Consider the following 69,982-nt stretch of genomic DNA (forward strand, 5'->3'; position numbering starts at 1 on the left):
CTCAAGGCTGGGGACCTGCCTGGGTGACAAGGACAGTTCTGGGGCTGCTTCCAGATGCCCAAGGACCTACTGAGGACAATGGACACTTACTTACAATAAAAGCCAGCTCCAACAGCCACTGCAACCAGCCCTAATGGTGCAGAAACATCTTCCCCGTGTGGTTGGATCCAGGCATACAAACACCACCCCCAGAGAAGGCAGCCATGTGGGGAAGACTTTTTCACTGTCCCTAACCAAGCCACAGCCCCACCGTTGCTCCCTTCCAGTGTCAAGTCAGCACATGAGCGATGAAAATCCCTGGGCTCACCTCCTTCCCAGAAATGCCTGTCAAAGCCCAAGCAGCTGTTCACCCAAAGTACCAATTTTATAGTGCCGTGTGTGTCTATAATCTATTTACCAGCATTCCTACTTCAGTATGTGCCTGTTAATAAGATTAGTAATTAAAAAGCTTGATAGGAATTGGCAAGCATGCCTCTGCCTTGCCCTCCCCTCACAGCCAGGCTGGTGAGGAGGCGGCACGGGGCTGGCAGAGCACCTGTGGGCCGGCAGTGGCAGCAGGACAGCTGCCCACCTGCAGGACATGGAGAAGGCCCGGCCGCTGTGGGACAACCCCTTGCAGTTTGTTTTCGCCTGCATCTCTTATGCCGTGGGGCTGGGGAATGTCTGGAGGTTCCCATATTTGTGTCAGATGTACGGAGGAGGTAAGTGTGGTTTATGTTTCTTGCTTTCTGCCTCTAGGAGAAGTGAGATGATGAGCTCCAGAAGTGTTTCGTCCTTGTTGACCCTACCAGGGTCCAGAGCAGAGCAGGAGGTCAGGTTTTTCTTTTGTGTGTTTCTGGAGGAAAGTTCCTTGTACTGTGCAAGAAGGGGACATAACAGAGCTGGCTTGGGCTACCAGGCTGCTTTGTTTTACATATTCTTTAGCCTGAGATGTTCACCTGACCGCTGCCCCTACCCAGCGGCACTAATTTATGAGAAATACAATGGAACAGTGGGAAGCCCCATGTTTTGTGAAAAGAATGGAGCAGAGTGAGAGCTGTAGGTCCGCATGATATTTATGTATTGCTTTCCTGCCCCCTCAAGCCGCTCTGAACGCAGCAGAGATGAGTTCAGATCCTCACAAGTTCACTGAGGGGTACCTCAGTGGGGAGATGCTCGCACTGACTTGACTGAAGGATCTGCTGTAGCATATCAAGGAGTTGTCATTAATGTGTTGTCCTTTTTACAAACCTTACTTTGGGAGGTGGTAACTTGGCTGCAAAGCTGCCTTGAATTTGGAAAAAAATCCTCAGTCAGCAGGAGCTCCTGTGCTAGCGCCTCACAGGAAGCTTTGAAAACAGGGAGTAAATGGGCTCAAAAAAGTCCAACCACTGCCTTTGAAAGTCCATCCCATTCTTCCCAAACTGGAGAAAAATGATGTCCAAATCATACAGCAGCCGTGGATGTTGTTCCATTGTTGTTTCTGCTGTTGAAAGTCAATTAATTAGTTAATTGAAAAACAAGATTACCAATCTCTTCTAGTATGTAACTACCTCTGGTTAACTGCCATTTACTGAAGAACTGCCTGTGCAGAAACTGCCTGTTTTCATAAGCCATCCCAGTTATATACTACTTCTCATGCTGCATCCATTGTTGGAGCATTGGATCCATCTTATTCATGCATTAAGTGACATGAGCAGTATCTGCCTCACTTACTGCTGATCTTTTTCTGACTTTTGTGCCTTCCAGGAAAGAAACACACAGAGATGTTTCAGTTCTTTTTGTTCATTTTGTGCAGTGATCATTGACTCATGGCTTGCATGGTGGGATTTGGTTCATGCTGGTTGTTGAGAAGCCAACTCAGTGCCGGGACTGCATCAGAGCTGCCCTGAGGGACTGGGTCAGATAATGCCACAGACAAAATTACAGCAGAAGCAAAATGCTGCTGTGTCTGAAGCTGTCTTAGACATTTCTGAGGGCAGAAGTGGTGGAAGGGCTGGATTCTGGGAATATTTTTTGAGGCAGACGTTTTGGGGAGTAAAGGCTTCATGTCTGACACTGAACTCTGGCACAACACTCAGGTGCCTGTATGCAATTAAACCGCATGTGATGAGTGCTCCAGCAGCTCGTCTTGGCAGGCACCCTGACAGATAGCAGAACTCAAACACTGGCAAGGAGGTTATATGGTGTCAACAGTTTGATGGTCAAAATTCCCTGACATGTAGCCCAAACTGGAACATTTGATTAACCGTAGAAAAAGAGTAAATAAAATCAAGCATTTTCTGAAAAGCATGTTTTTCTAAGAGCAATTTCTCCACTAGTTCTGCCCTCCTGGTTAAATTTCCCAGGGGAGCAGCAGCTCTCTCTATTGTTTGTCTAAAACTCCTGACAGCGGGCTTTGCTTCTCCTAATTACTTTCACTGCCCTCTTAGAAAGCATTGAGCGCCCTTCCAGGGGGCTGCAAGACCCACACAAGACAAAACAGTGCTGCAGGAACACAAGCTGGGTATGCCAGGCACCAGGGGATGCTGGCAGCTGCCCCTTGGCCTCCTCCTTGCAGGGAGCAAGGCCAGCCCCGTCCGGCCCAGCAGATCAGTTGCCTCCCTTGCGGCATAGGAAGTTACCTAACCAGCTAACAAAGGCCTTGTTAATAAAGATAGGGCCGGGCGGTAGGACATTAATTCTGAGAATAAACCGGATTATTGCTCGGTGTTTATTTCCAGTCCTTTGCCTCAGCCGCTGCCGGAGCCCATTCCTCAGTGCCACTGCACCAAGCCCATCACGAAGAATGTTAATGCCACAGATTAAATCCTAAATAAGAGATATTTACGTAAATTTTTTGGCTCGCTGTAAAAAGAGAACCGGGAAAGGCTTCAGGAAGAAATCCAGGGTTTGACTCAATCAGCAGCTCTTTCTTGAAGTGGAGGGGAAGGATTTAGTCTTCTCACCAGAAATTCAAGCTGATGCACATCCTGCCCCTCACCCTCCTCCCTCCCCTCCTGCCAGGCTTCAATACATTACTTAAAACTCTCCGTTCTAAATGGGTATTGCTGTTGCTTTGCTCCCCACCACAGAATGCCATGTGTGAAGCCCACTTCTCCTTGCCTTCATTGTCTCAGTACCTCTCAGAGGTCAGGCCGGCATGTTGTTACCTGTTAACAGCTCAGCACATTGCTCCAGACGTTGGTAATCCACAGTTGAACAACAGAAATCTCAGCTCTGCCAAATGCCCATGGAAAATTCCAGGTCCTGGCCAGGACACCTGCTGAAACCCCAAGAGATATCCCTCAGGCTGTGCCGTGCTCCTGAACAAATGAGGTGCTGGGACAAGAGCCAGCCAGCCACCACCACTGGATTGACTTGGCTGCTGAGAGGGCAATGCAATATTGACAGGCTGACGGTTTGCTGGACACCGTCTGCTTTCCCTTGCAGGTGGCTTTTTGATCCCGTATGTCATCATGCTGATCGTGGAGGGGATGCCGCTGCTCTACCTGGAGCTGGCAGTGGGGCAGCGCATGCGCAAGGGGAGCATTGGAGCCTGGAAAATAATAAGCCCCTATCTCTGTGGGGTTGGTATGTCCTCTGTTTCCATCTTTTATTTTGTGGCTTTTTTTTTTTTTTTTTTTTAAGTACCCAGAGAACACAGATAATTTCTCCTTCAGAGATGTAAGCAGGCAGGAGATGGGGTTCCAACAGGCTTAGCAAATGCTGGGCATTTTCCCCCTCCCTCTCCTGGCATTAGGGCTGGACCTTGCTTGGGCACAGAGGCCTGAGCCCCACTGCCCTGGGGCAGGCTGCCAGAATGGTGGTGGCCTGAAGATCAGAGCCAAACCCAGGTCAATGATGCCAACGCTGAGCATCGGCCCCACAGACCAGCAGGATGGGGCCTTGGCTTCCCCACTGCAGCCTCATGTTTGTCAGAGCTCAGTCCTTGCAGCTTTGTTAAGGCATTAAATCACCCCTATGGCCCAAAGTAGCTTGCTCACACAAGTTTTGTTGTAATACGTTGAATGTTCATTCTCCAGGGTGACTGAAGTGTTGGGCTTTGATCAGGCCAGCCCTGACAGGAAGAGGCCATCTTGCTATGACTGGCTTCTGGGCTTTGCCACTGACCGCACACTCTCTCCCACTCACAGGCGTTGCCAGTGTGGTTGTCTCCTTCTTCCTCTCCATGTACTATAATGTGATCAATGCCTGGGCCTTCTGGTACCTCTTCCACTCCTTCCAGGTATGTGGGCACTTTGCACTGGTGCTGGACGTTGCTTGGCACTGGGATGGTTCAAGTCATGTGCTTAGAGGCAGGAGTTCAGCCTTCTTGGAGAAGCTCAAAGCTAGGATATATGCTTGGCTCCAGCAGAGATGGTCAGAGAGGTTGGTCATAGGGGAGAGAGAGGGTTGGTCCCTGGGGAGAAGGTCATCGATAGGTTTGGCTCCAAGTAAGATGGTCAGAGAGGCGCAGTCCATGGGGAGAGAGAGTATCATCTCCAGAGGAGAGGGTGAGCCCTTGGAGAATGAGTTGTCCCCAGGCATCACTACCAAGGGATGGTGTCAGCACAGGGCCAGGGGGTACAAGACGGGGACAAGCCAGCCCAAAGGGAAAAGCTTCCCTAACCTCCATTTCCACTGCTGTCCTCTCTCCCTTCCAGGACCCACTGCCATGGGCCACCTGCCCCCTGAACAGCAACCGCACAGGGTACGAGGAGGAGTGCGAGAAGACATCTTCCACCCAGTATTTCTGGTACCGGCAGACCCTGAACATCTCCCCCTCACTGGACACCAGTGGGACTGTGCAGTGGGAGCAGGCACTGTGCCTGACACTGGCCTGGTTGGTGGTCTACCTCTGCATCCTCCGTGGCACTGCATCCACTGGCAAGGTGAGGGGCAGGCACCGACCCTGGTGATGCTGATTGTGGCAGGAGACAACTATTCTTCAGGCTTTGCAAGAGAAAAAGAGGTCTACTTGGCATTTTTGCTTTCTTTTTATCTGCAGCAGAAGTTATGAGGAGGGGGAGGAAAGAAATGTCCTGACTGAGCCTTCACTAAGAACAGAGCTGAGTGCTGTAATCCACAAATCGCATTAAACAAGCACAGAAACCCAAGAGACTGCAAACTAAGAGTAACCTCTCGAACTTGTTGCAGCTGAGTTTGTGGGCAAAAAAGACCCCAGTAAAATAGCCGAGATGTACTGACGTTGCATAGCAGTGGAAAGAGCTCCTCAGAGAGAGAAAGAGCAGCCCCAGCACATTTGCAGCAATAGAACAGAGGAAAGGAAAGGTTTATGAGGTGGGCACAGGGCTGTCCTGCTGAGGAACACGAAGCAGATGCATTTCAAGTCTTGTTGCAAGGAAAGACAGGTGCCTGAAGATACAAACCTGTTTCTTCTGGGAGGAGCTTCCACTCAGCCAAATGCAGTGTCGCTGGGTTTCTTCCCTACTGGCACTCCAACATCAGAGGAGGTTGGCATGGCTCCATTGCGCCCACCCTCATACTTGTCCTTGGTTTGAGAGCCAGTTTTTACACAAGTTTTTAGATGACTCATCAGGATGTATGCAGAGAGAGGTTGCTTGGCTTCTCTCTTTTTTGCACCTGGCTCTCCCTGTGGTGGCTTAGGTTCAGGATCAGGGGGTTTATCAAAAGCTCATGGAAGATAATTGAAAGGAAACCTGAGTTACATTAATCCAAAGTCTTTTTTTACATCCAAATTAGGATGTTGTCATTCCAGTTTGATTTTGACCCTTTATGAGGTCTGCGGTCCTTCCTCTTAGAGCAGATGTTGACCTCTGATGGGAAAACCAATGTTATTCCACTAAATGCAGCATGAGATGAGCTTGGAAAAGCTGCAAAAATTTTAAATTTGTTCTTAATGAGAAGACCCTGAGAATGGTAGCATAGATCTTTATTAACAATAAAAACCCAGATCTTAAGTTAGATTTATCTGAAAATATTTGTTTAAAGGGTAGTACAGATAACAAATACACTAATGGCAGTTCTTCGTGTGCACTACTGAGATGTTCCCTCTCCTTCCCATAGGTTGTCTACGTCACAGCCTCCTTGCCATACTGTGTTCTCATCATATATCTCATCAGAGGACTGACACTGCACGGAGCTGTCAATGGGTTGATTTACATGTTTACTCCAAAGGTATGGAAAAAACGCACTGAATGTTTAACTAAGTGTTATTAGGGACTGAATGTGTAGGTTTGTAAAAAGGTGGCAGTGCTGCCTTTCTTCATACTGGACTTTTTCCGTTGGTAGCCCTGGTGAGATGTCTGAAAATCCCCAGCAGTGAGCTGCTGGGGGCTTCCCTGCCACACTGCCCACACCTCCTCGCTTTCCTGCAGAGAAGGATGCCCTCTAACGCTACCTGCAGTGTACTGCTTCCAAACGGAGCAGTAATCCTGCCAGAACTATGGCCCTGAGCTAAAAGGGGTGTGCAAAGGGACCCAAGCCAATTCCCTTCACTCCTGGGTGTGGGTGTAACCTCATCACCATTGCTGTCCCTGTCCCCGTCCCTGCAGTCCCCAAGAGGCACTGGGCACTGAGTGTGCAGCCTCACAGCTGCATCCTCCTGTCTGGTTTTGCAGCTGGAGCAGCTGTCGAACCCCAAAACGTGGATCAGCGCCGCCACACAGATCTTCTTCTCACTGGGCCTGGGCTTTGGCAGCCTCATTGCCTTTGCCAGCTACAATGATCCAAGCAACAACTGTGAGCGGCACACCATCATCGTCTCCCTCATCAACAGTGCCACGTCCATATTTGCCAGCATCGTGACTTTCTCCATCTATGGCTTCAAGGCAACATTTAACTACGAAAGCTGCATAAACAAGTAAGAGCCAGGTATTTTGTTTGTGTGTTTGCCACCAGAAGCCATTCCTTGGATATTAAAGGGGAGGTAAACAAACAACAGCACACAGCACCAGATTTGGGACTGCTCTAGTAACAGTGATGGTGCCATTTGGACTGGGCTCTCCCCAGGCAGCGCTCACCCAACCTGAACCTCACTTAGCCCTGGCAGCTCTGTTCCACCTGCAATGGGCACTAAACCCCTGCCATCCACCACAGGGTGATCCTGCTGCTGATTAATACTTTTGACCTGGAGGAAGGCTCCGTGACAGCAGACAACCTCAGTGAGATGAAGGACTACCTCATGGCCACCCACCCACAAGAGTACAACCAGTTGTTGCCACAGCTGAAAAACTGCAGCTTAGAAGCTGAGTTAGACACGGTAAGAATCCTAGAATCGTTAAGGCTGGAAAAGACCTCTAAGATCATTAAGTCCAACCACCAACCTACCCCCACCATGCCCACTGACCATGTCCTTCAGTGCCACATCCACCTGCTTCTTGAACACCTCCAAGGACGGTGACTGCACCACCTCCCTGGGCAGCCTGTGCCAGTCCCTCACCGCTCTTTCTGAGAAGAAATTCTTCCTAATATCCAACCTGAGCCTCCCCTGGCGCAACTTGAGGCCATTCCCTCTTGTCCTATCTCTGTTACGTGGGAGAAGAGGCTGACATCCACCTTGCCACAACCTCCTTTCAGGCAGTTGTAGAGAGCGATCAGGTCTCTCCTGAGCCTCTTCTTGAGATTGAGCAATCCCAGTTCCCTCAGCCACTCCCCATAAGGCTTGTGCTCCATACCCTTCACAGCTTTGTTGGCCCTCTCTGGACCTTGATGTCTGTCTTGTAGTGAAGGGCCTAAAACTGAACACAGTTCAGAACACTTGAGGTGCAACCTCACCAGTTCCGAGTACAGAGGGACAGTTACCTGTGTGCTCCTGCTGTCTGTACTATTTCTGATACAAACCAGGATGCCATTGGCACTCTTGGCTACCTGAGCACACTGCTGGCTCATGTGCAGGCAGCTGGCCACTAACACCCCCAGATCCTCTTCCTCCGTGCAGCTTTCCAAAGAGGCAGCTTTGCAGTGTTGCCTGGGCTATAGTCTCCCTTTGCTTGGCACATTCTGCATCCCTGGAGTGTCAAACTGAAAGGCACTAAGATTGGGAGGAATTTGACTCCACTCACCACTGCAATGATTCCTTACCATAAGCTCATAGGTGGCTGAGCCCACGGCTCACTCATTGCTTTCTTCCTCCCGGCAGGCTGTCCAAGGAACTGGGCTGGCATTCATTGTCTACTCAGAAGCCATCAAAAACATGGAGGTGTCTCAGCTGTACTCTGTGCTCTACTTTGCCATGCTGCTAATGCTGGGCATTGGCAGCATGCTGGGCAACATCGCTGCCATCCTTACACCCCTGACCGACAGCAAGGCCATCACCTCACGCTTCTCCAAGGAGGTGATCTCGGGTAAGTGCCTGCTGTGTGGTCGCCTTGGTCACGCAGGGAGAGAGCAGGTGTGTATCGCATGGTGTCCCACAGCCCCTCAGCATCCCTCTGTCCCTCAAGAGAGAAAGGCATGGAAACAGAGAATCAATAAGGCTGGAAAAGACCTCTAAGATCATCTAGTCCAACTGTCAACCCATCACATCCATGCCCATTAACCACATCCCTCAGTGCCATGTCCACATGGCTCTTGAACACCTCCAGGGATGGTGACAACCACCTCTCTGGGCAGCCTGTGCCAGTGCCCCACCACTCTTTCTCAGAAGAGGTTTTTTCCTAATATCCAACTAGAATCCAAGTGCAGGACCAGGCACTCGGTCTTGTTGAAGCTCATACAATTGGCCTCAGCCCATTGATCCATCTTGTCCAGATCCCTCTATAAGGCCTTTCTACCCTCAGGCAGATGAATACTTCCTCCTAACTTGATGTCATCTGCAAACTTACTAAGGGTGCGCTCAATCCCCTCATCCAGATAATCAATAAAGATACCAAATCGGGCCAGCCCCAGAACTGACCCCTGGGGAACACCACTCATGATGTCACCAGCTGGATTTAACTCAATTCACCAGCATCCAGCCAGTTTTTAACCCAGTGAAGAGCGTACCTGTCTAAGTCACGGGCTGCCAGCTTCTGCAGGAGAATGGTGGCGGGGACAGTTAAAGGCTTTACTAAAGTCTAGGTACAGCCCTTTCCTCATCCACTGGTCATCTGGTCATAGAAGGAGATGAGGTTAGTCGGGCAGGACCTGCATCTCATGAACCCATGTTGGCTAGGCCCGGTGCCCTGGTCCCACACATGCTGCGTGATTGCATCACACAGTCAAAGGGCCAGGAGGAATGCCAGGACATCTGTAGCAAGTGGCTCTGCAGTTTTGTATGCATGTCACCAGTGTCCTAGATGCAAACCAGGGGTCAAAAGCAGTACACGCTCCAAATCAAGAGCTGAAGAGCTCAGCAGGAACAGCAGGCTTGCCAAGGCCATGAGTGGCACTCAGTTTTCCTGTCTCAGTGGTGAGGATTTGCTGTGATTGTGCAGTTTTCCTGAAGCAGAAGACCGGCAGCTGAAGGATACAGTGGTGCATTCATGAACATGCACACAGGGCCTCTTCTTTGCCAGGGGGCAAATACTTGTCTTTCTTTTGCAACCCTCACTCTTTGAGATCTGCATCAAGAGAAAAGTATCACTGAATAACAGAATGGCTTGGGTTGGAAGGGACACCAAGTATCATCAAGTTTCAACTCCCTTGCCACAGGCAGGGCCACCAACCTCCAGCTCTGGTACTAGACCAGGTTGCCCAGGGCCCCATCCATCCTGGTCTTGAACCCCTCCAGGGATGGTGTTCATGCCATGCATGCTGCCATGTCAGTAAGTACTGAAACAGCCCTGACATACGACATGATGTAGAAGCAAGCAATGGGGAAGTCATTCAGGCTTTCTCCAGCCCCCTGCAGCAGCAGGCACTCCCATGATAAATACTACATGCTCCTCACACGGTTTGATTTCCAGGTATAAGGGCAGGGTCTCTTTTATTCATGCAGGTTTCGTGTGTTTCATTAACTGCATCATTGGCCTCATATTCACCATGGAGGCCGGGAACTACTGGTTTGACATATTCAATGACTACGCAGCCACCCTCTCGCTGCTGCTCATCGTGCTGGTAGAAACCATTGCTGTGTGCTACATCTACGGCCTAAGAAGGTAACAGCTCAGCACCTCCTTTCCTAATAGCCTGAGCGCGGCGGGATGGCGGCTGCAGGCCAGCACTAGAAACGCCACCTGGGGCTGAGTTTTTCTGCTAGGCTCTGCTCCCAGCAAGGTGAAGGGGCCCCTTCATTTCAACCTCTCTCTCTCTAATCCCCATGAAGCAGTTTTTCAGGCAACACTTCTTTGCTCATTACCCTCCAGGCCAAAGATGCTCTCCTCTCCCTCTGCTCACACATTTTCTTCTCTAGGTGCTTCTGAAGTGACTCGGATCAGGGCGCTGACTGAACCTAGGCAGGAATACGCCGTGTCTTTGTTTCTGTTTTTAAACACAGATTTGAGAAAGATCTTCACACGATGATTGGACGGAAGCTAAACTGGTACTGGAAGGCAATGTGGGCTTTTGCTAGCCCTTTGCTCATTATAAGCCTGTTTATATTTTACCTCACCGACTATATCCTCACAGGAACCCTTCAGTACCAAGCGTGGGATGGCACACAGGTAACACAGCTGATTTGTTTGTTTTAAAAAACAAAACTCGTTAATTCCTTCAAGACCAAAGTATCAACTTAAAAAGTACACGTTAAATGGGAACAAAAAAATAGTGCTATTTTAACTGAACGGAGCTGCTGCTGGCTTTCGCAAACTAAAAGCTTTCAAGATTGCCATAGACATTTTTCCTCATGGTCAAAACACATCTGTAAGAATGCTTAACTGCCTATTTACCCCGAAGGAATGACTATTGGGCAAGCAATTACATGCTCATAACCTCCTGTGGAAATGTTCCTAGCTTGCAGAAACAAATTAAGCACTTTGTTTTCATGCCACCGCTTATTTCGGAGCCTGCAGAAGGCCTGCCCTGCTGACCGAGTGTCAGCATGAGCCCATGGGCCCAGGAGCAGAACGAAGCCACATGTCTGTGTTGAGGCACCTCATTAAGAGAAGTGAATCAAAGCCAAAATCCCGCAGAACAGCTACAGCAGCTCTGTTCTTGTTATCAGTTTTAAGCCCGGGAGGTGGGATAAAGAAGAGCGCTGAGGATGCTCATGAGCTGTTCCAGCTCAGGCAGCACCCATGCTTCTCTGCTGTCCCATTTAAATAAACATGTGTGGCTCTGCCGGAGGCCGGGCTGACTTTGGGATTGGGCAAACCACAGACCCAATGCTGCTTCTCTCCCTTGCAGGGGCAGCTGGTGACAAGAGACTACCCCAGCTACGCCCTGGCAGTGATAGGGCTGCTGGTGGCCTCATCCACTATGTGCATACCCCTGGGAGCACTCCTCACTTTTGTAAGGAAGAGACTGAAGAGGGAAAGAGTCTCCACCGTTGCATGAACACCGACAGCTGGACTGAGGAAGACCTTACCCGCACCACCAGTGACTGGGCACTTCTGGAAGCCAGCAGCAACCATTACTTGTAGCAGCTACTTAGAGATTGGAGGATCTTGGGTGCTATATTTACCAAAAAGTGCTTTTGGAGGTCCCGCAATGGTTCAGAAAACAAGCTCTCCTGTAACAAGATGAAGCTTTAATATAGCCTCTGTAAGAGGGGGAGAAGCAGAACAGCAGCTCACAAACGCTCTAGCTAGCATGAATTAACCAGCGTCTCGACCAGTGTCGCATGTTAGGCAATTCTTTTCCTCTCTGCTCTAGCACTGCCTATCTGGAAACACAAGCAACCAAGCAGGCACGTTCCTGCACTGAAGTACTGACAAATAGCCCAGAGACTCCAGAAAGCCAGCATTTAACCATGTGTGTTACATTCATGTCCAGCAATGCAGTTTATATCCAATCTGCACAAGTTCTCGTCTCCAGAAGTAAACTTCCAATTCCAGTGTGCAGTTCTGCCCTGCGCTGTGCTTTCTGCTAGGGATGCACTAAACACTACAAATCCCTGTGGTTAAGCTGCCTTATAAGCCAAGCAGCACCCAAACAAAATCATGCCATACAGCTAGCTTTGACAAAGTTCATATCCAAGGGTACTTTAATTTTAATCATGAGATGCAACAATCCAGCAGTTCCACAGAACTGCTCCATTTGCCCGTGTTAATGTTCTATAGAAGTACTATGCTTAAATTTTAAGCTTCGTGTAGTAGAAAACAGTAAAATTTTTATCTATGAACTTCTAAAGAGGTCACTGAAGAACATAAGAGACACTCTCATAGGACACAGGTTCTAAATGCAGTGCCTTGATTATTTAACCATTAGAAGATGGCAAGCGCCTTATAAAAGAGGGATTCATTTCAAACATTTTCAAGTGCATCAATACAAGTCTACAGGGCAAAGAGCAGGAGGTCATTTCACAGCCTTCAGGGGTGGATGAAATCTTGAAAGTCATGATCAACACCGACAGGACACGTTTAGTCTGCAGCAGCTTCTAGAAATACAGGGCTCCCTTCCCATACCTAACTAACGAAGGAAAGACAACTGTTTCACTTTTTGGTTTATTAAAAATGGATACCATAAACAAGACCTGTACAAAAAAAAATCCAAAGTCGCCCAGAATTTGGTAACAGTTGCATGGGGGAAGTTATCGTCTTGGGCCTCCTCTTCCTCTTCCGCGGCCCCGGCCTCTTCCACGGCCTCGGCCACGGCCTCTTCCAGCAACTGAGCAAACAAAACAGAAAGGATGAATCAAGTGAGACCTTGGAATACTTTAATTTAGATTAGAACATTCCGCTGCAAGCATGAACAACCTAATGTCTCATCACAGGGAAGGAGTAAGTCAGACATTAAACCTGTTAATTCCCAGAATGTTTAAGACACTATTGTCATCTTCTGTGTTAGGTTTTCCAGTGTCCAACTTCCATGGGCAACTGTCTCTGACTTTGCTGCAGATAACAAGGAGCTGAAACATCACTGCTTCCAAGTACTTTGGGAAGTCTGACTGTTCCTCTTCTCTGTTTGATAAAACCTTGTTCTTCAGGAATCAGAAAAAGAAATCGCAACATTTTGCTGCACAGAGTATTTTGGTTACTGGTATTTGGTTACCGTCTTCCTAGAAAGGTCTTTGTGTTTTTCCTTTTTTTGCCTCAGCTCGCACCATTTCATTAAGTACAGTGCTGAAGGAAAACGCGCCCTAAGACTTCCAAGCCCCCTCTCCCAGGTGCTGAACATTAATGGCAGCATTTCTGAAGTGTCCCAGCACCAGACAGCCCATGCTGTTTTCAGAGATGCTGTGCTGGTTTCAGACACAATTCTCAGCCCGCTGGCTCATCCCTGCCTCTCAATGCTGCCGTGTCGTGGCGCAGCGAAGGGAAGACAGAACCACAGAATGATTCAGGCTGAAGGAACTGCTGGAGGTTCTATGGCCCGGATGACGGTAACGTCATTTCAGCCTGTGATGCACACACCTAAGGGCTCCTTATTCCATTGTATTAACATAAACAGTGCAATGCGCTTTTAGAGTATCAAAGACTGCAAATCCAAATAATTAAACATTAATTACAGGAGAAATGGTGAGCAGTTACTTCAGAGCACAAGTACCTTTGACTTATTTCTTTAAAAACACACTGATTAACACTGTTGGGCAAAACTTTTACTGCCTGAAGTCACATACAAACTTCGTGTTTACTGGATATTAATTGTTAACGGTGTAGAATAAAACAGAAGCATTCCCTACACGGTTAGGCTTCTAAGGAAAAGGGCTTTATCCACAGGAACACAGCCACAGCTCCCTCTGTGTTCTGAAGCCCCTCCAACTTGGCTCTCCAGCAGATTATTTGTGCCCACTACCAAGTGGGATTTCAGTTCAGCACCACTCCTGAGGCTGTTTGTGCTTTCTTATTAGGCTAAATACGAAGTTCCCCATAGAAACCGGGGAGCCTTTGAAAAGAGGAACTGTACATCTCATTGGTGTTACCTCTGAGAATATGACAGGTTAAGATTTACTCACACTTGAAGACATTTACATTTTAAAACAGGTGCATGAGAAGCCACTTAAATAACTTCCCATGAAGGAAAACTACAGACACAAAGAAGGCAGGCAAGGCAGAGCGAGTGAGTTCAGCACAAACCCTCAGAGATGAAAGCAATGCAGAAGTTAAGATATTCCAATCATATGCTTTCACACTGAGAGGACTACAACACAGACAAGGCAAAACAAGCAGAGACTGGGAAATTGTGCACTGACCCGCTTCTCTCTTCTTGGACTTGACTTTTGGTTCAACATCCACTAGCAAGGTGTCCAGGGGCAAACTGTCTGGCAGAATGAAGTATCGGATGTTATTCCCCCGAATGCTCAGCGTCTCCAGCTGTACAGGCTCCCTGTTCTTCAGCGTCATTTTCACAGCCTTGAGATGAGTATTCATACTGACATCCACTCCTGAAACGACAGAAGTCTGATTTCAGGGGTGAAAACACATAGGATGTCTCCTCTTTGGCTACTATTAATTGCGTACACGCTTCAAGAGTTCGCTAACACTCACTTCTGGATCTATGCCATACATTAATTAAGCTTCTAACTGGAAGAAACTACATCTTTTTCTCTAGTAAGTTATGCTGATTTATCAGCTGCTGCCCTCAATGCTTCACTGATGTATTTCTGATGGAAGAGCCACTTGCTACCAGTTGTAGGGATCTGTTCCTAGGTCTTAGTCACAGCAATGCTGTGAACGCTTAAAACGATTCCTTTGGACAACAAATAAACTGCCACTTACTACAAAAGCCTCATATTTGTCTGGTTTACTCCTTTAAAAAGAAGGAAAACAAACTTTTGAGTAGAAAAAAAACCACCGTGCATTTCCTTGTTAAATACAGCCGTCAAAAAAGCATTTGTTTTCTGATAAAATACATCTAACGTTAGCATGAGAAGCGCCAACTGCCGGTGGCACCGCGACTGCGATCACGCTTTGTGCACCCAGCTACAGGGATGACCGTCATTTCAGAACCACAGATGACACTGCAGGGTTTTAGAGATTCTTAGCACAGCACAAGACTTTGCTCCACAATGATGGCTGTGAGAGCACCAGGCTAGGAGACACGCAGACTGCTGCCACCAGACACAGGTTCTAACAAAGCTGATGGAACTGGCTGCAAAATAACGCGTTTTTGACTCTACCATATCTCAGTAGATTGCTGCTGGCCAAAAAAAGCACCTAAGCAATCCCCTGCAATACAACTCCGTCATATTTGAGCTGCTTTTTAAAAAAAAAACTTTATTATTGGGTGTTTTTTTTTTTTAAAGTCAGAGACCAGCATGGAGACCAAGCACAGTCATCAGCTTAACTACAAGGCTTTGCTTTACCAAATGCTGCACATCTGGATGTCTTTTGAGTAGCTCTAAAATGAATATTCTTGGAACAGTATCAGCCTCTGATCTCACTACAGCAAACAAAAACGTCCACACACTTTTCCACGTGTGAGAAACAACTAATCAGCTCAAAAGGCTTTTCTCAAAGCCTTCAGCTCAGGGAGGAGTAGGAGCACCTTCACTGTGCTTAACCGATAGACTGAGCAGTTCCATACGCAGACACACGCACACACCTGTGTGCAGGACAGGCCTTAGGCTACAGCAGGAAAGCAGGATTCCTTTAACTACTCGTTCTGAAACCAGTTTCATGAAATTGATGCACGGACGTGCAAATATGCGTTTCCATACCTTAAGCAGAGCAAAAACATCCTCCTCAGAAACAACTAGCTTTCAAATTAAAAAGCTTAACCAACTCAAAGCTGTAGCCGCATTCAGCGTTTACCGCTTATCTGTGCTACCAGTAGAAAAAAATCCTTCTGCCAGTGACTCAACTGTGACGTTTTTATGCAACTACAGCACACTGCAGCTTTACCAATGAGATCACAGAATGGCTCAGGTTGGAAGGGACCTTCAAGTTCCAGTCCCAAGATGTACTGAAAGATCTTACAACTGCATAGGCTTTATGCCCACTGCCAATTTGATACGGCATTAACGCTGCCTCACCAGCTCCTGCATGCTGCTGCAATTTTAGGTTATCCTGCTTACACCAGCAGTGCCAGCACTTGTTTCCTCCTTTACCCCACGTGCATCTGTATGCACAGCTGCGGTCAGACTGGGAGGCTGCAGGCACGCCGTACCTGTGATGGTGCCGTGCACCTGCGTCCCGTTCTTCAGCTCGATGGTTACAGTCTCGTGACTCAGCTTCATCAGAAACCTAGGAATTGAGAACAGGATGTTCATTCTCACACGAAGTCTTATGTCTATCCAACAACATGCAGCTACAGAGAACCGATACGCACTGCGTGTTATATTCTAAAGCAAGCGTTCCCAGCTTCCATGAATGCTACTGAAGGGGCTCCACTGGGCAAAGCCAAAGCCCCAAACTGCGCCCAGTTGCCAGAGGCTGGGAATGGCGGCACTGAGCTCAAGGAGCGTTGGGACAACGCTCTCAGACACAGGGTTTGGGTTCTGGGCGCCCTGCGTGCCGCCGGGAGCTGGGCTCGGGATACTCTGTGATTCTACCAGCTCGGAGCAGCACTAAGGAGAAGCCATTTTGGAACTCGGCACCGCGTGAAGGCGCTTCTAACTGACTCCGCCCACCCCACGGAGGGGTTTCCCGGGCAGCCCCGCTCCGCAGGCCCAGCCGACCGCCGCAAGCCCCAGGCCGCGCCGAGGCCCCGCCAGGCCAGGCCCCAAGGACCGGGAGGCCGCCGGCTGATTGGGGAGGGGGGGGAGGGGGGGGCAGGCGGCGAGCGTGGGCTCCCTGCCGCCTCTCTCCGCGATCCGCCTCCATCCGCTCACCTGACGAGCTTCATGGCGCCGGCGGGACGGCGCGGCGGCCGCGGGGCCTTCGGCGGGAAGCGGCGGCCGCCCCTAGGGGCACTGAGAGCCCTCGGCGGGAGCGCCGCGAGCGCGGGCGGAGCAGAGCGGAGCCTCTTACGAGAGGGCCGCGCCCCAGCAGCTCTAACGGCCGCCGCCGGCTGCGATCAATGGGCGGAAGCGGCGCGGCGGAAGGGGCGGACCGCGCCTGCGCGGGGCTGAGGGCGGGCGGGCACCGCGGGGCTGCGCTGCCGCCATTACGGGGCTGTGAGGTGAAGCTGGAGGAAGGGGCCCAGCAGGAGCCCCTAGTCGAGACTACACGTCTTTCAGCACGTTAACAACAAAGCAGTTGTGTACAAATGATCTAGACCGCACCAGAGCGATGCTTCACTTAAATAGTTGATAAGTGTGAAAAGAAAAGAATGTTTGTCAAACGTTAATGAACAATGGTAGCATGGCTTCCGCAAACCTAACCCCCATTTCCTGGAAATATATGCAAACAAGGAACTCACGTGAATTGCTCAAGAGGTGGGTGGTTGTGTAATCAACCCATTCAATCTGCCTGCATAAATTCCATACCATATGTGGTAATTGTTAAAGAGGTCAAGGAAAGGATACAGAGGAAGACTACTTACTTCAACCCGGACGATCACCAGGAGGCAGAAAAAGACCCCCTAGCAACAACACGAGCATGCGCAAGACGTCTTACAGAAGGACACGGAGGCAGAAGAAGGACTGCATAAAAGGACTGCGAAACAGCCCGATAGTGCGGCAGTTGGTGGGATGAAGATTCCCCTGTCGCCCAGCGCTGTTTTGCCTCTTAGCTCTTTGCTCATTATAATCAATAAATTTACATATTCGGAATTTCGAGTTTCAGTCTCGTAAGTGAATTCATAACAATAAGGACTTCAAGCACAAAACGCAGCTGCCAGAATCTAGAAAAATCGAATGTTTTATTGTCATTGATGAGTACACTGTTGTGATTTCAGAAATACAGGCTCTTTGCAAAGCACTGAGCTCTGGCTGCCCTCTGGCTTTGAGAACCTATGTTAACCCATGTCTCTCCCTCTCTCCATACACATATTCCACAGCTGGTCTTAGCCACAACAAATCTGTTATTTTGTTGTTTTTTATTTTTTTTTTCCTTTAAACAAGAGCTGCAAAGATTCAGTTCCAGACTGAAAGACAACTGAGTTTCAAAGGGCAGCTGTCCCAGAGCCATAAGAACCGTTACATGTTGAAGTCTATGGTGTTCCTGTACTTTGTGTCCATGACAGAGGTGACACTGGAAAATGAAGTGAGAGAGGAGTTTCCAGTTAACCACGAACTGGTATTCCCAGCACAGCATCTAGAAGCAGACAGAGGCACAGCAAGTACTGGTGTTTATGCACAGGTTATGGTCACACAGAACCAGCGGCCTCCAGCAACATTCAAGGTTAAAATGAACAGATAACAACTGCAAAAGTCTGTACACAGTTTCAGTCATAACACAGTGAAACACTGGTGTACCAGTGCTTTGTGTTCTAACTTCAGTAACGACAACCGTGCTAGCTCTATTATTCTACACATTTCTCCCCCCATTTACATCTTATAACCGCAATCTGAATATACAGCTGTACTTACAGGAAATATTAAACAATGCACAGCGCCTTAAGCAAGTTTCATGGCTGGTTTTGAACAAACCATATAAAATAAGTGACAAAATAGTTTAAAATTGGTCCTCGAGTAGGATTACTTATTTTTATACAGCTTGGAAGCACTAAATTTAATGACACACATTTATTGTTAACCAGCACAAGTTATTTTGTAGCTTTTTAAACTTTTTTCCTTTGAAGTGTGTTACATCATCATGCATGAAAAGCAAGCAGCTGTTCCCAAGTGCAACATGGCCTTAGGGTGACACTTCCTCCTCAGATTCAAACTCCTTTTTTCGTAAATTATTCCAACAACAACAAAAGAAACAAACAGAGAGCTGACTAGCAAAACAAGTTCACATTTTGCATTGTGACCATTCTTAAAGTGGTGGAGTACTTTGGGCCTTTAGCATAAGGAGGGTTTGATAAACCCTGCAAGGAGTTTTACATTCTTTGATTTCATTTACATCCTTAGAAAGAAAAATCTGTGTTTTAATGAGCTAATGAATCATCATCTGGAGACTGCAGTACTGAAACAGTGCAAGACGTCTGCAACTTCAGGAGCATCCAATTACAACTCTCACCCAAACAATGATTAGTAGAATATTGCATCAGTCCTAGACACCATAGGACAAAAAGCTCATTTTGGAGGACCACTAGGATTCAAAATAATCCTGTATATTTGGTGAAACCCACCCCCCACACAAATATGCATGAAGGACTTTGACTTTACCACAGCAAACGTAATCCAGCTATGAGCCTTGGAACAAGACTTCCTGTTTTTATGATGCCTTATTTGTTCAGAGAACACGATTAGAAGCTCCATTATTACCACTTCAACATCCAGGTATTTTGACACATGAACAGCATCAGAGCTCTGCTGCCAAACCAAAGTTCAGCCAGAGCTGCTTGTGTGGACAATGAGCTTAAGCAGTCCACTTTACATTCTGCAGCATTCCAGAAACCAGAAAGCTGCCTTTAATCTTTTAATTCTCAGTGAAGTGGGTGGAGGCCCCTCACTAATGCAATATTCCAAAGACCATTGCAACTAAGACTGTTTCTCTCCCCTCCAGCGCTGCCAATGAAGAATGTTCATAAGACCACTATTTGGTGTGGAAAGCAGGTCAGTAGAGACTCCAAGTGTGGCTTGAGGAATCCTCAGTACCAAGCCGCTTTCCACACACACAAATTCAGTCCATCTTCTCTTTCTGGACCAGCTTGGGTGCATCTACAAAATCCTTGCCATTGTAAAGGATAATGGCAAAAGTTCCAAAGCTTGCTGTTCCCCAGAAAAGCACATAGGCCAGTGTCTCAGTCCATGTATCACCTGTTAAGTCAGACAAACACTGTAGTTTATTATCTCCAATGACCAGAGAGAGAATTTAAGTACAACAGAAAAACATTTCAAGCCCTCCCACAGATACCAAATGAAGTTAGGAGCGCTTCATAGGTACTGGGGCCCTTCTTATACCATTTTGTATTTCCTTACCTAGAAGGCGACAAGTCAAAGTTGCTTATTTGTAAACTAGCACTGTCTGCCACACAGTTCTTAGAGTACTTTAAGCAGATAGCTACAGAGGTCACAGACTCAAGAACTCTGTTGGCACAAATATTATGAAATTTTAAGGAAAAGAAGCAGAAAAGAGAATCTTCTATTCCCAGCACAGATGCAGATCAGGAGAGATATTAATCAGATCACACTTATGTCTATATCTCACTTTTCTGACCTGCCTTTGTGCCAAAAAACCTCTACTCAGGTAGAACTAAGTTTGGGGGCAGTTAACTGTGACTTACCAGCCATTAACAAACAAATGATGCACATGGAGAAAGCAACCACCATAATAATAGGCAACTGGGAAAAGAAAAAGAATAGTTACATGATATAATAGCACATATATTCCTTAAATTCCTTGAGTCTAGGACTGCAAAACTATTTATTTGCTCTGCCATCAAGTTGTTTCAACTGCTGATGTCAGGTACAACTGTACAATTTTGGATTGTTCCAAAATTTGCAAGTGTGCTCAACAGTGACATTCAGAATGAAAATACTTCTTCTATATATTAGAAAAGACGTGATGTAAAGATTTTTTTTTTAAAGAAAAGTCAAATACACCAGCTACCACTTACACCTCTAGTGCCCCCAAGCCCCATTTTGCTACACAGAAGGGAAAGGGGAGAAAAGGGGGGAAAAATTTTCTTCATTTTACAGTCTATGTTTCTGCATAAAGTATGAGGAGGGTTCTTCACAAGTTTCTTCTGCAGAAGGAAACAGTCATTGATGGTGACTGGTAGGATTTCTCCCTTTCCACTTGAAGCAGATATTAAAAAAGCAAGCAGCAGTTTTTTCAATACCTCAAGGACACTCCGCTTTCTGTCAAAGGAACAGCCTGTGTTTAGTCCTACAAGCAGGTATCACAGAAACACAGCCAGATTATAGGGACACTCAATTATTAAGTAGACAATTTCTACTTAGCCTTAATTGATGCAAGTGACTAAAAGGTTTCACGTGTTTGGAAAAACAAGAATAAAATCTTCATACTCACAGCTAAGAACTTCCAATCTTTCTTGACGTGTAGAGGACTAGCAGATTCTACTTCATCCACTGAATAATTTCCAAGAAAGAGATCAATAGCATCCTGAGAAAGAAACAGAGCAAGAGTTGAAATGCACAGCAGTATTTATCAAATCTATTTTCTGACAGTTAAAAGCTCAACTTACTTGTCTAAATCCATCAGAGAAGTTATTTTTGTAGTAACGTATTAATGAGTTCCAGCCATCCATTATTAAGCCCCACTGAGTCCTCTTCCCAGTTCTGCAAGAAGTTTTTAGAAATATTTACTATATATTTATGCATCCAGGACAAGACTTCAGATACAGCCTTTTCACTGTTCAAACGTACTATGTTTAATGAGTACCTACACATACAATTATCGAGTGCTGCCTCTGCATTAATACCGTACACACTTGTTACAAGTTATTTGAAAACAGAATTACGCTTCTCTCCATCCCATGATCCAAGTGTACCTTGAAGGTATGCATTTCTTGTTTTTATTTCTAGATTGCCTTTTCTCCTTTCATATCAACACAAGGAATAGTGTTCTTTTGGAGATTCTAGTCTCACATTTTACCAACTGAATCAAACCACTACAAAATCATTAATAGCCTAAGCCCCAGATTAATGATCTTTTTGGATGCGAAGACCTAAAGAAAGCCCCAGATGTGCACCACGAAAAAACCAAGAAGGCCTTTACAAGAAAGGCTGACTTGCCTCGTGTAATCTGTCTTTAAGGCACCAGTTCCAGCATACTGTTTGGCACAAGCATTAGCATTATCAGCCCATGCTGTGAACAGGAAAACATTGAGAAGATTAAGGAAATTACGTACTGTTTGGAAAAGTTTTTTTGTTTGTTTGTTTTAAGCTCTATGAGCAGCATACCATTTTTGTAGATTTTCTCAAAGTCTGCTTGCTCCTCAATTCTCTGTCCAACATGCAAAACACCTAGCCTCTGAAACAAAGCAGATGGAAGCACGCTAGTAATACGTTAGAAAGATTAGGATTTGCTTTCAGAAACACCTATGCGCAATAAACCAGAATCTGGGCAGTGCATTTCAAGTAAGTGTTACAGTAACTCAAGTCTATAAGCTCTTATTGAGGTGTTACATTATATTTAGGATTTCTATTTCAAACTGTTCTCCTCTTAGAGCTTGTTAAATGAGAATTAAGTATTTACCTGAAGCTGGGCTTGAAGAGATCGGCGTGCTAGCAAGCTCTGAATCACATTTGTCCTATCCAGGCAGTCCATACAATTACTGCGGAATATTCCTTCCTGCTGAGTCACAATTTTACCGTCCGAATCAACTAGAAAATAACTGGAACATAAAATGTATGAATACCTAGGTGGATTGTAACAAGTAAACATTTCAGCAGCCAAAACAGTTTTCAGAGCATATGAAGAGTTGTTGGTCATGTCTTTGACACGTGATGCCTCCCTGAATTCTTCCCCTCCAGGATAAAAACAGTATTAATACATGAACACGTGGTAATCTCCGAGCAGTTCTCACTGCTGTCATTCAGACAGACAGCAATACTGAGCTATAGGCCAACGGGAAGAGCAGCTTCTAGTGCAACAACAGTGACTTAAGTTCTATGCTCCATATCCACAATTACCATGATCATTAGCAGAGTATAAACATGAAAGTAACTGGATCTGTATACCTGATCATCAGCCTCAATCCCGTTACCATGACACAAAGAGTGAACTGTGAGGAACACTTCTTCCAGAAGGTTGTTGCCTTAAAGATTTGAACTACTGAAAATCTGCAACCATCAGCTCTCATCCTCCTCCTCTCCATTGTACAGGCATCTGTGGGAACATCTCATTCCCCTTTACAACTACATATGTGAATCATCCCAACCTTTTTAACCAACTAAATCATAGGTTTTTCCTTCCCCAGTTAACTGGTATTAAAAAGCTCCTTTGAAATACTGGATCGCATGCAAATATTCTGATAACTGAGCTGGTGAAACAAATACACAAATCAAACGATCAGTTGGATGCACGGATGGGACTTGTCCTACCACAGAATTAAGCTTCCAGTTGCCTAAAGATTCACAGGTCATACTCTGTGAGATTAAGTTACTCTATTATGTAATTATGAACTCTGAATTTGGACTAGCGTATGATCCACTGTTACTGTACAGCATTAAGACAAAAATTACACTAAAGATGCATGCAGTACAAAAAAAATCAAGAGCCTGACCTAAAAGCATAGAGTTTACACCTATGAAATCTTCACTTCCCCCTCTTCTCCCACGTTTGGCCTAGAACTGATATTAGGATAATCAGTGTAGATGAAGAGCAGACACTTGTGGTTAATGATAGATTAAGTGATATATCCCTTGTAACCGCTTAAAAAAAGTCATTTTTAAAAAAACAGAAGAACAAGCCTTCTGCCAGATCTGCCACAACCAGATTCAATCTGCAGAAGAGTTGTTTGCCTCTCCCAGAGGTGCAGAACTATTTTTAAGTGTATCACAACTCCTGTTTTTCTGTTACCATTTAAACAGAGGTCACCCACGGTGAACTCAAACACGGCATGATAGAAATAACCTAATCTTGAGGAAAAGTCTTATTTTCTGTATCTCGTTTTTATAGGCACATGGCTTCCTTTTCTTGTTTCAAGGAAACTTGGTTCTTTTATAAGCCTCCAATGGCAGCTGACAATAAACATGCAATACAATTCTCAGCATTCACTCTAATGAAGGATCCTTGCTGAATAAGAAACCTACACACTTTTTTCTCATTCTTTCAAGTGCTCTGAAGCTAATTTATCCTTTTGCTTTCCAGAAGGCTTTGGGGGCTTTTTTTTTTTTTTCCGGTGGTGGGGAGACTGTATTCACATGACTAATTCATACTATTCTGACAGTCTTCATTCCAGGCAAGAGATCAACTCCTGTTCTAATTTGTAGATTAATCTCACCATCCTTTTATGGCTCAACTATATCGCTGCCAGTTCTGTAACATCGCTGAAGCACAAAGTAAATCAGCTAACACAAGACCTTAACGACAGGAAGGAAGCAACCAGAAAAGCAGAACAAAGTAAACAGGGACCCTTATCAATCTGCACATCTATAAGCGGCAAAGACCCAGATGTGCTTAAAACAACATGCTCATGGGAGCAACACAGACTTAAATTGATGTGGACATTTAATCCACAAGGAACTAAATTCTCATTTTGTTTTTAGTCATGTAAAAGTAGACTACTTTTGTTAGCAAGCTATATCACTGCTAACGCAAAGGTTCGATACCACAAACAACGTGCAGAGATGTAAAACACCCGAAAAAGAACAGGGCTGGAGCCAGGGGAGCGTGACACCATGTAGCAGAACAGCTTGCTATCAACATACGGAATTACTCTTGGATAAAAAGATATCACGAAATGAGACATCTTTTTAGAACTTCACAGTTGCATGCACACTGATTTCTTCAAATTGTTTACCCAAAGGCAGTTCTCAAGGCACAACACGGGGCTGCTGTGATTTTCAGAACCACTTTACTGGGACATAAAGGGCTCTGTATTTTACATCCTAACAGATCTCTAATGGCATGAGAATGCATCTTATTTTTATACAAGCTTTACAAGTCTGTTTTAGTGTGCCTTGCAACAATAGAAGCTGTGAGAAAGGAGTCTTATTTTAATAATTAAGAGAACCGTCAAGTGTTACCTAAACTCATCTTGCTGTTCTGCTAGTTGATCCAGTAAAATCTGAAGTCGATCCCATCTCATCCGACTGCACTCTTTATGGAAGTCAAATGCTATGTATCTGTTCAGAGGAAGAAGCACCTTTTTAGAATACTGCAGTCTCAGAAATCCACGCATCCACAAAACAAAGCAGTGACAGAATTTACACCTGTGGATTTAGTCAGTGCTCTGTAATCTTCCCATGACTGCTTCCTTAGTGTGCATGGTGACAGTATTTACATTTCGTTACAAGACAAAAAAAGCACTAGTTACTCATTTTAAGTTCTGGCTAGTATATTTTCTCTAGAAAACACATAATAGAAGAAATGCATCTGACTTCATCTGTGTTGTGGCCCTTCACTTCCCTCCTTTGTTCTACGTGTCCCATCTTCAGTCTCACTTGTGAGAAGTCTGAGGTAGGGACAGTGGTTACATAAAGGTTAATTCATAAAAACAAAACATTGACAAATCAGCTATTTAATCAGTGCTTTCAAGGCCTTTATCACTCTGTCTCAGAGGCAATGCTCAGTTTTTAAACACAAGAAAGTATCGTTTCACTTCACACGTACCTGACCATTCCATTTGCCATGCTGTTCACCATTTTTGCAAATGTCTGCTCCAGAGGCAGCTCAGAACCCTTTTGGTTAACCTGGAAAGGAAGGGAAAAAAAGACAATGTTATTTGTAAACCTGCTTGAAAGAAGAGCAGCTTTCTCAAGAAGAACAAGGGAAAGCATACCAAGTTAACAATCATCTGCTTTCCATAGCTGATTATTTGCGAGTCAAAATGTCTTTGGAAGCCATCCATCTAGAAAAGAAAGAAATACAACGACAGATTTAAGATCCGATCTACAAGGAAACCCACACAATCACTTCTCAGTGATACTGCATACACAGTTTTATAGCAAAGTGTTTGTTGTTCTCTACTGTGTTAACACACTTTTACTTTCACTCCCCCACACACCTCCCCCATTCAGCTCTCCTTAAACAAGCCATAGATAAGTATTTTCCAACTACTAAAACTACTGCAAACAAGAACCAAAGAGAAAATACTATCTCCATTCGCCCTTGATTTTTTTTTTTCAGGTTCTGAACTTCTTCCACAGAACACAAGACTTCTCACTACTACTCAAAAAACCCTCCATCCAATATTGCTATTTTTATTCTTCTGAATAGGATAGGATCTTCTGATAGGATAGGGTCTGTCACCCTATCGCATCTACACAAGCCCAGAAATGCATTAAAACCCCAAGACAAACACTCACATACATGATTTACTGACTTGCTGATCTGTGGCTTTGGTTTATACTTGAGGTTTGGTCTCTGAGACCAGAAAAAAGGAATTGATCCACGGGTCTGAAAAAGAACATAGCAGTTTTAAACAACAAAACTTACTTTCAAATGGCAAGTGAGTTTGTAAATCAGAATAGTTTGGTTAACTTGTACACAAACATTTAAAAAACATATTATATATTGTAATACAGACAGACTTACCTACACACTCACACCCCTTAAACCAGTCAGCAGTTTATTCCACTGACCTTACCTGAACAAATGATGCTTTGCTCCCCTTGTAATGCACAATTTGTTCTGTTTCAACAAAGTTAGCTGCGTGTCCTTCTGAATCAATACCTAAGCAGGATAAAGACCTTGTTAAGAGCTCAGAGCGCAGAACAGCAGCAAGGCATCAAAAGGCTTCCTACCCTCAACTTCCAAGCAAGCATGAAAACACCAAAACTGCTTGAAGATGGCAAATTAAAAATGCCTCTGGCAGAACTTCAATATGATCTGTATCAAGTGTAATTACTGAAGAACCACATTTTGCTTATCACATTTTGTGAATTATAGTCCTGATTACAGTCCTAGAAACTGAGCAGCTGAATAGAAAATAACGCAGCTGCTTTGACACAAATAACTACAATTCAGTAGCAAAGGTACTGCAGAAACTGACTTATTTCTTCAAAAGCATGTATTATTGAGTCTCACGCAGAACAAGCAGTACTTAAATCCATTTCCTTTTCTAGTTTTTGACCTTTAATAATTGGAGAACACCACTATTCACAGTTCCACTGGCAGCACCAGTGATGCTCTTAGTTTACTGCTAGGCCAGAAGGGCTATGCTTGCATTTAACCCTAACTTTGCATTTAAATGGGAAAGCAGTAAGACTACCCTACAGAACTTCCGCAGTAATCTCTAGCAGGAATAAAGGAGAACTTCATCATACAGGTTACTGGCATATTTTTTTGGAGCAAGGTACTTCTGATAAAAGCTACAATTACAGGCAATTTGCGCTCGAGTCACTGAACAGCAGTTGCTCTTAGAAGAAAAATACTGATTGAATTTGCATTATTTTTGAAGTAAATCCATTTGCTGTTTTACCTCTTACATAGTAGCGTACACCAGCTCTGAAACAGCTTCTTCTGGAAACAAGCAGCCAGTCAAAACACTTGCCATTAATAGAACACGAGTGCATAGAGATAACTGATGAATAACAATAAGGAAAAAAAAGCCAAACTTTTCTTACATACCAGCAAACAGCCAAAGTCAAGGAACCAAACAATCACACTCAAGGAAACCCGTAAACATTTCCTGCTCAGTAACAGACACTGAACTTGAGAGAAGGCATCTTTTCACTATCAGCATATGCATCTCAAAAGATAAGACAGAGGGGATGTCATGATGAACGTTCATTAGAACTGCTACAGTTTTTAGGAAGTGGGGCACTACACAAGATTATCTAGCCTTATGGGCCTATGTATATCATTAAATGAACTGATTTCTGAAGTTCACAGCTGTTATTCTGTTAAGCCATGAGTTCATGGATGTAGCAGTGTTAATGCTTCTTGCCCGTACTGCTTTCAGTGAAAAGGACACTCCAAAACTAGCCTTTTAGAGAAGCATCTTCGGCTATGAAATCTTGCATCTGTAAGTACAACACACATCACTTTTAGAGATTTCAGAACTATAATGAATGTAGACTGGCTTTCTAATCCACACACGCACAAAATGAGGATGCACACCAAGTCTTCATTAGGAACTTCTTATGGAATCATGCTTTTCTGCTCAGGTTAGATACTCAAAGTGGCAAACACACCATAGCCTGTGACCAAGTTTAAGCAAGGAATGAACAGGACATTAACAAATACTTCCAATTTTGGATTATTCTTCTGTGCTGCTTATAATGCCCTTTGTTTGGATTAGAGTAGTTTATGCAGTCCAAAATAGACCAGCATTCCTCACAAATAATTTCTCCAGGTAGATTCAAAGACTTTCATCCTCTGTCATTAACAACCAAAACACATAACTTTAAAATAATCACAAGATCAAAATTGGCTATTTTTACAAGCTGCAGCACAGGCATCCCGTATTGGAAGCAATCAATAGAAACTCATGCTAATATAAGTCTTTGGAAGAAAGGGAAACCCAAACAACTTTAACTTCCTCCAAAGCACTTTACTCCTGAATTGTAATGCAATAACTGGCTCATTTTCTGCGTCTGTAATTTGTCCCAACTGAAGCATCAGCTTGTTGTTGGCTACTTACCACACACACTTAAGGGGAAAAGACAGAACTGACTATTCTTGGTGGGCGTTATATTTTCTTTTTGGTGGAGGGCAGGCTGAAGAGAAGGAGGGGGCAGCAGCAAGTCTACAACATTAAAGCCAGTTTAGCCTTCAGTTGATTAAAGTCTCCATTACCCAATTAAGTCCACTATTTCTTATCACTGCAAGACTAGAACCCCACTCGAGATGCTGAACAAAATATGTAGGATTATACGGAAGAAGAAACGAGCTTAATGAATTAGCTTGTAGTGAGACTACCACAGTTCTGCTTAGGATATTTTCTACCATTTTAATCACACACACAAAAAAAACCAGTCTCTTCAAATTCTTGGTCTCTTTAACACGTTTGGTTAATGTCAGAATTACAGCACCACATATTACTAATTATTTCTATAATGAAAATAGGACAGAGGAAGGTGTTAGCTGCAGCCTGCCAATTGCTAATTGCAATCCATCCAGATTCTTCCACCCAGCACCTGGCAAAGGCAGGATATGGGCTGCATTGTTTTGACAGTTCCCTTTTGCTATCTTTCCTTGACTCTCCACCTACTCCCACAACATCTTCCATTAAATGAAGTCACAGGAAAGAAGGGCTGGAGCTTTGCCAGCTGCTAGCAGTCCTACCAGAGCAACTGATACTGTCTGGAAGCCATTCCCTGCACACATCAGAGCAACCTTGGCAACAGAAGGAGAATGCTACATAACTTATTTAGTCAAGTCTTAGCCACTCCTTTTTGTGCTGCCAAGTCAGAACCTGGGACTTGCTGTTGATCACACACTGCATGAAGAATATTGTTGCCAGAGAGTATTAAGCCTATTCACAAGATTAAGTTCTCTCTCTCTCAAGAAAACAAAACACCACACTCAAAACCTTCAAGACTGATTTGCTAAAAAGGCTGCTATCCCACCATGCTGCTGCAGGAAAAGCAACCAGCTAGGAGATGAGTTCTGGGCACCTTCAGCAGAACACCTCATCTTTTTATTCACCCACAGGAAGATTCACTAGCATTCCTCCAAGTCAAAGCTACTCTCCATTATTTTAAAGTCAAAGGAAATGCTAACTTAATTATAAGAATACCTTCAGTAAGAAGTGCTAAGGTTAATGTAAGTAAATTTGCTACATTCATCCTAACCTTAACTTCCTTGAAAAGCAGTTAGACAAATCATGCCTGTAAAGTCAATTACATCAAGCCTTCATAGTAGAACATTCATACGAGTTAACACGTGAATGGGCTATCAAACATGTAGTGTTCATATATGAACAAACTACAACTTAATTCTGACTTTATATTCTATGTTACATTACCAACATAGCCAAGGTAGCAACCCATGCAGCTGTCATTTTGCCACAGACTACCCAATTCAATATTGATCTTTACAACATGAAAGGATACATCCATGCATCACTGGTGTAGCAAATCTATGGATCTGAAACAAAGAAGAAAGCCACACAAGGCATTTAGCAGTATTAAACAATAGCAGCCAAAAAATTGTAACTAATAATGGTTGTCTAAAAGTTTTAAAATATAATTCTATACACTTGATGTTTTCTACTTTCTGATTAGGATGCAGTAATTCCTTCAGAGAGAAAAAAAATTAAAGAAAACAGCAGCACACCTAATCTTTACCAGTAGTAGGGAAAAAGTGAAAGCCTAATCCTAATTAAATGACCTTGACAGAACCAAGCTGCTTTGTTCTATTCAAGGCATTTACTCTGCTGCAAGCCTGCTTGATACAGACCAGTAGGCACGGAAAACCTCTTGATACGGTATTTTCTATAACTTCCATCCTACTGCTGAGATAAGAGAGTCAGCAACACAAGACTTCAGTAAGGGAGAATTCTTTGTGACTAATGCTTGAAATGCTTATTCCAGGATTTTTCTTATCCTGTCACTCCAAGGTAACTTGGATTTTCAATCAAATTTAATTTTAAAGTCTTCCAGTGCTAGAAGTCAGAAATTTCACATCTCGTTACCTGTAATTGTTACTGTAGCAAGCCACCTGTAGTCAGCATTAGGTCATGCTTCCCCTCACATTGGTTACCTCCCCCTTCAACTTCTGTTTTGCCTTCTCCTGTTTTCAGCAACCAGCCACTTGGCTTTCTTTGCTCTCCTCAACACAGGTTCCCTGATTTCCCCAGCTTTGTTTGTACAGCACCATCTAAAGCACCTACTCTGTCATATATGTCTCTGGAATACGCACAACAGCCCTTTGCTACTACCAGTCTTCACATTCCAAAAGCAGTGCATAATCCAGCCTTTTCAACCAGTGCTATCATAAAAGCACAACTGCACAGGTTACTGAGACAGAAATAGAAACAGCGAGTCGTTCACTTGGATAAATGGTAAGTACTGATAAAGAGAAAAGCTTGCTGTAGTGGAGGCAGTCTAGTAGAAATCATAGAATTAGCTAGGTTGGAAAAGACCTACAAGATCACCTAGTCCAACCATCCACCTACCACCAATAACCCCACTAGACCATGTCTATAGAAATCATAGAATTAGCTAGGTTATTAGGTTAGTAGGTTTCATGTATTTTGCAGGTTTCTAAGTCTGGCCACTGACATACTTACTACAAGCACAACTCATAGTCATGCACTGGTATTTACTGCACTAAATGAATTCCAATATTACATTGTGCCAGTAGTGTCAGTCTTACTCAAGTGTCAGCTTTATGACCTACTCACTAGGCAAGCAGAGTTTAAACTGCACCCACTGAGAAAGATGCTAGCCAGTCTTAGGGTATTGTGCTGACCTAAAGATAAACAAGTAGTTACATTTTTAAAAGTCCAAGAAGTACATGCTCTGCAGTGCAAGTCTGCCTTCAGGCTACACAAGCATGACCTCAGCACGTTATCTTCAAATGCAGACACTTCCAAAGACACTTCCAATACTAAATATTGAGGATATTGACATTAAATTGGAAGTTTGAAAGTAGATTGTCACTGTACTAAACTAAAAGTGAAATAGCCAAGGTATGCTAGATCCCAGCTGTCTGAAATAAGACAACACTGTATAATTTTAGTAAGAGCATATTCATTCTATATCAATATAATGATTCTAAAGCGTTTACCTCTGGTTGAGCAGCAAATTCTCTAAGAAGATGTCCATTCCACACAAACCGTGGATCTGCCTGCAGCAAAGACAGAAAAACCATGCTTTCAGAAACTCTTAGTTCTGTTTAATCCAACATACGGGCAACATAGAATCCACGCATTATGCAAACTTAGGTGGATAAGTGTATACGGATGTGGAACACCCTTTGTTCACTAGTACCATTAATAGATCTTCAACTAGAATTCTAGATAAAGTTGTTAAAAGAACAGTTCTCTTATCTTCAAGGAGGTTGCCAGACACTTCAGGAATGCTAAACCATTAGCAATTCAGCTGAAATATGAGAATAATGTTCGAAAGTTTCTATTATATAAACAGGGCTCAAAGAGATTATCCAAAACGTTGATAACAATAGCAAGGTAAGATTGCTCAAGTGGCCAGAAGTTAAGAGTGTAAGGAGTCCTGTATGCAAGAATCAACAAATTGAAGAACCAAAGTTAAACAAAACTCGCAGTTATAGAAAGAATTTATTTCCAACTACATCAATGATCCTCAACTTCATGTTTCTCCTGTTCTCAGCTCACCTCAGAAGCATCTTGGGCAGGTTGCTGAGCACTTTCTAAAAAGCTACCAAATTAGTCATCAAAGTGACATTTGCTGCAGAACAGCGCAGGCTCTAGGGAGATGGCACAAATTTCAGCTCTAAGATGAGGCATACAAGACAAAGAATCAGAAAAGAGGATAATTCAACCCCAGTGTAAGAAAAGGGATAAAAACACCCCTTATTTCTGCCAGAAGATACAGCAAGTAGGACTTGAACTACCACAAAAAAAAAAAAACTGACATGATGCATTAGTGACCTTATTCTGGTGTTGTTTCCTTCTAGAACTGTTAAACAACAACAAATCCACATCAACTACAGGCTCGGCTTCTCTGGAAAAAAAACTGGATATGCTCAAAATTGTAATTACTCCTTGATGAAACCATTATACTACAATAATGAATAAGAAATTACATGTAAATGGTTTTAGTTAACTAACATTTGTATTTACTTCAAACTCTCCATTTACTGTGCTTTGCCTTTCAAACAACCTTCTAGGATGCCACAGTTTTAGCACAAACCAATCTTTTCATGTCAGCAACTAGGAAAGTATCTAAAAAAACCCAAATATTTGATAATGCAAAAACTAGTCCCCAGCTATTAATTGGAAAATGTGAGGTTTTCATGGTTTTGTTTAAGTCTTGGAAAGAAAAAGTGAACTACTTCCCTAGAGCAGGTAGTTTCAGTAACCAAGGAACTTCAGGGACTCTACTGCCACTGCTTCTGCAGAAGAAAGTGCTATTTGCTTCCAAGGTCTCAGTATTTCATTGCTTAAGCAGTTTAAACTGCTGGAGTTTGTTCAAGAAACGTTTAGATATAGCGTTGGGAGACATGATTTAGTGGGGTTGTTGGTGGTAGGTGGATGGTTGGACTAGGTGATCTTGTAGGGCTTTTCCAACCTAGCTAATTCTATGATTCTATGATTCTAAACCTTCTTTATGCTGCACTATACAGTTATTTGCCAGATTAAGGATTCTGAAACTCTAGAAGCACAAGACACTTTCTTTTAAAGGTTTGTGTTTGGCTGTATGTCTCTGTTGTCTTTAACACAACATACTAAACACATGCTTCAAACTTAAGGAATAAGTGCAGTGTAGACAAAATATCTAATTCCAGGGCCAATAGTCATAAATGTGCAGTTTTGTTCCACATTATCCTGAAATAGAACACAAAGTCAGATGCATTCTCCCTCTTCTCACTCTCCTCCCCATTTGGTGTCGGGTTTTTTTTTCCCTGCTCCTGAGTTTGGGTTAAAGGAATCACTTGCCTTCTCTCAACTTTTCTGCTTAGTTCCTTCTTGCCACAATTAGAACTGTTGAGTATCACTTGTCAAGCCACCCTGCATCATATCTAAAAAGTCATGGTTGTCAGGCAAAGTCCCCAGTGACTCCCATTTTTAAGAAAGGGAGAAAGGAAAACCATGGTAACTACAGGCTGGTAAGCCTCACCTCTGTGCCTGGGACGATCATGGAGAAGATACTTCTGGAAGCTATGTTAAGGGCAGATCATGCCTGACCAGTCTGGTGTCCTCCAACGCAGTGACAACATTGTTGGACAAAGGAAGGGCAGCTGATGTCATCTACCTGGACTTGTGCAAGGCCTTTGACATGCTTCCACACCACATTCCTCTCTTTCTGATTTAGAGATTGATTTGTAGGCTGGATGACTCAGTAGATAAAGAATTAGTTGGATGGTCGCAGCCAGAGAGTTATGGTCAATAGATCTACACCCAGGTGGAGGCCAGGCATGAGTGGCGCCCCCAGGTGTCTGTTGCTCTCCAACACCTTTATCAATGACTAACAGTGGGATCGAGTGCACCCTTAGCAAGTTTGCAGATGACACCAAGCTGGTCGGTGCAGTAGATACAACAGAAGGAAGGGAAGCCATCCAGAGGGACCTGGACAGGCTTGAGAAGAGGGCCCACAGGAACCTAATGAGGTTCAAGAAAGCCAAGTCCAAGGTGCTGCACTTGAGTCAGGGCAATTCCTGGGAGAAGAACTCATTGAGAGCAGCCCTGCTGAGAAGGGCTTCGCTCACTTGGACCCCCAAAAGCTAGATACGACCCAGCAGTGGACGCTTGCAGCCTAGAAGGACAACTGTATTCTTGACTGCATCAAAGAGGGGTGGTCAGCAGGGTGAGGGAGATGAGCATCCCTCTCTACTCTGCCTTTGTAAAGCCTCATCTGGAATACTGCATCCAGGCCTGGTGTCCCCAGCACCAGAAGGATGTGGAACTGTTGGAATGGGTCCAGAGGAGGATCACAGAGATGGCTAAAGGGCTGGAACATCTCTCCTATGAAGAAAGGAGGATGAAGTTGGGCTTGTTTAGCTTGGAGAAGACTTCAGGGAAGACTTCAGTGCAGCCTTCCAGTACTTGAAGGGAGCTTACAAGCTCCCAAGAGACTGACTGACTGACACCTGGTCTGACAGGACAAGGGAGAATGGTTTGAAAATAAAAGAGTGGAGATTTAGATTAGATGTTGTGAGGAAATTCAGGGGGTGGTGATGCACTGGAACAGAGAAGCTGTGGATGCTCCATCCTTGGATGCATTTAAGGCCAGGTTGGATGGGGCCCCAGGCAGCCTGATCTGGTGGGTGGTAGCCCTGCTGATGGCAAAGAGATTAGAACTAAACAATCTTTAACATCTCTTCCAGTGTAAACCATTTTACAGTTTTATGAAGTCAAAGGCAAACCATCTTAAATTCCTCTTAAATTCATTTGAAACAGACGTTTCAAAGTACTTCTAACCTGCCTAATCTAGAAGTATGACATCACACTGCTAACAAGCTATGAGACCAAAGGAAGAGCATGCTACTATGCTAGCTGCAACCTCCAACAGTTTTGATAGGACACCACAGCACTCGACTTCTGAACTGAAGCATAGTACACCAGTTATTTCCACTCTTATTCTATGCACACCAAGAAGCAAACTAAGTTGACTGAATGTACTTTGCACACCTGATTGGTTGCTTCTTTTTCCTCCTACTGTCTGCTTCTTATTTAAGAGAACTACCCTAGTACAACTGGATTGACAAGCTACAGAGTTCAGCAACATAGAAATAGGAAGAGAAGTAAAAGCACTGTTATAAAGACTTACATCTAAGCAACACACAAATCCATTCCGCTCGTTTAGTTTAATGACTGAGACAGTAAAGACATTTTCAGTTTTAGAGGATCATAAACTCTAACACCAGCTGCTACGATTTAACATTATTTCATTATAAAACATAGTAGAAGGTTTAAACCTGAGAGTAGTAGGCGCACTGATTTCAGCAACATCACCCTAAGCTTTTTATTAACTTAGAAGTTGGAGATAGTATTTAAATGATGTCAGAAAAACCTGAGTAAAGTATACTTATGTCATGCAGAACTAACTGACTGGCATCAGAGACAAAGCAACAAGAAATCCTCACCCTCTCCAACAGGCTCATCTCCTGGAACTCTGGGCTGGTGTTGGCTAACCGTTGCAGGGTGTGTGTTAGGTCATAAGTTGTTGAGAAGTAGAATCCATCCACACTCAAAACATGACTAATCATTGATAGAAATACTTTATTGTCCTGTAACTGTTAAGAGGAAGGAGAAAAAAAGTTACTTTTAAAAGCTATCACTACTTTACCTGAAACTATTTTGCTTTAAAAAAAAAAAGCAGTGTGAAAGAAAGGATACAAGATTTAATGCTAAGATTACCCCAATTACTAACCTGTGTTCTGATTCAAACTTCAATTAACTTCACTCCTTTCCTGAAAGAGCATCAGATGCTCTTTGAGCTCCATTGCTTACACATGCTTATCTACTCTTTATCAATCCACAACACATACAATAAAGAAAAAGCCTTTGTCCTTTTCATCCCTTTCAAAACCAATTTGTCCCTGCTGAGTAATCACGTGATTGAATAATTGCTTAAATTAAGCAAAGTGGGAAACTAGATGTGAGCAAAGCAGCTTATTGTAGAATAGTAAAGCCATGAGAAATACATAACAGGAAGAGAGCTGTGACTTTATGGAGTGGCTCAGGAAGACTGTTTTCTAATAGTCTGCATAAAGTGTAGCACTAAAACATCTCTGCAGTACACCACGCTGAGAAAGCATTCATTAAGGCCCTCAAAAGGGAGATGATGATAGATATTCAGAACAAGAATATGCAGCAAGATAGGCAACTTCATGCTACCATATCGTACTATTCTAGAAGGGGGAAAAGCGCACAACATATGGATCAAACTCAGTGGGATTGATACTCCATGTTGTACAATATCAGTTTGTTATCTTGAATGACATAGCTTATATACATTTCAATCCAAATATTCCAACAATTACTGTAGTCTAAACCAATCAGAGGAAAAGGAAGTATAGTTCAGAGAGATTCATGAAAAAATAAAACCACACAAACTAAAAACCAACATACTCTGATCCACTAACTTTCATAGCCCCATCAAGTTAGTTAGGTTCTGCAGTAATGGAGATCAACAGAAGAATTTCCTCCCCACTCCCCGAGTCAATCCACTTCTACCTGAATATCAGTTAAGTGCAGCATGGTCTTTTTGTAGGAGATGATGTCAAAGTCTGTTGCTTTCCAGATTGCATGACTGAAAATCTCACCTACTTTTTTCTTTTTTGTTATTACAATAAGGTATGTCCCTGTAAATCAGAAAAAGCAAAGTTTTTTGAAAAAGCAGATACGCATATTAAAAAAATAGTCCATAATCATACCAGAAAACTGAAATCAATAGGAAAGAGTGAGATTTCTTCAAGTTCCAGATATGACTTTGTTCATTACAGCATCAAGCGGCTGGAACAGAAACAAACACACTTGCAAAGGTAACCACATCTCTATACTCACAGATCTTGAGCTACTCATTAAGTTTAAGGAATTTACAGAATAGACGAGTAAAAAGAAGGAGTCGTGTTCACACTTCAGAGTAAAAACGGTCCAATTTTTTAAGGTTTCAAATGTAGAATGTAGCCAATGGCTCTGTGCTTCCCAAATCACATTCAAACCAGAAGCATGCAAAAGAAAGCATGCTTTGGAATCCAAGAAGTCTATTCATCTCATGCTCAGAAATAAATTTGTCCTATTAGGTTCAAAATAGAGCAAAGAGGAGGGGTTTTGCTTCTTTGTTTTAATAATTTAAGAGGGTAAGCCTGCTGCTTTCCTGGTTGAATAAGTATCGAGCAAAAAAGAATATCATGACAGTATGTTCAAGCCAATTAATTCACATTTGTTGGAAAACACAATGTAACTTTATTTCAGGGCCATCTCGTTTTTGAAAAAAGATTACTTCAGGAAACTGTACACTGACAGAAAAAAATCACTCCCACACTGTAACACCATTAAATGTGTACTTGAAGTGCCACTTGAGCAAACCAATGAGCAGGCCACAGAGAGGCACAAAAACAAAATCTAATACTTTTTTTTTTTTTAAACTAAGGCATTAAGAAAGTCTGCTTACTGAAGTAGGAAGAGCTCGTGTTACACACAGCACTTTTACTCCTGTATCTAGATACGTGTGAGGTTTTATGGGCAAGTTAATTACTATTATAGGTATCTGGCCTATATACTAGTCAGAGAGCAAGTAGCACTCCCCCGCATCCTCCTTTCTTCCTAAACAAAAAGAAAAACTCTTCAGCTTTCATTTTATATCATTTATATTAGTGGAATAATCAAGGCTGTAGGATGCTTGCATCTCTAGGTATAAGTATCATTTTGGTTGGTACGGCACAAGCAGCCAGATATCTTACAAGAACCAGAGTATTATGTTCACCGCTGCACCACAAAGGCACTGTATGAATAAGTGTGTTTACACCAACATGAGTTACCAGTACTGTCTTTTCCTACGTATATGATATTCAGTTTCAGATTTCAAATAATAGTTCATCATTTCCCCCCCTTAATACTGTAATAGAGGAAAAACATCGATGCCAGTTAAAGACACGGCACTGATGGATACTGAATCAGATTTACAGTTAGCACGTAACAGCGACATGCCTAACAACCGTTCACCAAACACTAACCAATACAAGCTATATACTAATGGAGCCAGGCTTCAGGGGTAGGGCTGGGGAGAGGAATCAGGATATTGGCAGAAGTTACATACTCTGGTGCAATATTCAGTCAGATGAATGAAAGTCATTACCAAAACTCCCCTTTGGGGCAGTGAAGTTTGAAAGTTTAAGATCCTGTCAGAAGTCACTGTACTTAACAGTGATGCTACACTTCAGTTCAAGAATGCCATAGCATGATTGAACTTAAATCCTTCATTTGCGTGGAGGCTTTCATCCATCTCATTATAACATCATTGTGCAGATTACATTAGTCTGTAGAAGGCATGCTATCCAAAAGATAGCAATCGCTTGTTAGCTTAAGCCTTATGAGTCATATTCATTTGAGACAGTGACTACTGACATCCCATAGCAATGTTTGGATGTTTAAAAAAAAAAATCAGCTTATTCTTACCCTAGCCTATAAATCCCTGAAATGCAGGATTGTTCTAGTCCATTCTTTTTCTTTCAGGTTGAATTTCCTTTGTATTTCTAAATTGTTGGTATACAATCATTACCTAAAGAGCTGTACTCATTTATCTAACATCTCGTCACTCATTTATTTGTGTAGCAGCATTATTGATGTGAAGTCAAACTTCCCAACATATGACTACTGCATCAAATCCTCCAGCTAAGATTGAAACAGTTACAGAGAACTTCATCTACCAGAACAGTAGATGAAGTTGTTTGCAGGCATTTGAAATGCATTCTTAAAACCCAGCAAGCTGGCAATTAACCTTAGCTTTAGAGCAGCTGCAAATTTAAGACCATCATAAACATACAAGATAAACTGTATTTGGATACCTCCGTGCCCAGCAACCCAAAGGAAAGCCAATCATACTGATGAAAGTGTAGCATCAGGGATCTGCAAAGACTATTTTTGTCTTTAAAGTTATCTTAGCAATATATTTTTCATCATTTACATAAGCACAGTTCTGTTTTCCTTACCTGCCACCAACCGTATTGTTCCCAAAATACCGTATATAGGCCTTGTAACAGCTGAAGGGGGAACATCTTTTTTAACTGAAAAACAAATATACACATACATCAACTTCAGAATATTTCATGAGTGTATCAAAACTAAACTGTCAAAGCTTCTTGGACAAATCAAGTTCTGCTTCCATAGGAAGGAATGCATTAAAATGGTAAAACCTGAGAGGGGGAGAGGGAGGGGGTTGAGGAGAGGATGTAGAAGCACTCTAACCTGTTATTTTGTTTAATCAAAAGAATCATTCCATTGAATACATTTCCATTTCAGAAGCTTTAACACACTTCTCCATTTCTCTGGAGAAATGCTAACAGAAGCACAGATCTTGCAAGGGATATAGTATTCCAAAAGACACGCCAAGATCCAAAAGGTATCCAAACATCAATTTTAACTGCTAATATGTTAAGCCTTCCTCTACCCACTTCTCTAGAATAGGAGAATATGAGAAGTTCAAAAAAACTCCACACAATAAAACAAGAAACACCCACAGAGTTGAGCATTTCCCTAGACTCCCAAGCCTGGAGAAAAGAGACAGCACTCAATTCTTTCTGTGCTTTAAGTATCACACAGGTTTATTTGATCAAACACCAGTAACAGAAACTGATGTAGACTAGCAGAAGACTTTGGACAGTCATCCCTACTAGCCATCTAGTTTTGAAGGGGTAACTCTGAATGAGAAATGGAGGTACTATACTAGAACACTAAAAAAATATCAGTGGGATGGGCATGCTGCTCTTATGTGAGCATATTGAATAAAAAGTAAAGGAGTTCCTGCTTTTATATTAATACCAAGCAGACAAATGCTAGAATATTACTGAGATACCAACTCCTGAAGCATCAAAAAGGGAAGTCACACACCGCCGTAACTTCATGTCATCATTTAATGCAAGTTTTTTTTTTTTTTTAAAAGCACTGGGTTCACATTCTGAAAGTAATATTCAACCAATCAGAATTTTGAAGACCTGAGCATGAGCATGCTTAAGAGTACCTGCACTGACAATTGAATCCATATTCACAACAGAACTAAGTTTACAGTGAGGTCGTTGCTGTTTCTTAGAGGTTTTATGGAAATCCAGGCTTCAGTACTGAAAAAAAACAACTGCACAGCTAATTCAGCAAGAGCTGCAGGAGCCCAGGGCCCAATCCTTTCTTGATTGATCTTGGACTTGCTGCACCAACCCCAACTCATTTGGATAAGTTAGCTCTTACTGTTGTGATAGACAGTTTTGCTGAAAACAGACAAGCACCATCACTTTGGACACTCGCAGGGTAAATTCCACAGTGAAGAGGAATTGCAAAGTTTTTCTCAGGACAGAACACAAAGCATTATTTTAAAACACTAAAGATAAGAAAGCACCTCTCAGTATCATTGTAAAGCTCTGAAGATCTTCTGAGAACACCTAAAACAAAATGACAGAATGATGAACAGCAAGGCTTACGCTGAGATGCACTGGGAAGGAAAGTACCTGTAAGAGTGACTTCTGTGGAGACTCTGTCAATAGCCAGCACATCATCTGCTCCATCATCACAAGCTTCCACATAGAACTTCTCTGGTGTGGTATGCCTTTAATAGAATGGAGAGGAAAAAAAAATTTAGCAAGACTAACTTCATTTCTATTTTGCTCTGTTTTCAGGTGGCAAAGAGCCTGATCAATTTTGAACTTCATTTCAGCTGCAAGAAATGACCATGAAAATCCCACTGGATTGCCTCCTAACAGTCAGTGCACGAGCAGCAAATAAAACTTATCAGTTACTCAAAAATCCGTGGCCTGTTTAATAAATACCACCTTCCTCCATTTCACTGGAAGTTAAAGACACAAAGCTGAGTTTGTCTTCATACGGGTCCACTATAAAACTCATACAAGCTTGAGCTTCGCCACTTCAAAAGTCTCATAAGCCAAAATAGAATTTCAGAAGTCAAACGCTTCCTAATGCATCAGGAACTGAAGCACCACATCCCTCATGATGGCCCAGGAAACACAAAGCCATGCTCAAAGCAGAAAGCACACATCCCACACTAGAGACAAAATCCACTAGAAATGACCCAGGAAACAACTGGAAAACTTAAGTCACGCATCATTGAAGCAGGTGCCTCTGGGTCACCCTTCTCCAGATTTGTTAGCCAGGGCGATGTGACAGTGTGGAAACTTGTATCCACGCCAGCTAGCACATTATCCCAGTACCACCAGCAGCCTACTCAGCCTTCACAGGTACGCAGAACAGCACCAGATGTTTAGGGGCCCAGAATGTTTCTGGAAGCTGTTTAACAAGTGTCAGATCCGAAGTACAAGCTGACCGGTGTTGTCATGTGCAGCAGTTATGCAGAACTCTTTAAGATGCACGGAGGGAACGCTAAACAAAAACAAACACTTTTGAACTAATGCTCTTAACTCGTAGAATTATTTTTCTTAGTTTGATGTCAGATCTTTTTAGGCCGTTTCTCCCTACACAAACCTGGCCTTCCTTCACATTTTTTTTTGGCTGTTTTTCAAGACCTTCAGAGAGCTGACGGAGAACAACAACTCAGATCAGAAGAAGCCCTAGCCCCTATTTTGTCTTCTGGTTCTACTATTCCTCCTCCTACAGTTTTTAGTCACTATCTCTTACACGCTGCCTGCACATTTCTATCTTTGCCTAAGCTACCATCTCCACAGGCACTTCTGAAACGAGCTTCCACGCAGCAGCCCATATTCTGCTTTTGTACAACCTTCATGCTTGGCACCAGAGCCTGCCTTGTCCTTGGCTACGCTGTCACTGCTGTCGATAACCTGCCAAAACAGCAACATCTCTTCCCGTAAATACCTTGTTTCCATCACAGCTCAAGAGCACATAAATCTTCCCAAGATCCGAGTTCCCCTCATCTAGTTTGCATTACAGAAGGACCACAGCCATCAGAGGCTATTGCTCAGTGTTGCTAACAAACAACGTGATAAAGGAAAATATTTGGTGCTGATAGCATAGCTCATGATACTCAAGAACAGCAAAGATATCAATGCACCGCAGCCATCAAATTCATGGTTCAGGCATTACTAAGGGTGGCTTGTGCCGCATTTAGAAAGTCTTCTCCAATTTAGGAATGTGAGTAAACTGCCACCAAGAGACACAGCAATTCATCCTGTAGGTTTCATCCTTACAATCCAAAGCTGAGAAAGAAGTACCTATGAGAGATTTCAAGAAGACTTAGAAGGAAAACAAGTCTTTAGTTGGAGATTTTTAATTTTATTTTTTTTTTTAATAAAAGGTCCTTTTTCATTATTTCACCTCGTGCTGCTGAAGAATCACTCAGATGAGAACTTCTAGGAGAACAGTAAAAGACAACTGAATGGCTCAAACCAAATTAGTCCCTGTCCTCCCCAGAGCTGGGCTAAGCATTGCGCTGTGTTGCAGCATAGGCTTTCAGATGCTAGAGGCATTTTTAATGCCCAGATGAGAGACAGTTCAACATGAGCTGGAGAAAGGGGAAAAGGACAAGCTTGCCTACAAACAGCTAGGATGTGACTGAGTGTTAACTATGTGCCCTTGTTGCTGAAGCAATTTCAGTAGAATCCGAGCCATGCTTTGAATAAAGTTCTCCACATTTGCACGGGAACAAGTTTGGTGTTACAGCAGGAGTGGTTTACCTGCAGATCTTTCTGGAAGTTTCTATAAAAACAAAGATACCTTGAAATTACCTCAGAGGACTAAGTTTCAACACTTGCTGCTTTTCTTAGCAGCTAACTGTATTACAAGAAGTTCTCTATTCTTCTTCACTGAATTCAGGTTTACTGTATTCCTGCACTTCAAGAGAACCGAGCAGAGGAAGCCATCCTCCTTCCAAAGCCATGAGCTGCAACTTCAGCTTTCCTAAGAAAAAACCTTTTCTGTTGTATTTACCAGCTGCTTTGTGAATCACTTGAAGATATTGCTTGCCCTTTCTAAAAATCGATATCAAAACAACAGTTGTCCCATTTACCATTCCAAGTCACAAGACTGCACTACAAAGAGCGTTGATTCTTAACATAATAGAAACATAGAAGGAAAATAAACACTTGTTTACACCACTTACAGGGTTGGCTTCATTTCCAGTTGAGATGGTCTCTTTTGGTTTGTGTATGTTGTGACGCTTCACTTGCTCTGTTTTTATTATAAAGTAGTGCTGTACATAACGAATATTAGGCACAGTACCATGTTACATTGTAATTAGGCTGATCTAACAGACAAGAATATCCCTGCATCCAGATTTGGCACGAAAGAGAAACCATCTCAGCCTAATGGAACCAAAGATAGAACCTCACTCAATACCCCTTCAGCCTTCCAGACCTCAACAGCCAAACCCTTACTCCAGTAATTGATTATTTCACCATAAATACTGAACATTACTCTAATGCAGGAAGCTCTTTGATATCAGCCTCTAAGCTCTGCGATAAAACAAGCCAAAAGCACATCCTGCACTGCGCAATGCGTTTGCTGTGCTCAAGTACCAAAGTAGTCAACAGCAGGCTATAGGAAAGACATTAACAAGACACAGCCCCAGCAGCGCGTTAAGTAACAGTGTTACCACGCTGACGGTTGCAGCACTCCAGAGATTCCAGATTTTCTAGGTGAGCAGGTGTTCTAATTATACATCTACAATAAATATTACTCCTCGAGCAGAAACAGCGCAAGGAACTGGAACATTTCCCATGGAGGAATAATTGCTGGGAGAAAAAAAAAAAAAGTACAATCCCAGTATTTTAAGGAAACCATCAAACCAACTGAAATATCTTTTAAAAAGACTTAAAACATATTAAAGGCACAGCCTCTTCATAACTATTTCCAGTTATATTTCACTTCAGATGACAAATAGTTTGCTGCACAACTCATTGCCCTTCTCCATCAACAGCCCTGAGCTCTGTCACGACAGATGAAGCAAGGGGAGCACAGAGCAGTTCTTTCCAGAGGCGTTATCCAAGCGCTGAAAGCTCAGTTAAGAAAAACACAACCCAAAAGACGAAGATGCACTTCGGGGCTTCTCCCCAGATACAGACAGGCAGAAAGTGCTGTTTGTATACTAGTGTAGTGTTGAAGCACTACAACCCTTCAGTAACTAGTCGCAGTAGTAGCACAGAAGCTTGACAGCAACAGCTTCACCTGCATCACTTACACTTGACTAAAGACTAAGGCTTTGTGTCCCTGCTTGTAACAGTGTGACATACAAGGGGTCTGCATTCAGAGCTGGCACCTGCAACTGGACCTACAGAAGGGGCCCTGCGGCACACACTACAGCCCGTGCGCTCTACACAGGGCCCTCTGACCCCCAGTACAGGCACAGCTGCAGAATCTGACCTCTCATAGCAAGGACAGAAAGTCAGTTAAAAAAAAAAAAAAAAAAAGAAAACTGCTACCTCTGAAACCCCTGACTGGAAGTCAAGCCTGATTTCCCAAAACAACATTCTCCCTTGACCTTGCCAAGCTGGTGAGTTTGACTTATGAACCGAGCTGCAGCCCCATCTCTTAGAATGCTTGGTAGGAAGCCTGCAGGCGTGACCATAGCTTTTTATAAAAACAGGAGAAACGCCTAGGTGTCAGGACAGAAAACAGTTCCGTCCTTGAGCTCACAAAAAAAGAAAGAAACATGCTGAAGTATCCTCTACACGGTCACAAAATGGTTGAGGTGGGAAGGGGCCTCTGGAGGTCATCTTGTCCAGCCTCCCATCCGAGCAGCCCCAGCTCCTCCAGAGCCCCGTGCTGGGCGCTCCCCAGTACGTCCACGCCTGTGGAGCCCAGGGTTGGACCCCTGTGCTGAGCAAGGCCAAGGACCCCCCGGCCCTGCCAGCAGCACTCTGCCTAACGCAGCCAGGGCACCTTTTCATTCCTGTGCTGCAGCAGCACGCTTGGCACAGCCTGGTTCTAGAAACATCAAACCTTTCTCTTAGTTGACACTAAGCTTTAAATGAGAGACTTTTCGCTAGTCTGTATCCAGAAAAGTGCTTTTACTTTAAGAAAAAAAAAAGTCTGGGTAAGAAGGTCTATGTGTCACAAGACACACAGCGGCTGCTCACACAACTCACCTTCCCTCCTCTGCAGGTAAACAGATCGCAAGTTCAGCTCAGACAAAGACAAACACCACATAAGTGACAAGAACAGCAGTGAACTCTGTGCCACACAGGCAGCGTTCTCGGTCACCACTGATGGTTCTGTTGCTCAGGAGCACTCAGTCACCTCCAGCATCCGTGTACCCTCACACGGAGCACAGCAAAGCAAGGAGGGAAGCCCAGAGACTGCTGCACACTTAATAGCACTATGACAGACTGCGTATGCTGATCTCCAAGGAAAGAGCTACGTATGCGTGCCCTGAACCCAAAAGACTGCCATTAAACGGAACGGTTAGGTCAGGCCTAAGAACCACTCTCAGCCAGCGCTGCCAGGAAACAGCAGTAGTGACAACACGGCAGAGCTTCAAGGGAAGACGCAGAGGTCGGGAGCCCGGGAACGCCCTGGGGGCACACAAGGGCAGCTCACAGCCGCTTCTGGCTGCTTTGGGCAGTGCGGGGCACGCACGGCCGCCGGCCAGGAGCTACAGCCACGCAGCGGGAGGGACCGCCGCGGGAACACCGAGGCGCCGTTAAGTTGGTATCGCTCCGGTTACGTAACCGCTACTGCGGCGTCAAAGGCACCGAGCAAACACCTGAAACCGCGAGTCCAAAGGTTCGCCCTCCTCCCGGGCGAGCCGAGGGGAGCTGCCCGCCGCCCCGCCCTCGCCTCAAGCAGGTGGCGGAGCCGCCCCCCCCCCCTCCCCGGCCCTCACTCACAGCTTCAGGTTGGCGTAGGACGCCGCTGCCGCCGCTCCCGCCGCCGCCATCTGTCGCTCTCCGGCCGCCGCCGCTCCCGCTCCGCTCCGGCCGCTCCCTGCCTGCCGGGCTGACGCGTCCCGCCGGCCTGCGGCGACGGGGCCTCGCGCAGGACAAACCTCCTCGGGCGCGAGAGCGACCGGGCGCGGCGGCGCCTATGGGAGGCGGCGGGCGGGCGCGCGCTGACCCGCCGGCCCTGCCATTGGCTGAGCGCCCGCGCTAACTCCGCCCCCGCGAAGCTCCCCGAGCCGCCAGGGCATCGCGGAACGGTGACGCCACGCCGGGCCGGGAGGGGCGTGCCAAGGAAGCGCGCGGGGATTGGCCGGCGCGGAGTGGGGCGGTAAGCCACGCCTCAGGGAGACCTCTGAGGGGCGGGGCGGGGCGGGGCGGCGGGGAGGGGCCCGTGGGACGCGGGATCGGCTGGCTTCCAGCTAGCGGCCCCGCCCGTCGCCCTGCCCCTGTGAGAGCGCGGCGCGGGAGGAGAATGTGCTGAAGTGCGCCAGGCCATTGGTGCTTTTTGAGCAGGGCCAGTGGCGCAATGGATAACGCGTCTGACTACGGATCAGAAGATTCTAGGTTCGACTCCTGGCTGGCTCGGCTGCTCTTTTTTTCCACTTGGTTTCTGCTCTCTATCTCTTTTTCTCTCGAGTCCAAACTAGGAATGCTGCCCGCCAACCCTGCGGCCTCCCTCCGAGCCCGGCACAGCTGAAGGGCTGTTCCTCGACCTTTCCGCAGGGCCATAGCTCACCCCATGGCCTCTAGCAGCATATCACTCCCTGACACCATCCCCTCACCCGCTTGAGGGAATAAGCTTCCCCGTGGGCATGGGACTGTGGGGTGAAAGAGGCACTCCAGTGCAGGCTCTCTCTGTGGGCACTCCCTCATCTGCCAGTAGGAAAACGCAGCCCGTGGTTGGCAGCACCGCGACCCTCCCCAGCTGCTGCCCGCGGCCTCCACATGGCAGGCAGGCCTGCCCTCCCCAGCCAGGCCTGGTTGCAGGTGGGACACCCACCTCACTGCGCACCTCCTCCCGCAAGCTCTGGGTGAAGACTGGAGCAATCAGACATTAGGAAAGACCACACTGAGCGTTGCTTCACCACATTGTCTTTAATCACTGAAATCACAAGGGCCAGGCTGCTGCTGCTGCTGGCCTCCGTTTTGTTTAAATACCCAGCAGTGCCAAACAGAGAGCTGTACCGCAGGTGGCTGCGGTCAGTGACACCAGCAGAACACTCTCTTCCATAGTCGTGCTTTCAAGAAGCCATAACATAAAAAATGAGTACCACAGAGTACCACTGGCTGGGTTCCGAGTTTGCATTCTGGGTGCGTGGCCATGCTGCGCGCGTTTTCCTGCACGTCCTTCCTTCTCTGTGCATCCCTCTGCTTTAGCACATCATTTTGTTTGTTTATTGATCCAAAAAGTCAATTCTGGTGGTCCTTTCAAAGAATCCCCAGGTATGCCTTGCCTAGAACAAAACCGCTTGGACCCTGCTCCAGCACAGAGCTGTGCGTGTGCACTGAGGGACATGGTTAGTGGGCGTGGTGGGATGGATTACTGCTTTTGGTATCTTAATAAATAAAAAGACAAGATTCATGTGAATAGCAAACCCCACTGCGAAGAAGCCAGGTGGCAGGCAGAATTTAACATAGGCTTTTTGAAATTCTTCTGTAGAAGGAGCTTCAAACTGTTCCAAATGGCCTAATTATGCCTTGATCTTATTATCTTTCCAAAATGACCATGGCAGAAAGCCCAGCAGTATCTCTGAAGTCAAACACGGAAAGGACTTCTTGTGGCCCAACACTTCACCATGCTGACAAACAGGGGACATGGCATTGGCTGGGACACCCACACCTTGAGGAGGAGGGAGGGATAACACGGAGCTCCAAATCCTCACACATAAAAGCAGAATAAGCACAGAGGTGAGCAAGGCAATGCAGTATATGCTTTAGCTTCAGAACCATGAACTCAGACACTCGGTTTTCTACAGCGTCACATTGTCATTTCCAGCGCTTGGTAAATACATGAAAGGAGAGCATTCACACTTAATAATTTACACAGGACCTCAAACCTGAAAGTAGGACAGCCTGCATTTCCCCGGTGCTGAGGAGCACAGGGAGGCTGTCAGAAGTAACCAGACACTGTGTGAAAGCGGAAGCCAAACTTTCCACTGCTTTGCAGGAGGCTCCTCTGCAAGCTAGCTCACTGCAAACAGCTGGCTGGGACTTTCTGCAAAGGAAAATGTTTAATTTCTCTAATTCTCCTTTCTTCCTGCTTATTTTAGGGGCATGGGAAAGGCTGTAAGAGTGAAATGGTATTTTAAACCACTGCTGAGAAAGAAAAAATCAGTCCAGCTATTGTTTTCAGATCTTCCCAAAATGAAGGCCAGAAAATACGCATTAAGAAGATGCTCTCAAACCAAAGAGCTAGCCAGAGCATCAGCTATGCAGCAGCTGGCCTCAGAGACAGCAGCATCCAAGCATTTGGAGCCCCAACTGAAGGCTGTAGGGAGCTCATGTATTTGGGGTTAATTCTACTACTTCTAATGTCACAGGTAAGGCGGCTTCTGCATACTGCAACATGACATCCCCACCACGGACTTTTGGTCACTCGCTGAGGGGCTGCAAGTCCCCTGGAGGAATGGAGTTGCGGAGCCCAGCTGCCCACAGCTGGCATCCCAAGAAGCATCCCAACGATGCTCCCAGCTGGGTGGAACAGAAGGCCAGTCCCAGGTAAGTCCACGCCAAGACCTTCCAGCTCCTCAGCCTTCTGACAGTTTCAGGCCAAAGCTGGATGTTTGCATTTCAGAGGAGATAAACTGATGGCAGATGTGCAGGAGCGTGCTAGCAGGCCACCAATCTCTGTAGTGAAGCAGATGCTCGTACCTCTGTTTAATCTTTAGCACAACACATTGTACCACTCCAAACGGAGAAGCGTGGTATTTATCAGCACTGGCAGAGACAACAGCAAAAGGGCTGCTGAGGTGCCTGGGAGGAAAAGGCAAGCTGCTGCTTCTTGGGGAGAAAAGCCCCATGATGGCAGGGGTAAAGGACAACCCTGCATCCAAGGCCCCAGGTCCACAAGCCAGGGTGGAGAGAGGGTGAGGCAACCTGCAGCCAGTGATTCACAGGACAGAGCCCACTGTTCTGCAGAGTGGTGGTGCCAGGTTGAAAAAAGGAGTTTTACCCCTCACAGTGAAAAACAAGGCAAGTCCACCCTGCTTCCCTGAAGGACTGCTTTGAAAACTAGAGGTACTGCTCCAGATGAGTACTTGAGGTGGTCTCATGACACGGTGTGGAAGTTCAAGCATCCGTCCAGCTACATTTGTGCTATGGGAAAAGGCATAGGGTTGAACCACAGCGAGTTCTCAGCAAGAGCTCATTTCTAGAGTCTCAGTGCCACTGCTCAGCCTTTGCTTTCTTAACAGAAGAGAAAAAAGAGAGCCAAAATCTCCAGACCCTTGCTCAGATAAGCTGATATTATTCACGTGAGCAAATCTGTTTATACCAGTGGCTGGACTAATGTGAGTACAGGTTGTGGAGCTGGACTCTAAATCCCACTATAACAAAGCCTTTAGAATGATCTTGAGTTTGTTCCCAGAACTCTAAATAAGCACCACTATAAAATGGCTTTGTGCTGGGTAAACACTAAGGAGTGGCCAGGCTGGGGCTGAGCTGTTGGGACAAACCATGAAAACATCAGGCAAATATCTATACACAGAGAACTTCTTTCCCAAAGTGAGCCCTGCAAGCAAGCACAAGGATGGAATTCCCTCACGTCCACACTACTAGCATCCCAAACTTTCCAGACATAATCTTCTATTCACACTGTGACAGATGGGCCCCTGCATATTGCTGTGACATTCTAGCAGCAGCTCGCATCCAGTCACCACAGTAGCTTAGCCCAGCTTCTTCCAGTTTCTAGTTCTGTTCAAAATGGGACATTGTCTCTGGCTGCTAGCCAGCACGCCTGGGTTGTGCTTGGAGAGTTGGTGCTTTTACAGCCAAATTTGATATACCAGAGTTCAGGGCATTCACTGCGAGGTCTTAGCATGCTATTTTGCACAGACTCCTTTATTTTCTTTTTCTAAAGTATTACTAAGAGAGAGTGTCTAAAACCTCATATTAACAATTTGGTGTCCTTCGGAGACTGTGATGAAACGTGCTTGTCAGGAACCATTTATTAGACTGATGGAGCATTCCCAGCAGGCAGGCAAGCCAGCCTCTGGCTTTTTAATTGTGCATGGCCTGATCTGAGTTTGCTGGCATGATGGCAAGTTGTGCTTTCACTTAAGAGTCTTCCAAAATGAGCCCAAAGGAATCTCCAAGTAGCAGAAAAAGGCACGTAAGAGTAAACCAATCAGTTTAGATAACATGCCACATTCCTGGTCAAGTAGACAGAGTTTGGTACAGCTGGAACTCAAACGCATACAGACTCTGTGAATCCAGCAAAAATCTCTCATATCCTTTTACAGGAAAACTGCCAATTGGAGAAAACATGCACAGGAAATCATCTGAGGGCCGGGAGAGGGAGATGACATAAATGGTCTGTCAGGGCTCCCAGCTGTCAGCCACTCTGGCTAGTAGCGATGCTGGTACACAGCTGCTGGGGTTGTGCCATTCTCTATGTGTTTCAGATGACAGGAGTGACAAAGCAAATGGTCATCCAGAGGGTAACAGCGATGCCCATCTTCGTCATTCAGTTCCATCCCACAATCCTGCAGAGAGAGGTCATGCAAATTTAATTAGACTACGTGTTTATCTCCCTGTGTCAACTGGGGTCTGGCTTGCAGAAGAATGTTGTGACAAGGACAGGAGCTCCTAGCCAGCAGCTCCTTCCTACTAAGTTCAATATTTGTCAGGAGCAGGAAAGCATGTGACATCGGCATTTTGAAGGGCAGCCTTGTATACATAGGTCTTAAGTGGTTTTACTGAGCAAGCTTTATCTCATGGTGAGTTGCATCCCTACGTGTTTTAAATGTGCTCATGTTTCCTTACACTCTCAGGTAGGATTCACCACTTTGCATTAAATTAATTGCAGTTGTACTGATGTGAAACTCACCTGCAGAGTCAGGGTTTCTTTCCACTGCATTACGAGCACAATGATAGAAGACACGTACATATTTTAATTCACATTACATAAGTATGAAGGCTCTCTAGGAAGTCCTCCATGAATATTTAAGAGCTCACATCTCTTGAGATTTTTGTGGCAGCCTTATCCTCTCCTTACCACTGACCACACATTCATTTCATTCATAAGTGAAGGTAACTTACACCAGACAGGATCACTCATCACCTTAGCATTTCTGAACAGTCTGGCCTGGAAACCAGATACACTAACGTGATCTGGAGCTCAGGGCTTCCAAAAAGCAGCAGCAGAACCTTACTGATTCACTACATTTCCTTCATTAACAAATAAACTGGATAGCAAGTGAACTGACAATTGGACTTCTATCAGCCACTAATATTAAAGGATTTCAGAGTGCAAGGTCTGAATTGCTTATATACTGCCACTGGGAAGGAAGAGATTTTAAAAATAACAGTTATTATGACTTTTAAGCATGCATTACTCCCCTAGAAAGCCGCTGACCTACCTCACAGTGGTAACATTCCACATGGTAATCCTTGTCCATAGACACAACCCGAATGGTCTCATCAGACCCCTGTAAGCATTCAAGCAAATGAGAAGAAATTACAGAGGATTACGGGAGGATTAGACACATGCACTCTGCAGATTGCTTCCTGTCACAATATCAGTGTTGAACAAATGCATTTTGGCCGTTGGTTGGAAATCACAAAGAAATCCTGCCACCTACAGTTATTTTTACACTAAAGCTTCATCATCGGTTGACTGCTGATATCCTCTGAAGCGTAATATCACAAATACAGAATTCTCTCTGCTTACCAGTCCCATCTATCCTAAAACACGCACTGATGATTGCATAGCTTCAGTAGATCACATTTCTCAGCACTTCAAATTGGCTTTGGCAAAGACCCATCTCCTCCAAATATGACAATGAGTTAGTCCCAGAGGGTGAGTACGAGCACTACCGCTGTTTTCTGATGTGAAGGAATGGTAGCCCTGCACAAAGCTAACAGCAGTACAGGAGATAATAAAGCAGCCTGGCCCGGGGGGAATAAGCTGCGTTATCAAGCAAAGGAAGGGTCACGCCTCAAGGGCAGTGCATGAGCTTAGGTCAATAGGCAGCACTCTGGAGGAGGCAATTGTCTCTCCCCATCCACAAGGACACTCATCTTGACATGGGGTCAAGAGTGAAAGAGAGCAAGACCTGAGACATAATGCTTTCTCCCCAGAGGGGGTAAGTAATAAAAGGCTCTCACCTCAGAGGGCAGAATGGGAAGCCCACATGCTGCACACTTTGGAGCTAAAACTCTGCAAGAGGAACACAAAATTTAAGGCAAGTTATACATTAGCGTAAAAAGAGAAGCCTGTCTGTTGCTGGTGGTAAGACAAAAAGCTACAGCTGTAAATAATTTATCCATAGGAAAGCTTAACATCTCAAGATCACAAATTCAGTTAGGATTGATTATAAGTAATGTTTGGCATGTGTTGCTCAGTCAGGCAAAAACAGATTTTGCATTTAGTGCCAGTAAAAAACAAACAAAAAAACCCACACTGTAAAATTCCTGGCTATTATTTAAGAAATTTGAAAGAGTAAATGAGGAGAAAGTGAGCAGAACTAGCCCCAGAAAAGCATATTAAAAAAACGAGCTGCCTTGCCCCAGAGCAGGAAATTTCAGAGAAAACACTAAGGGACTGCTAGATTCCTCAAGGCCTTGTGGCACAATGCAGTACAAGTAAATGAAGTTGCAGGGAAATACGTATCATTTCAGAACAACAGTGACACACGAAACACAGTACAAAGCAATTCCAGGGAGTGCTTGAGCAACACTTTGTATTCGTCTGCTCAGAGAACAGGAGCATGTTAGCCAAACAGACACTTAAAATGTATGCTGCTCTAATCCCGTAACTACTGGCTAAGAGCAGAGCTCTTCTATTTTGCTGTCTAAATGACAAGTGATTCTTCAGTTGGATTCATTAGTCACTTAATTTAAAGCTGGATAAAAGTTTGCTTTGCATGTTCAGTGGTGATTTCTGAAAGTATTTTTTGAATCTCAGCCCTGCAGCTACTCCAAAGCAGCTCACGTTGACTTCTCACAGTCTTCCTTCAGAGCAGGCTAATGCCTTACATCACAGAACACTTCACAAGCACTCTTTCTCTCCTGCCTCAGAGACCACTAAACACTCTGCTTTGCAGAAGGTGCAGCTTAAGCCTGGGGGTTAAGTGACTTCCTCAAAGTCACATGGGAAGTCAATGGCAGGGCAAGAGGAGAGGCATCAGGAACTCCTAGGGTCTAACCCCATCCTCAAACTCCTGGCTTCTAATCCTGTATCTGTTTTACTAATCTATACTCCCTAATTAGCTGAAAAGCTACATTAGAGGCTTGTTGATCACGTCTCCTCCGATGTTATTTTGTCCTTACTTGTGGTAATCTCTGACACAGTAGATTTTGTTTTCAGTGTCCACAGTGAATGGCACACCATCCAGACACTCGTTGCAGACCACACATCGGAAGCAGCCTGGATGATATGATTTCCCCAGAGCCTGCAGGATCTGCAATAAACCAAGAGACAAGAAAGAAGCACGTGAACAGTCAATAAAGGTGAAATAACACACTCACAGCTTTGCATTAGATACTGCTGCATGTTCATCAGCAGTGCTATGTCTTTTTTTTTCCCTCTTCTGAAAAATGAGTTACCAGAAATAGAAAGGGCAGCTGGAATTAATACGGATTACCTCAAACTGAATTACTAGCATGGGTAAGAAAGCAATTTATGGAGTCTCTGTCAAGATACTTAACATTACAATGGATAAAAGCGACAGGATTTAAAGGGAAGAAAATAATTTCTGAAGCCGACAGGTAGAGAACACTTAGTATAATCACAAGGTAAGATGTACCAGGCCAAAAAGGAAACACATCCATATGTTCTCTCTGAGAGGCCGGAACAATTCCTATTGCTAAGTTTTCATATCGCCTTAGATTTCCAGGATCTTTGTACTCACTGGTCTGGCCTTCTAAATAACACAGACTACAAAAAACATGTGACAAGGCAGCAGTTTCATCCTCAAGGTACATGGAACTCACTATACATGGTACATAGAATTGACTATAGGACAGACAGGCTAGGCAGAGCGTGGCTGATGCCCCGCAGCAAGGGAGCAACGCAGAGCCTCTCCTTTCTGCACAGCATTATGAAAACTCTGCCCAGAGAAGCCTAGAAGGGGCTGAAAGAGCTGAAGGCACCATTTTCAACTTGCACTGAAAACAGGGAGAGCAAAGTCCTTGCACCACATGCAGCAGGGTGCCAGCTTCGCTTCCCGGCAAAAGCCAACAGAAGGCTTAGCGGATTTTCTTTCTGCTACCCATCTCACACTGGGCAGACCAGCAAATGACAACAGACAGTACCAGTTATCAAAATGTTTTGCAGTTGGTGCATTCTTCTAAAAAGCTGTGGGATTTTTTTACCTACAACAATTATCACTTACCATGTCCATGATCAAATGGCCACAAATGAAACACCTGTCAGCTGACTGCTGGAAGCCAGAGTACTGCAAGGACAAAAAAGAAGTGGCTTAACATTTCACAAGGCTAACAGAGCATAAGCAATAGCGTATTGAAGGGCGTTATTTGCTTGGCGTTTTCCTGTACTCCTTACACAAACTGAACTTTCCACTATTGTTTGGGGTTTTTTTGGTATATGAAGCTGTGGATAGAATATTCTATTAAGTCACTAGACATGCAGTGTTCAGAAGGAGTACAAGGTCCTGTAACTCTTCAAGTCCTACATTTATTTTAGCATATAAGCAAAGACTATAAATGCAGATCCAAGTAAGTCACTTACTCGTAAGACTTAATTCTTTATTTGCTCATGGGAATCTACAAACCAGGAGCTTAACTGTGCTTATCACGTGCTCATATCACAACATTTGCCAAATTCTACCTTTGGTTACACCTTTCTAGGTCTACTAAAGCTAAAGGTAAGGAACTGACTGTCATGCACCCAACAAACACCTTATGCACAACGTGTTATCTGTCTAAGGTTTCAGTCCTATCTATCTGAATGGTAAAAATGCAAACTGGAAAAATGGAATACTTTAGATGCTCTTAACCAATGTTTCCATTTTCAGTCTGTGCAGAATACACTGGTGAGAGCAAAGAAGACCGATTTACTTCTCTCTGACAGAAATCACTGCACTTCTCCGAGGGCTTGGGGGTGGGAAGGGGGCTATGGCTTTTTGTATTTTCTGTAGCATCGCTGTACTGATGCTTATCTATACCAGCCAAGGACTGGACCATGGAGTTGCTTCGTACTTAGATACATTCACACAAAGCCATTGAGGGTAATGGAAAGATATCCATCAGGATGCCCAAGCAGAAGTCATTCGCTGGAAAAGGAAATTCCCTTATTCACTCTTCTGTGGCCCTTCATCTTGCTCCTATCTCCAAGGAACGGTAACAAAGGCCACTACTTTTGAAGAAGCCATCCCAAGAAGCTACAGCTTTGCTATGGGTTCTGCACTGTGACACTATGGCCTCCCACTCAGCTACTTGCAGTGTCACGTGTGGGCAGCCACCACGTTTCAGAGCTGGCCAACTTGCTCAGCCTGGTTTTTGGTTGAGCAGGGGAGAAGGGCCAGGCTGTACAGGAGCTGTGCGAAATGCAGGCAGAGCCACCAAGGAGAAAGGCTGTGCGTCTCCCGTGGAGGCTGAGACATGGTGGGAGCACGAGGGTCAGCTGTGTGCTTACCAGGAAATCTTCCTCACAGAACACCTTCCCGTTGACGAAATAAAAGGCTTTTCCTCTCAGCTTCCGACCTAAGGAAAAAGAAACACAAGCAGAAGGGAAAGGTCAGTAGAGAGCAAGGAGAAAATGTGAGCAAAAATTGGGTGCTGAGAAGTGATAACTGAGAAGTGACTCGCAGCAAGGACATCAGAGCATAGGAACCCCACAGCTCGGACACAGCCCCCACCTCCAGAACGTCCTAACAGAGACAAGACAATGGTATTCCAAGAAGGGACTCTACACGTGGGGAAGATATATATTTACTACAGTTTTGGGTTTATGCTTTGCATCTGCATTCTGTTTTCAGTTCCACATAGCTATGGTAATACGGCTCCCACTGCTACTCCTAAATGGGGGCCTTGGCTGGCTTGGTCTACAGACGTGGAAGACACAAGGTCTGGACTCACCTCTGGGTGCTTTAGGACTGTGTGGCAACCTTTGACCAATAATCACGCTGCCTGCTGAATATTAAGAAAAGGGAGAAGCCAAGCGGAATTCCTTCACTAAATTAAAACCTTTGCCATCTGCTGTCTACACCAGAGGGCACTCTCTGACCAGGAAACGACTCACGATGTTACGCGAGAAACCCAGGCTCCAAAGCAGCCCCAACGTTTTGGCAGCGAGCATGGAAATGTTTAACTCCGACCTTAAATTCTGTGATAGCGTGGGCTCCGGTGATCTTCCCAAGTGTATTCCCAACTGTACGCAACATCTCTCCTTAAAGACAAGCTGGCAGTGCTGAGGGAAAGCACGCATGGAGCTGCAGGATGAGGGCGTTTCTTTGGGCAGCAGCCCCCACCGGTGTGTGAGCAGTACTCATCCTGCAAAGCAGCTGAGGCCATTCCTCTATGGTGACAAAAGAAGCATTTACCGGGCTTTCTGCACCCGGTGTATTTTTAACCTGGTGACATTCAAAGGTCCAGACTGACAGCGACAGGCCTTTGGGGAAGCCACGGCAGCCAGCACTGTGCAGTCCTACGATCAACAGAAGCCACAGTCCTTTGATACACCTAGGAACGCTAGGGCATGATTTATCTTTATCGGGAGCAATTGCTCTAATACGTGTCCTAAATGGCCAGCTCCTGACTGCATTTCACTTTCACTTCCTCCTGAACTTAGTGAATCTCTCATTGGAAGAAATCAGACACTTATAATTCTTCAGGATTTCAACTCTCTCACTTGCTCCTTTCCCCAGCAGGAAGTCTGAGCTGCGTGCCTTTAGGTTCTGTTCCCCCCTGACCTGACCAACCTAGCTGTGGGGCCTCCAGCATGGTCTCAAGGTTACTTCAGCACTGATTTCAGAACACCGCAAGCTTAGTCACCATTGCTTTCATGCTAAAACGAACACGCTTGGCTTAGCAGCTGACCACGGGATACCACTGGGCTGCACTGCCAGGATGCCAGTGCTTTTGACCATCATTTTCTCAGATGACAGCTTCTGAAGGTGCACAGAGAGAGCTTTACCAGGGACTTGCAATGACTCAGGGAGGACACTGGGCAATCATTCATTTGCTTGCTGGGGAGCTGGATCATACTTTCTCTTTTGAAGTTGCTTTTCCATAATTTATTAGAACAACGAGGCTCACAAACCCATGTTCAGAAACGAGATCACTCTCAATGCATGTAATGATACAAGGCTGTGTTCGGACCCCAGGGCCCCCCATGGCCAGGGAGGCAGCAAGGACCTTACTTATCTCTTATCTGAGCATGGAGGAGGTCCTCTGGCATCTACACAGCAGGTGGGCAAGTCTCAATGCAGGCCAGCAACTGCTCTTAGGACCCTTCCACGCTGCCAGCCCTCGGCCTTCATCATTACAAAACCAGTCCTTCTTGCAGTGCCACAGCTGTAAGATTTGGACAATACCAAGGGCAGGTGAATAGGATTTCAGTTTCTGGATCTGCCCGGTGACAAGTGATGTCCCCCAGGGGTTTGTCTTGAGACCAGAACTCTTTAGCATCTTTATCAATGACACACACAGTGGAATCAAGTGCACCCTCTGCAAGTTTGCTGATGACACTAAGCCGAGTGGTGCAGTTGATATGGTATAAGGAAGGGATGCCATCCAGAGGGACATAAACAAGATCAAAAGATGGGCCCATGTGGACCTAATGAGGTTCAACAAGGCCAAGAGAGAGGCCAAGTGCACTTGGGTCAAGCCAATCCCAGATATGTATACAGACTGGGAGAAGAACTCACTGAAAGCAGCCCTGCTGAGGACGACTTAGGAGTCCTGGTAGATGAAAAACTTAACATGAGCCAGCAGTGTGTGTATATGGCCCAGGCGGCCAAGTGTATCCTGGGCTGTGTCAAAAGAGGGGTGGCCAGAAGGACAAGGGAGGTGATTGTCTCTCTCCACTCTGCCCTTGTGAAGACACATCTGGAGTACTGCATCCAAGTCTGGGGCTCCAGCACAAGAAAGATGTGGAGCTTTTGGAGGGGTCCAGAGGAGGGCCACAAAGATGATCAGAGGGCTGGAGCACCTCTCCTGCGAAGACAGGCTGAGGAAGCTGGGCTCTTTCAGTCTGGAGAAGGCTGAGGGCAGACCTCATTGTGGTCTTCCACAATTAAAATGGAGCTTATAAACAGAAGGGAAATCAGCTTTTTGCACAGGGAGATAGTGATGGGACAAAGGGGAACAAAACAAAAAGAGTGGAGATTTAAATCAGGTGTCAGGGGGAAGTTTTTCACTGAGAGGGTGGTGAGGTGCTGGAATAGTCAGCCCAGAGAAGCTGTGGATGCTCCATCCCTGGAGGTGTTCAAGGCCAGGTTGGATGGAGCCCTGAGCAATATGATGCAGTGCCTTATTTAGTGGTTGGCAACCCTGCCTGCAGCAGGAGGGTTGGGTGGTTTTTCAAGTCCTTTCCAATCCTAGCCCATCTATGATTCTATGATTCAGAGCACAGAAGACCCACCAGTCCCCAGCCAGCACATGTTTTTGTGGAGCTTTCTGTGGATGCTGACTTTGCCACCACGCCGTACAGCTCCTGCTGTGCACAGCACACTAGGCAGAGCACAAGAGCTCTCCTTCATTCCTGGTATCTGTTCCACTTCTGCTGGCTGCCATCAGAGCTGGATGTGGCAGTGAATGTGACACAATGTCTGCTCTGAGACTGGGGCTGCATGAAAGGGTCACTTAGAGGCCAGCACATAGCCCAGTTCAGCTGTGACCAGCAGGCAGGTGACCCACTTCAGATCAAAGTCTTTATGAACGTGCGGGCAGAAGGACAGGAGAAACTGTGGCGAGAGAGCAGCCCCATTACCAGTCTCTCTCTCTTGACTGCATCAGCTGGACTGTAAAACTGCAAAACACCCTCTGCACTCTCCCCAGCATTTCAAGCAGTAAAAACAAAACTCAGAGGAAAAAAAATACCCAAGGCCTGAAAGCCAAAGGCATGCTTTGGAACATGTAGCAAAATGGTCAGCTGCCCCTAACAGCAAAGCAACCACAGGTGAAGGCAGAAATGGCTCTTCAAAGGGAAACACTGCAAAACCACAGCAGGCCACGTAACAGAGCAGCACCTCTCCTTTGCTAATGGCAAACCATTGTGAGAAGATAATTGAATGCTTCTATTTAAAGAGAACCCCAGCATTATTCTCTGTGTCCTCCAGCACCAGCTTTGGACCCCATGCTCAGTCACCCTCTGCTCCAGGCACAGCTGCTGTGCCCCCCACAATGCACAGGCACTGGGCAGCAGGCAGTGCTCTCCTCCCTGCCCTGCACCAAAGGGCTGCCCCCAGAGTGCTCAAGCACATACAGGAAAGGGGAGGGCACCCTCTACCTCCCCACCAGCATCCTCTGTGAGATGCAGAGGTGATCGTCCCTCTGTACTCGGAACTGATGAGGCCACACCTTGAGTGCTGTGTTCAGTTTTGGGCCCCTCATTGCAAGAAGGACACTGAGGGCCTTCAGAGGTCCAGAGAAGGGCAGCGAAGCTGTGAAGGGTCTGAAGCAAAAGGGAACTGGGATCGTTCAGTCTGGAGAAGAGGAGGCTCAGGGGAGACCTGATCACTCTCTGCAACTGCCTAAAAGGAGGCTGTGGTGAGGTGGGGGTCGGCCTCTTCTCCGAGGTAACAGAGATAAGGAACGGCCTCAAGTTGTACCAGGGGAGGTTCAGGTTGGATATGTGGAGACATTTCTTCTCAGGAAGAGCAGTGAGGCACTGGCACAGGCTGCCCAGCGAGGTGGTGAAGTCACCATACCTGGAGGTGTTCAAGAACTGTGTGGATGTGGCACAGTTACAGTTAGCAGGCATGGTAGGGATAGGCTGATGGTTGGACTAGGTGATCTTAGTGTCTTTTCCAGCCTCAATGACTCTATGATTCTATGCAGCCAGGTAGGAGGCGCTCAGGGAGAAGCTGAAGCCATGACTGGACCAGGTTTCAAGTGGGAACCTCATGTCCTCCCCTACGTACTACTCTTGTTCCCAGCATCACAAGCAGTCACAGCAGCAACCTCTACAGAGTGGCAGAATTAAATGCACTGCTTCACACTCTGACCCTAGAAGTAGCTTTGCATCAAAGCTAAACAAGAGAACAATTTTTCAAAGTACAGAAAGCCACAGTGCAACCTGAGAGAGCACCTAGCAAGTTATCCATAGATACTGCTTAAAACATTATGAGGAACCTCCTATAATCCTAGAATCGTAGCAACCCAGGTGGGAAGGGACCTCAAAACATCATCAGGTCCAAGCTTCCACGGGCAAGGGGAGTCTGGAGGAGATCATCTAGTGCTCTGTCCCACTGCACCTAAATCCTTGCAGCACGGCACAACCAATCTTAAGCCTGTTAACAAAAAGCAGTGTTTTTAAGACATCTGCTGGGGACCCCAGGGCTGTGCTGAGCCCCCAAAGCAGCGCTGCCCTATGATCTGGCCAGAGGAGAAACACGTAGCACTGCCCTGCCGTGGCAGCTGCCCTGGATTTTCTCCTGCACAGCGAGCGTGGCTGCCGCACCACGGGGGTTCTCACCAGCAAGCTGAGAGCCCGAAGATAGAAAGTCAGTAGGAACAAAGCAGCATTCAGACTGGAGCGGAAACACGCGCTGATGCTGCTCCATCTCCCAACAGCCTGTACAGCCTGGCATGTCTGAATCTCTTCTGAGATTGCTCTTGCTAAAAAAATGCATCATTTCCTGCACGGCCTATCACACGATAATTTTATTAAAGGGATGCTGAGGGAGGATTCCTGGCAACACCTAATGCTCCCCGCTTTGAAGGCCCACACACTTCTCATGTGTGCCGATCAGCGCAGTGCTTAAACTGCCGCAATACCTTACTACCTTGTTTAGTAAATGATCCTTGATACCTCTAAACACAGCTATATTGTGAAATGTAGTGAGAGACAGCCAGCTGGTGTTATTTCAAACTCTGCCGTCGTTATAGTAGCCCGTTACCCTTACACAGACATCAGCGGAGATCTGAGCTTTAAGAAAAGCCATGCAGACACATCAAAGGTCGAACCCTGTAATCTGGCAACGTGCAGATCTCCACCTCTCTGCAACAAGGGGACAAAACATGGTTCTGCTGTAGGTTCTTCTGCTGCAGTTGAATGTCAAACCCTCGCTCGGACCACCTTGCAATCAAGTTCTTTCTTTCTGACTTCCGTGCTCGCCTACTGATTTCCTTCGTAGTCATCTCTGACACTTCCCTTGCACTTTTTTAGCTTTCAGATTTCCTCTGAGGACCCAGCGGCGTGAGCACAAGAACCACGTGCTCCCAAGTGCACAGGGAACAGGGCTGGAGCCGTCGGAACAGAGCCTGCCTGAGTCCTAGAGAGAAGTGCTAAAGCAACACGACGAGTTAAATGACGTTTATAAGGGCTCCTTCCCAGCTAAATAATAAATACCAACACCTGGAAATACCTGTGTTCTTTGGTGTTCTGAGTGAGCGGTTACACAGAATCTTGAAAGGTTAATGTGTAACAAAATGATCGATAAGTAAAGCTGTTTGTCCAACAAACCCAAAGAAATGCAAGATGCAAGCAGACGCCTCAAACCTGCAGGAAACGGCTGTGTGATTTCCGAGGACGTTTTTTGAATCTACTTTCACAGCCTTCACGTAAGGCAGATATTATGTACTACCAGAGCGGCAGAGAGACCACATTTTTTCCCCTCTCCCCTTCCACAGAAAGCTGCCCTGTTTGTGTGCCTACCCTGTAACAAACAAGAAGATAAATGAGACTTTGATGCCAAAGTAATCATTCTAAATCTGTTGTTTTGACCTCTAAGCCAAATTTTCTGCATTACATGCCAGTGGCTCAGATAATACAGTCCATTTTTTTCCTGACAGCTGAACCCTGTAGCATATGTATAGCTCTGCTCTACCATGTATTGCTCTCTTCTACCATTTATCTCCAAACGTACATATATTAGGAAATGGAGAGTGCCAGAAATTTGGCACCAGGAGGCATCGGTGCACCCACCCCTTCAGAGCCACTCAGCTTTCTGTGTCTGGGAAACCAAGGCACCATCTGGACGCAAACCCAGCTATGAACAAAATTAGAAATCCTTGCTAAAATGAAAACAGCAAGACGGCAGATATAAATATCTGGAGGACAATATGCTTTACCTTAATAGGTAATTTGGTGTATTTTATTTACTGGAGGGGAGACGTTCAGTGTTCCACCAGAGCACAGATTTTAGGATTGAAATCATGAGCAACCTTCACTTCTCAAAGGCAGCCTGCACTGGATGCTGTCCAAGACGAACTCCACTTGACCCTCAGAGCACAGCCTAACTACTTACTTTTCAGATAGAAAGCAGAGTTTCCACATGTGCTGCTCAGGACATGCATTGCAGCCAGGCAGGCGACACTGTCCAGACAAATGTGTGTTTTTCTGGCAGTTAGAAAAATCTCATCACATTTACCACAGCAGCGTCACGGTGCAGAGCACTAAAGGCACTTCATCCACGATGAAAACCATTTCAATTTGTGCAGGGGGGGCTTGTTTCATAACCACAGGGCAGGTCGGCGTGCCACCGCAGCCATCAGCAGAGCAGCTGCAGTCCAGTTCAGCCTGGCTATGCCTTCACCAACGTGGCAGGCTGGGTGGCAAGGCCTGCTGGCAGGAGGGGACATGCAGACGGGCCCACGGCTCCCCAGCACCTTGAGGGAGGCTCTAGGGCACAGAGCTCAGGCAGGGGCAGGGCAGCAGTGCTCTGGTTTGTACTCACATAAGTCCCAGTAAAGTCGCAGCACCCTAGTCACTGGGAACCCTGCTTTGAGATGTCACTGGGGGCAGAAACAGGCTGGCATCAAGGCTGAGGCACAGCGATAGCATTCATTGGTAGCGATGCGCAGCCTGCTCCCTTCTAACATGGCAGATAGAATAGATGTTTTAGCAGGGTCCGTTGTGACAGGACAAGGGGAAACAGTTTCAAACTAAAAGAGGGGAGATTTAGACTGGATATAAGGAAGAAGTTTTTTACAATAAAGGTGGTGAGGCACTGGCACAGGTTGCCCAGAGAGGTGGTGGGTGCCCCATCCCTGGAGACATTCAAGGTCAGACTGGACCAGGCTCTGAGCAATGTGATGTAGCTGTAGGTGTCCCTGTTCACTGCAGGGGAGTTGGACTAGATGACCTCTAAGGGTCCCTTCCAACTCAACTAATTCTATGACCCCATGGCTGGGAAGGACTCACAGGAGATGCTAGCGGGCTGACCCAAATGCCAAGCGCACAGCAGCACGAGCACTGCAGCACGACAGTGAGCGCAAAGGCCGGAAAGAGGGGAGCAGCGCTTTCAGAAACGTGCAGCATTTGAAGTACATTTCCTTTTCTCTTTTACCAACAAATCGCCTGGGAGCAGGGAGGGAAGGGGAGAAGTCATTTCCTTGATCTGCACAGTATGGCCTTTTTGCTATTGTGTGCCTGCCAGTGGCTGGACTGGGAAGGGAAGAAGCAAACACATCCCCGAAGGCAAAACGCTCAACCTGGAGAGCGGACACTCAGCAGATTTCTGGCAATCTGCAGCTCTCTGGATTTTGGCCATTAGTTAAGAAGCGCTTTTTACCACAGCATTCACAGGAGAAAAATATTTCTGTGCATCCCATGCAGCAGACAACAGCCGCTGCCTGAAAGCACATGGAAAATGGCAGACCTTGAGCACAGGTCAAATGGCAGACTTGTTCTCTCATAGGCATACACAATATTTTCTATTCAGAGAAACACTGTTATTACTCCTCCCAACCTTTTTTTTTTTTCTTTTCCCTCTGGCATCCTCCTATTTGAAAGCCCCAGCGCTGCTCCATAGAGATCACAGAATATCCCAAATTGGAAGGGACCCATAAGGACTGCAGAGACCAACTGCTGGCTCCACACAGGACCACCCAAAAATCAGACCACAGATGTTTCAGACCAGAGATGCTTCAGTTATTCCTGGATAAGCGGGACACTTAGCTCTGCGCTGCTCAACTCAGCTTCTTTCCATCTTTCTGGCCTTACCTGAAGCACAAACCATTTCATCTTGCACTGGAAAGCTCTGGAGAGGGTTGCCTTTCAGAACAAGCAGCAAACAGCTATTTTTTCAGCTCTCACTAACATACCTTGTTAGATACGGGAGAAAGCTATTTCTTAACCAAACATACAGAAACAGAAGTGACCACTAATACCTTTGCAACCGCCCGTACCTCTCTAGCGCTCGAGACAATAAAAGGAGGACGCAGAGCGTTTATTTCTAAAGCACCAGTTGCACAGCTGTAACTTTAGAAATTTAAGACAGGTGGAAGCTGCTGCTGGGTTATTTGTCACAGGAGCTCTGTGAGGAAGGGCAGCTCGGAGGCTGTTGGGACACAACGGAGAAAGGTCCCTGAAGCTGCAGCCGGGGATTCTTTCCGCAGATTTCAAGTCAGCTCATAAGAAAGGACAAAGGGGTGAGCTGCTGCTGCTGCTGAGCCTTTAGGGAAACTGCCATCCTGTGCTAATACCCCTTTTCTTTTCAGTTTTCCTGCCTTCAGCCAGATGACAGCGAAGCACAGCGCTGACAGCATAGGTGAGGCAGGGCAGTTGGTGCCAGACAGCTGGGAAACGAGCTGCAGTTCAAGGTTCAGCTACTATTAGAGAGCACACACATCTTTCTATATTTATTCCTGCTTTACAACTCCAAATAAAACACCAGGCCTTCCAGTCTTGATGAGTTTACACTTCTAAATACAACACAGGAGAAAAAAACCACAAAAGCTCATCTTGGGAAACCAAACTGATACATACATGAGCACCAGATGGATTATTATTATTTTTACTGCTGCCACATATACAGCTACATTTCTAAAAATACGCTACTAGCTCTAGGGTGAAACACAACAAAACTCAAAACAACCATCTTACAAACACAGACAGTATTTGAAATAAGAGGCCTGGTTTCTCAGCCATGCCTCTCCATGGCAAAACTCCTTTTTTTTTTTTTAAAAATGTGTTTTTGGCAGCAGGGGATGACCAGCTAACAGCAAACTGGGCTGCCCACCATGCAAAGGTGAATATCGATGTGCAGAGAGCATCCTGCCAGCAGCAGGCTGCGAGCTGTCTAACGTGGTGGCACAAAGGCTGTAAGGTCAGCCTGGACACCAAAAAACCCCACCTCCTAGTTAGGGCATGCTTACTGCCACTTTGAAACAAAGCACTCATATAAATAAGAAAATGTGGCTACAGTTGAGAGACAAAGGAATGAAAATAACCTCCCCACACACCAAAAAGCAGAAGACAGGCACAATTCAAAATATCTTTCCTAAATGCCTTGCAAGTATCTATTCAAAAACAAACAGCGAGTACTGCCACAAAGGCACACAGCTGCAGCAGCCTCCAGCTGGCAGACAAATGAATAACCGCATCCTTCTGCTTTCCCCCTTACACCAGAAAAACATTCTCTAGAGGAACCCGCTCCAGGGCTGTGCTCGAGCGGCAGCACCAGGCAGGGTTACTTACTGCAGGCTCCGCAGGTGAAGCAGCCGTCGTGGTAGAGGTTGCCCATGGCCTGGCAGGCCTGGTTGGCTCCATACACCCCTTTGCTGCACTTCACGCAGGTTCCTGCAAGAGACGGAGGGCAAGGGAGGTCAGGAGCAGGATTTAGGAGCACGATGGTTCACATGGAAGCACTGCTGGGTGCTTCAGCCATGAGGGTTACCACACTTGCCCTGCACTGTTAGGCTGAGGACAAGACACTGTGCAGGTGACGTGGGTGCCACAAATCCTGAGAAATGCTGCCACGGAGGCCATCCAAACTGCGTCCGCAGTCCCAGACTCCTCTTACAATGGGATATGGCCAGGAAGGAGCCACTCTGGGACTCCTAACCCATAGGGCCACATGAGTAGGACAGCCTCATCTTGCTGGAGATCCTTAGTCATGCTGCGGTTAGCAAAGCTTTGCTGCCCTTGGGTATTGCAAGCTCCGCAGCAATTGGAAAGGTCTCGTCAGAGCTAGGGAGAAAACAAATGTATGTCGAGCAGTGCTGGAAATAACACCCATGCTGGCAGCCCACATTTGGTTTGCAGACTCTTCCTGCTGTCAGAGCACTGCCCCGAGCCCCGCTGTGCCCAGAGCCTCAGCCCACGCCAACCAAAGCCTCCAGGGAGGCCGCAGAGGATGAGAAGTTGCTCTGTTTTGGCCACGTTGGACCTGAGGGGAAAGGCTGGCCTGGCCGCAGGCCCACCCCCACACGGAATGGCACGAGGTTTGTGGAACGTGCTCTCTTCAAACCAAGCAGATTTATCTCCGTTATTTATTGAAAGAAACGCTTTAAGAAAGCAGATGTGATCAGCAATGAAAGATGAGATAAATCATGCAAGCATTACCACAAAAAAAAGACAAGATAAGAAGAACTTGGCTTTTTGCATGCCTCTGTTCTCTCCCAGGCACGCAGGATCAGCTCCAGCCCGACAGTTGTGCAATGCCCCGGCACAGAAGCAAAGGCCAGCTCACACAGCTCCCTTCTGACTGCAGCGACGCAGAGCTGGGAGTGGAAAAACTGCAGGTTTTGCTGCTTAAAACCTTCTTTCCATGATATCCACCAAACTTTCCAGAGAAACGATGCGCTGGAAGTGCCTGCATTTTTCCCCATTCCGTGCCAGGGAGCAGCTGCTGCAGAAAATCATCCACGCACTCTGTGTATGAACTGCAATGAGCTCCCTTCCATCCATCCTGTGCCTGTCCTGTTGAGGCTGTGGAACGCAGGTAGTGGCTGTGTGCAGCCCAAGGGGACAGATGGCCTGGCCGTGTCCTGCGGCTGCCCAGCATACTACATCCATACCTATTCCTCTGCTGCCCCACGCCCCTCTCCCTTCTGCTGCCCCTCTTTGACCTTCTGCTTAACCCTCCTGTCCACTATTCAGTCCCCCTGAGACGTGCAAAATAAAGACAAAGAATGAAAGGCCTTGGTTACTTCACCATGCTTACATGAGTGTCAGTTTGAGCAGACAGTCCCCCCAGAATCAGGCCCCCGGGCTCATGCGGCATTATAGGCGAGGAACAAGAGGTTTCTCCCACAGCACTAAGTTGGTGAGCCTGGAGCATATGCGCAGCGCCCAGAAATTCACACTCGAGTGCACCGGCAGAAAGGCAGCCGGATCTGGAAAGGGCACGGGATGCAAACTGCTGATTTCAGTCCAATTTCTGCTGGTCGGGCAGCTCAACCCAGGCAACAAAGAAGCCTCTGTTCCCTGTCACATCGGACGCGTCACGTGGAAGGCGACGAGCCCCCAGGGCACAGCGTCCCCGTGTCCAGGGAGCCAGAGCCCATCGCTGCCAGCAGCAAGCAGTGTGGCCGCTGGGAAAGGCCACCAGACACCCAACCTATCCGTCCATCTGTCCAGGATGTCAGTCCCAACCCCAGAGCTCAACACGAGGACTCATGCTCCCACAGGACTCAAACGCTTTCACAGAATCATACTCCCACCTTGCGCAGGGAGGAGATGCGTGAAGTCACAGCTTCAGTGTTCCAGACCCCAGTCTTGAAGGCCCACCAATGCGGTCCACCTCAACCAGCTCCTCGACTCACGCGCGCACTTCTCAAAGACTGCCTGCTGAAAAAAACATCCCTATGTCACAGCTAATGTGCCGCTTTCAGTTCCTCTGTCTTTACATCACACCATCCCCATAACACAATGCCACCTCCCTGTGGCTCACCTCAGCCACGTCACCTCTTCACGAGACCCCACAGTAAGCACGGAGGGGACACAGCCTTCCCACACACAGCATGCCTCAGCAAGCTGCTATTCCCTGCCAAGAAACCTCACGTCCCACAGTGCTGATTTCGAGACGTGCGTGAAATTGAGTGCCTGGAAAAGAGGGCAGCCTGGCCCCTTCATCACTCAGTACCACCACTGGCATTGTTACTCAGAGTAGCGAAGAAGTACCCAAAGAACCACAAGGTTGAGATAAATGTAATTTTTTTGCCCTATCTGTGCATGCAGTGTTGAACCCCAGCTGCACGCAGTGTTGGTGAAGCACAAAATGCCACCGAACTCCTCTGAGACATTTTAAGTACCTTACAGTGATGTGTGAGATGATGTGAACTCCAGCACAAAATGAATGAGACTCCTTATGACTTTCAGTCCCCACTGCAACAGCATCCTGGCTGGGCTATCTCTGACCTCCTTCCTTTTTCTTTCCTTTTGCTGTAGACTTTTTCTTAACAAACGCAGCAGAGCTCCCACGAGGAGGGCTGCAGTGTCGTCCCAACACGATGCACAACACCAGCTTCACTGTGCACACAGCTTCCAAGCAGAGCTGCTGCCCTTGGGGCTGATTCCACCCATCCATATGCACTGGGGCTCCAGGTCTGCACGGGGCTTCAGCTGCTCACCTACAGCTCTGCATCTACTGAGGGGAAAGAAACTTGCGGACCTATCCAGCAGACTGCTGCTGGATGCTGGGGGGGCAGCCCAGTGCTTTGCTGCAAAATGAGATGCGTGAGGCCCTGCTAACATACCTGCAGCATATCAGCTCTGCTGTGAGCAGTAAGGAAGGAAGTCAAAACTTATTACCTAACAAATATTTATAACCAGAAAATCATGTGTAAGTGTTGTTTAAGAAAACCTCTTGGTAACACTGTGGATAGGCTTTATCAGATGGAGATTTTCATCTAGCCTTATGAAGTGAGCACTGGTCAAAGCACGATGCTGCACGCTACAGCTCTAAAGGTATCCCTGCCTGCCAGTATCAGTGATTCCTGTCAGGATCTCTGGCAGTCGCAGCAGGCTGTGGGCAGTCAGGCACCTCTCCTTGCTGGATGCTCCCTGGAGTAGACTGTGCAGGCTGTCCTGGTTGGCTCCCAGCGGCAGCCCCGGGCTGGGGCTCTCTCTGCTGCTGAGGGACAAGGTAGTGATGCCCCCTACCCCTCAGGTGACACTTGAGGCTCCCCGTGATTACATCAGCACTTCAGAGCATGCGTGGAGAACCCAGATTCTTTCAGAAACACACGCAGCCCATACTGCTCATAGTATTTAAAAAAAAAAAAAATCTGGGCTTTGTTTGCTTCTTTCCATTCACTCATTATTCATACTCTGTACAGATAAATGCACTCCATACAATCAGCAGGTGCTGACAGATGACCGGGCTCTCTGCTGCTCTTCAGCAGGGCATCCTACCCACACCATGCCTCGCCCCTGCTTTATCCATTTCTAGGATAAACCTTACAAACCTTCATTTTCACATGGTGAAGAAAAAAGCAGCTCCTTCACTACAGTCAGAATTGCTCATGATAAATACCTGATCCGGGCAGAGATGGACTGACAGTCCTCCCATGCGGAGCTGAGGCCCCCACCTCCCTCTTGCACATCTGTACCCCACCCCCTGCCCTCTGGCCCCTTCTGCCTGCTCTCGCACACCAGGCGCCATGCAGAGCCTGCTGCCAGAGACCTGCCAAGCGGCCCGGCTGGGAGCCAGGATTACTGCTCCCTCACTGCAAACGTCCTGTGAGATAAAAGTCTCCCCCTGCTGCTGCCACCTGTTTTGTGACAAAAAAGTACAAATAAATCTAGCCTGCAATTCCATCCGCCTGCTTTCTCACCTCGTTCCCATGCACGTTCTGTAGCAGCTACGATCCCACCGGCTTACTGGCAACCAGCAAAATTTTCACATTTTTGCACACTGTCTCCCACGAGGTTTCTCTCCAAGCCCATGCTCACGCATGGCTCCTTGGAGCAGTGCGCTGCCGACTCAGCGTGCGAAGCACCAGAGCGTGCCTCCAGGCTGCAGCGAGCCCAATAAAGCAGCAGGGCACATCGCTTTTCTGCCAGAGGACAGAAACCTATCTGCCTGCCACAAGGCTAAACTCAATCTCAAGCCCTGAGACAAACAATCACAGCAAAGCCCTCTGCAGGCGAGTGCACTGCTCAATGCCAAGGAACACACTTACTATGCAATTTGCAACTAAACGCTCAGCGTGCCTTCAGCTGCGCCCACCCTGCTGCTAAGTTACAGAGTGGCAGGGAGAAAGGAACGCTCACT

At 45.8% G+C, this 69,982-nt stretch overlaps 4 protein-coding genes and 1 non-coding gene across 8 annotated transcripts in view; 2 read left to right on the top strand and 3 right to left on the bottom strand.

Moving 5' to 3' along the window:
* On the top strand, window positions 511–12,044 carry SLC6A20 (solute carrier family 6 member 20). The gene is made up of 11 exons (XM_021385660.1): window positions 511–701; window positions 3,412–3,552; window positions 4,116–4,207; window positions 4,626–4,853; window positions 6,010–6,120; window positions 6,564–6,805; window positions 7,042–7,204; window positions 8,084–8,288; window positions 9,863–10,022; window positions 10,361–10,526; window positions 11,209–12,044. The coding sequence occupies exons 1-11, from the start codon at window positions 581–583 to the stop codon at window positions 11,356–11,358; spliced, it is 1,779 nt and encodes a 592-aa protein (XP_021241335.1). The 5' UTR covers window positions 511–580; the 3' UTR covers window positions 11,359–12,044.
* SNRPD1 (small nuclear ribonucleoprotein D1 polypeptide) lies at window positions 12,200–16,958 on the bottom strand. Of its 2 annotated transcripts, none has more exons than XM_021385658.1 (4): window positions 16,736–16,958; window positions 16,072–16,148; window positions 14,156–14,347; window positions 12,200–12,630 (listed from the first exon to the last, which is right to left on the bottom strand). In XM_021385658.1, the coding sequence occupies exons 1-4, from the start codon at window positions 16,747–16,749 to the stop codon at window positions 12,554–12,556; spliced, it is 360 nt and encodes a 119-aa protein (XP_021241333.1). In that variant the 5' UTR covers window positions 16,750–16,958; the 3' UTR covers window positions 12,200–12,553. The 2 variants fall into 2 exon arrangements, with proteins under 2 accessions (XP_021241333.1, XP_021241334.1); XM_021385659.1 differs by lacking the exon at window positions 16,736–16,958 and adding an exon at window positions 16,234–16,470.
* SACM1L (SAC1 like phosphatidylinositide phosphatase) lies at window positions 17,688–45,823 on the bottom strand. Of its 3 annotated transcripts, none has more exons than XM_021385654.1 (20): window positions 45,642–45,822; window positions 40,338–40,435; window positions 38,832–38,906; window positions 36,355–36,482; window positions 35,262–35,411; window positions 31,266–31,325; window positions 29,588–29,621; window positions 27,010–27,111; window positions 26,176–26,261; window positions 25,899–25,985; window positions 25,369–25,437; window positions 25,200–25,279; window positions 24,614–24,712; window positions 22,119–22,257; window positions 21,824–21,893; window positions 21,656–21,728; window positions 21,106–21,199; window positions 20,931–21,023; window positions 20,182–20,239; window positions 17,688–19,714 (listed from the first exon to the last, which is right to left on the bottom strand). In XM_021385654.1, the coding sequence occupies exons 1-20, from the start codon at window positions 45,689–45,691 to the stop codon at window positions 19,578–19,580; spliced, it is 1,782 nt and encodes a 593-aa protein (XP_021241329.1). In that variant the 5' UTR covers window positions 45,692–45,822; the 3' UTR covers window positions 17,688–19,577. The 3 variants fall into 3 exon arrangements, with proteins under 3 accessions (XP_021241329.1, XP_021241331.1, XP_021241330.1); XM_021385655.1 differs by lacking the exon at window positions 17,688–19,714 and adding an exon at window positions 20,740–20,758 and having other exon boundaries at window positions 20,183–20,239; window positions 45,642–45,823; XM_021385656.1 differs by lacking the exons at window positions 36,355–36,482; window positions 45,642–45,822 and having other exon boundaries at window positions 40,338–40,412.
* TRNAR-ACG lies at window positions 46,205–46,277 on the top strand. Its single transcript has one exon. It is a non-coding gene; the product is annotated as a tRNA-Arg (tRNA).
* Window positions 49,734–69,982, bottom strand: part of LIMD1 (LIM domains containing 1) — a 22,468-nt gene continuing 2,219 nt past the window's right edge. The window contains exons 2-8 of the mRNA XM_021385657.1: window positions 65,461–65,562; window positions 55,510–55,577; window positions 54,248–54,310; window positions 53,184–53,314; window positions 52,020–52,071; window positions 51,272–51,340; window positions 49,734–50,395 (exon numbers count right to left, since the gene is read on the bottom strand). Coding sequence (XP_021241332.1) covers window positions 50,258–50,395; window positions 51,272–51,340; window positions 52,020–52,071; window positions 53,184–53,314; window positions 54,248–54,310; window positions 55,510–55,577; window positions 65,461–65,562 — 623 coding nt within the window. The 3' untranslated portion in view covers window positions 49,734–50,257. The remainder of the gene's footprint in view (window positions 50,396–51,271; window positions 51,341–52,019; window positions 52,072–53,183; window positions 53,315–54,247; window positions 54,311–55,509; window positions 55,578–65,460; window positions 65,563–69,982) is intronic.

The sequence above is a fragment of the Numida meleagris genome, chromosome 2 (genome assembly GCF_002078875.1).
Source record: "Numida meleagris isolate 19003 breed g44 Domestic line chromosome 2, NumMel1.0, whole genome shotgun sequence".
Classification (NCBI taxonomy): Eukaryota; Metazoa; Chordata; class Aves; order Galliformes; family Numididae; genus Numida; species Numida meleagris.

Bases quoted from the DNA above. Each gene is read 5' to 3' on its own strand.
- SLC6A20 (XM_021385660.1), top strand. From the start codon at position 581: ATGGAGAAGGCCCGGCCGCTGTGGGACAACCCCTTGCAGTTTGTTTTC. The intron at 702-3,411 runs GTAAGTGTGGTT...TTTCCCTTGCAG, and splicing joins GTGTCAGATGTACGGAGGAG to GTGGCTTTTTGATCCCGTAT. The intron at 4,208-4,625 runs GTATGTGGGCAC...TCTCCCTTCCAG, and splicing joins ACCTCTTCCACTCCTTCCAG to GACCCACTGCCATGGGCCAC.
- SACM1L (XM_021385654.1), bottom strand. From the start codon at position 45,691: ATGGCGGCGGCGGGAGCGGCGGCAGCGGCGTCCTACGCCAACCTGAAG. The intron at 35,412-36,354 runs GTAGAAGTGGAT...TCCTCTTAACAG, and splicing joins TGCACTTAACTGATATTCAG to TTACAGGACAATAAAGTATT. The intron at 22,258-24,613 runs GTAACACTTGAC...TTTATGTTCCAG, and splicing joins GAACAGCAAGATGAGTTTAG to TTATTTTCTAGTTGATTCGG.
- SNRPD1 (XM_021385658.1), bottom strand. The intron at 14,348-16,071 runs GTACGGCGTGCC...CTGTCGTTTCAG, and splicing joins GGTGCACGGCACCATCACAG to GAGTGGATGTCAGTATGAAT. The intron at 12,631-14,155 runs GTCAGTGCACAA...TTGTTTGCTCAG, and splicing joins GTCCAAGAAGAGAGAAGCGG to TTGCTGGAAGAGGCCGTGGC.